This window comes from Dermacentor andersoni, chromosome 7 (assembly GCF_023375885.2).
Source record: "Dermacentor andersoni chromosome 7, qqDerAnde1_hic_scaffold, whole genome shotgun sequence".
Lineage (NCBI taxonomy): Eukaryota > Metazoa > Arthropoda > Arachnida > Ixodida > Ixodidae > Dermacentor > Dermacentor andersoni.
The window spans coordinates 91,118,855-91,190,943 of record NC_092820.1 but is presented as its reverse complement, the minus strand read 5'-3'; the positions used below and the strand labels follow the sequence as shown (position 1 = coordinate 91,190,943).

General features: G+C 44.7%; 1 long non-coding RNA gene across 1 annotated transcript; it reads right to left on the bottom strand.

The window, feature by feature from the left end:
- Positions 1-49,783: 49,783 nt before the first annotated feature.
- On the bottom strand, positions 49,784-65,826 carry LOC129385452 (uncharacterized). Its single transcript, XR_008612977.1, has 4 exons — positions 65,739-65,826; positions 60,840-61,019; positions 52,897-53,088; positions 49,784-49,881 (listed from the first exon to the last, which is right to left on the bottom strand). It is a non-coding gene; the product is annotated as an uncharacterized lncRNA (long non-coding RNA).
- Positions 65,827-72,089: the final 6,263 nt, after the last annotated feature.

The following is a 72,089-nucleotide window of genomic DNA, read 5'->3' as shown; positions in this document are numbered from 1 at the left end:
CGTGTACCTTGTAAACGTGCACGGCATTCCCGTTTGTGTTCCTTTGCTTCGTCTTCTGCGGTGTTTTTCCGTAGGCGACCATGTTTCACAGATACTGCTGTGGTAGACGCTTCGGAGTGCATCCAAGTAAACGCGTGACGTAGTGATGTAGAGCAAGTAACGCGCGGGTGGCAGCAAAGTCACGTGTGAAGTGACGCCTGCACTAGGCACACCTCGTTTTACACACTCATAATTTGACGTGGATAGAATGAATGAATAGAATTTATTGATACGAAAGACAGAGAGGTCGACCTGAGCTAGCGCGCTCTAGTCTGCTACTCTGCACTGGGGAAGAGGGAAGGGGAGTGAAAGTATTGGGATGGATGATGATGATAAGAGAAGTGGTGAGTGCTTATGTAAATGAGACAGTTGCCTCGCTAGAGCCGCTCGTCGAGCTTGGTGTCCTGCAGGATCTTCAACAATACTTTTGTTGCACGCATTGAAATCGCAGTGTCAGGCCATGGGCCGAGGATAGCTTCCTCCGACAGTAGTTGTCTGCCAACGCTGGCTAGGAAACTGTCTAACGTCCTTCGCTCCAGCATATATGCTGGGCAGTCGCAAAGTACGTGTTGCAGTGTTTCGGGCATCTGGCAGTGTACACAATCAGGGCTGTTCGATTGGCCGATGAGGTGTGCGTAGCGACGGGTGAAAGCAACGCCGAGCCGAATCCTGGGTAGCAATGATGTTTTGCTCCGTGTAAGCTTCGGGGGCAAACAGAATTTACCGCCTGGGTCAATCGTATGTAGACGTCTGTGAATGTTATCATAGTGGGCTCTGTAAGCCTTTGTAAGGTCCTGCATGAGTGCATTGATCATGGAGTTGGTGTCAGGTCGCGAGTAGGCAATCCGTATTTCGTCAGAGGAAGAGGAGGCCGATCTTGCCTCACTGTCAGCGAGTTCATTACCAAAAACACCACAATGGCTAGGCACCCATTGAAAGGTGATCACGTGGCCACTTAACTCGGCACTGTGATAAAGTTCGACGATTTTCAGCACGAGCAGATAGTATGGTCCTTTCTTTAAAAAGTATTTTAGCGCCTGTAGCGCTGATTTGCCATCGCACAATATCGTCTATTTATGGGGTGTCTGCGTTCTCATAAAACGGATAGCGTCCCGTAAATGGACAGCATTATTAGTAAATACAGGGGGCATTAAAAACCCCGACACAGAAGAGAGACGAAACAGGTGCGCTGACTCACCAGCGTTGTCAGCGCTCGTGTTTCGTGTGTTTAGCGCGCGCTGTAAGTAATAATAATGCAGATGTACCAACTCGCCCAGCTAGCTATCGTGCTACATTTCTCTAGGCATGACACCGATAAAATCCGAAGAGCAAGTGACATGTAGGAGGCCGTGACATAGTCAGCGACGTGACGTGTGCAATGACGCACGCACTAGGAACAAATATAGTGAACCATAACCATGGAGTCACCGTGGCGTCGGGGAAGCGTGCTCGTCTCACACCACGGAGGCCCGGGTTTGGTTCCCACCCAGATCGAAATGTGCCAAATTTTATTTTATATCGCTTCAACCGACTTTGTTTACAGAAACCTGCCAGACAAATATGACGTCAATCCCACAACGTTTCATGTGTGTTTACTCTTGCCGCCATCGGCCATTTTTGGTACCACCCTTCAGTCACGCCGCCGACGACAAAGCCGGATTTTCTCGCAATGGGCCATATAATGCTTTCGCATTTATATAAAAACAATGATCATATTGAACCGGTGGCGAACATTTCTGTCAGCTAGTTGGTGTTGCAAGAAAGTTATGCTTCCGAGAGTGGCCTAACGGTTACAACGTAGCACTGATGCACTGAGGGTCAAGGTTCGAATCCCGCGATTGGACGCGCTTCTTCCTTTTTATAAGTGAGGAAAAATCTACTCGCCGTGATGCCTGCCAGCGAGCGCGAGCAACCGACAGGCAGACCTAGCCATAACCATGATATTCAATATCCGTATTGATTTCTTTGGTTGCTCCTTTAACTGCCATGTTCAGATTCTCTAGCAGATCAGCACGGGTCTCGTCTGGCGGGACTGTTTCATTTCTGATTTTTCGAAAAAAGGCTCCAGTCTACATACTCATATCTCGCTGGCGGTCTGGGGTTGGCACGCAACAGAATTTCAAGTATGTAATGGTCACTGTCTAGCCCCTCCTGGAGGTTGTCCCACGTGCCTTCGATATCTCGGAGGAATGTGAGATCGGGGGTCGTATCGCGACTGGCGGAATTACCGGACCTGGTGGGAAGCGTTGCGTCTGGAACGAGTATCAGGCCGGGCTCTGCAGCGTTGAAGGCCAAGTTGGTCCCTTTTGTACTTTTGTAACTGTACCCCGATTTCGTATTGGGTACGTTAAAGTCATCCGCAACAACGAGAGGTGCGCTTCTCGCCGCCCGAGACGTAGTCTCTAGTAATGTTTTGAAGTCTCATTTCCTATATGATGGTGCGCTGTACACGTTCAAAATGAAAACGTTGGAATTGATTGGTCCGTTGGGTACGATCTATATAACCTGGGCCTCGAAGCCTGCTTTGTACGCAGCGACCTCGTGCTCAGCGAACGAGATGTTCTTTCTGATCAGGGTAGCGACACCTCTACCCTTTTCTCTCCTGTGTGCTACCGTGTGGTACCACGAGAGGAAAATTTCTGTTGTACATAGCATTTCCCGTGACAATATAACTTGCTGTTTGTCCGCAATAGACCTGAGAAGCTGTCCCAATGGGGCCTTGCGCCTCTGGAAACTTGCGAGGTTCCACTGCCGGATTTTAAGACTGTTGCTATTTGCGTTCGCCATTTCGCCTACTGAAAATGGTCGATTAGCCCTGTCACCGCGTCTTCGGGATTCGGGTTCACCTGATTCTGCACTGTCGACACCGTAAGCCTGCCTTTGGCTTAGGGCTTGGGTCTCTCTAGTTGAGTTATTCTCGTCTCTATCCCGGGGAGTATTTTTATTATGCATCCTACGCACTTTTCTATGGCAGCTAGCTTGCCTCTGCTGCTTATTTTGGCAAGAGGATCGGCGGCGGTAACTGTGGCTTTGCTTGGCTCAGCCATAGCATCTTCCTCTTCTGTCTCGCTCACCTGTTCTGGGTTGGCAGCTTTACGCATGGATTTGCCAGCAAGCGGGCCTAGAGTTATAATTTTATCCTCATCGTGTTTCGAGATTCGCCCTCTAAGGCTATTTAAGGCGTCCTTAAGGTCTGCAAGTTTGCGCCTGAGCTGTTGATTTTTCGCCTCAAGTGATTGGATTCGGGTACAAAGCCGTGGGCTCCGGCACAGCGCTGTGCCGGAGCCCTTGGCTTTGTCGGCCCACGTGGCCCGCTTCGCGAGTTGTGAAACAGGCCGGGACCGGGTTCTTGATCTGGATGCGCTGGTTTTCCCGTCTTTCTCTGAGCCGCTTCGCCTCCTGAAGCGAGAGCGCCCCCTCATTTTGAGCGGGCTCGCAGGGTGGAGCCACCATATGCTGCCGCAGGTGTCACCGAGCCCTGTGCGTAGGAGTTACCGATGTCATCGCTGCTGGCCATCTGTGCTTTTCGCTCCGGAGATCTATCGTCGCCTTCGACACCAACGACTTACGATATATGGGATCTGGTAGCATTGTTTGCATGTCCTATCCCCGGTGATGTAGGGGCCGCCGCATGCTTCAGATATGGGTGTGCATTGGTGTACCTCCTCTTGCGACTCTGAAGACTTAATTTTCCCACAGCCGCGGTAATTGTTCTTTTCCTCTTCGCTGCTGGGGTACACGTCGGCTCGGTGACCCACGTGGCCACATGCGTAGCATACATCCACCTGTCGTTTGTACAGAAAGCATGGAACCACTATTTGTGTGTTCTTAATTATTCTGACTTCCAATGTCGTAGGGTTTCTTGGGTTCAGAATGATCCTCTTAAGGGCTGCTTCGTTAAATGAAGGGTCGATGTTTCTTATTACACCTTTGCACGTGTAAGATGTTCTAACACTTATCCGCAGCAGCTTGGGCAGCGCAGACGGACATAACTGTGTTCGGAAGATTGCTACCGCCCTATCGTAGAAATTTCTTCTTATGTTAACAGCTGCCACGACTCTTTAGGATGTATTAATCGACTTAGGTTTATTATTGCCGAAAGTACGGAAGTTGGCACCTTCGCCATTACATACACGTCTTTTGCCGTCTACAGCGCTTGTCTTTGCAGTGTCCGGCATTGTAAGCCTTCTCCTCATAGGAATAATTGGAAATTTGTGAATAAACTTTGCCCCTAAGGATTCTTAAAGCGAAATTTGTTGGTAATTTTGCTTGGTGCATTCCGTCCAACATATCTTCCCAACTTACTTGCACAGGTAATGTACATGGTTAAACCATAACCAATAAAGAAAGGCGCTGGCGGCCTTGTAACGTGAGTGCTTTTTCGGCCAGTCATGAGGTAAAACTCGATAGCCCGCAATAGCGTGACTATTTATACTCGTCACGACACCCTATTGGGTGGAGCAAATAGAAGTGTGATGTCCGTCCATGACAAGCATCAAGTTTATCATTGGTGTGTTTTGAGCACTTCGATCGTTTTGTTCCAGTTTAGGCTTTCTCGCGCTCATAGGACTGTGGTTGCTTATATTTCCCGATGCTTTTGAGAATATGATTCTTTGTGGGAGACGAAGGAACGAAAAAAAAACAACGCCTAAGCATTTCTAATTATCAAAAACTTTTGCTGTTCAACGAAAGAATGTTGTCACTCGTGCTGCTAGTCTCAGTCACCCCTATTTCGATCATAGTTTCATTTCAGCACTAAATCGAAGCAACGTAGTGTCTCTGCCCACGGTTTTGCTTACGGTGTGAGCTAACGCATGTGTACGAGGGACGGCAATTTAACCTGTGATATGAAGTAAATAAATTGCCTATAAATCTGCGTTCCTCAATTTATACAAAAGTGTTGTAGACAGCTCGGCAAGTGTAATGCCATGAAATAAAACAAACCTCACTAAAGGAGCTAATAATCGTGGTATTTGGAAAGATTGCATGCGCTTTGTAGACGATCACAAGGAAGAAGACGGGACAGGCGCAAACCCGTCTGTCCCGTCTTCTTCCTTGTGATCGTCTACAACGCGCATCCAATCTTTCCAAATACAATGAACCAACTTGCCCAACAACGCATTCTACTAAACTACATTCCTTCTGCATCGGGCTCTTCCTTTTGTGTTCTCCCTTCATCATGCGAAGCATCATTGCACCTGTCCAGTCTTGTTCCTTGTGATCGTCTACAAAGCGCATCCAATCTTTCCAAATACAATGAACCAACTTGCCCAACAACGCATTCTGCAAATAATCGTCGTATGAATGCTATGAATACTTTGTTCCGTGGTTAACAACATTTCGGCGAACACCTGTCAGGTTGGTCTAGCCCTCTCGATTCTAATGTACTACAAAAATCCATGTCGCCATAAGCGTCGTGCAATAGGTGAGCGGTATGCCTTCGTAAGGCGGCCTGTTATCCAATAGACTGTTACATGACGCCACCCTTTCATTCCTCGAAATTGGTAACGTGCATTCGGTGTAAAAGAAACTATACCCTGTAATTATTTCTTTAACATGCACAGGTTTACAAAATATCACCGCCCAAGCAAACCGCACAGGTGGTTAACCAGCGACCCTGGAACGTGCGTCCCCAGTGTTTATCACTCGGTTAATCCCGACGGTTCATTAAACGACAACTTGGCAGGCTACCGTATCCTCGGTACGCAGTTGCTGCTTGGGCTCGGCTGCAGGAGCCTGTTGTGGTGCCCGGGTTGCAGCATCGGCAAGGCGTAACGAGCTCGGTTCTGCTCACACTGTTGCTGATCGAAAGCTCCCTGCTCCTTAGTAGTATGCAGGACACGTGGCCTACCCATTTCGGAGCCCCAGAGAAACTGCTGCACACGCGCTCGGCTGCGACGGAGAGCAATGACGTCATTACTGGCGCAGCCAATCGCACGCTTTTATTTACCTTTTTTTTATCGCGCATGCGCATGGGGTTGCGCCGGGAGACTTTCCGCGTACAGGCGATGAACGGACCAATCAGCTAGCCGTATACAGCTTCGCTGTAAAAGTGCGAGCAATGAAAGCTGTGCGTCATGTAACATTATATATATTAGATTCCGCACCTCATATTGCGGCCCTGATGCGTGCTTTCCAGAGGCCTGCTAGCCCCGAGATTCATACTGATTATGATTTCAATGATTTAATGGCATCCCCTTTAAATTGGGGCGGTCAAAAATAGTCACCTAGCCTGCTTGATTCAATCAGATATGCAGCACATATTTCTTGGGTACAATTTTTTTTTATACATCCGCTTTGTATAATCTACCTTGTACCACTAGCCATGACCGTAAGAGATCCGGTCCTATCAATATTTCTTCTGCTTTTTTTTCACCAATGCTCTAAACGTCTCTTGCTTATTTCGACTGCTGACTGGTTGACGCTTCGGCACACTTTAAAGCCAAGCGCTCCTCGAAGGTGTACATTACCTATGGTTCGCACTGGGTGAATCTTTTCGTATTCCATTAAGATGAGCTGAGTTGTCTCCGGATTTTCGCTGCAGCACACACATGCCTAATCTATTACCGAATATTTGCTCCGGTATGTTTTTTCCTTAGGCCACCGGCTCTAGTGTTTTCGTACAGATTTTCCCTTCTAACTGCTTTCTTCTCATTTTTGTGAGTCACCATTGTAGTTTTCTTTGCATTCTTTGTATCCAAGTTACTTTGTCTGTTTCTCTCACTTTCTATCTGATGACTCTGGTTGTCTATTCATACTTTCAATTACATTGTACTTCGTTGCCATCTTTCTTGACCTCTTCCTTGGAACTTCTGTAACATTAGTTAATCTCGTTGCTGTTTCTTCGTGCCGTGCCGGCGTTTTTAGTTTTGTACTTGAGAACGATCATGTTCGATTGACCTTGAACCTCTGTTGACGCCATCTTTTCATTTAGCACGGCATATCGGAAGAATTGCAAATATTATCTGTCCTAAAATTTGGCAACAAGTCCATGAATTCTAGATCTGCCTATGTGTATTTGCACCATTACTAAAAAGCGGCTGTGCAACTGAGAAGCTGCGCTACGCAAAAGAACTCGTGAGGCTTCGAACATTGTGCTTTTTAAGCGAAATGCTTAGCGTCACCCAAATATCGGAAGGCCGCTTGCTACCCCCGAAATTTCATGAAGTATAGGAATGTAGGCAAGAATGTCGGAGGTAGACTAGTTCAAGGCCCTGCTGCCTGATTGTTTGTGCGGGAATAGTAGGGAGCCGCACTGTTGAAGATGAACTAGATGGTGTACTTATGATGTGGTTGACTGCTTCATTTCAAGAGGCCGTGAAAGTCACCTTCACAAATCGATAAAGTAATCGGTCCAGTTTTATTGCGATAGCTATTATATGGGCGACCAAAGCGCATTTATGCCATCGGCGTCGCCGTGAGGTTCACTATAAAGTACAAGGACGATAACATCGTCTCCTCGCGCTGTATGCTTGCAGCAAACTACTACGTGCCACCATGGTCCGGTCACACAAAGACGAAGGCTCGACGGGCACACTGACGGTAGCGATAAGTCGAATCAACGGAATCAGGCTTCCGCCTGCTTGAGCGTACCCGGCTAGAAATATTACCTGTGGACACCATACACCAGCGTCTAGCTGGTTTTTGTTCACCCACAAATTGATGACACCTGACGGGAGGGTCAGTTGTTACGATAATATGTGTTATGGTATGAGGTACCAAGGACTGAAAGAAGGGGGTTCGCAAAACATTCGGAAACTCGACAAGGATGGTTGACCAGTGCTTGGGAACGGCCATGTGGGCCTGGAGAAGCCGGAGCGGTGGAGCGCGACAGGAAACGCCTTGGCGGGTAAGCTCGTGTTGAAGTCCAAGATGCGGCTGTGCGGCATGCCGACGACGAGCTTGTAGTGCCAAAGAAAGCCGGCTCCGATGATGGGCTGGCGCATGGCCTCGATGACAATGATGCAACGAAAAGTACGTCTGAGGGCGATGTCAATAGCCATCGACCTTTTCCCGTAGGTCCGGTTGGTCAATCCATTGACCGCCGAGAGAGGAGGTGAGTCGGTAGGATGGCGGCTCTCAGCCAACTTAGGAGGAAAGACGCAAATCTCGGCTCCAGTGTCGACGACATAGCGGCCTTTGGTGACACGGTCGGTCACATGGTAAAGGCGACTGGATCTCGGGCCGGGAATAGCGGTCGCCGTCAGTGTTCAGCCCAACCATTTCCCGCGTTGGAGCAGGGCGGCCGGCATTGGCTTGCGCGAGAGCCATAGCGATGGTGGCACCAGCAAAGCGTAACGTGAGGAGGAGAACGGCGTCCAGAGTGACCAAGGCTGGAGCGGCGAGGTTGGGATGAAGAACGCAGCCGGCGTGTTTGAATGGCAGTGACCTCAGCCGTCAGTCGCGCTATTGGCCGTGTACGCTCCTCATTAGCTTCGAGCAGACGCGCACAGCTGTCGCCAGCGGCTGCGCGATGGGACTGAAGGTCAGGAGGGCGATTAACTGTGGCGTGCTTTATGTGCGAATGACAGCGTGTGGGAATGAAAGCATTATCGTCGTGGCACCCACGACGATAGTGGAAGAGAATAGTCTAGAGGAATTCGAAATCCCACAGGTAACGTCGGCAGAAGTAAAGAAAGCCTTGGGAGCTATGCAAAGGGCGAAGGCAGCTGGGAAGGATCAGGTAACAGCAGATTTGTTGAAGGATGGTGGGCAGATTGTTCTAGAGAAACTGGCCACACTGTATACGCAATGCCTCATGACATCGAGCGTACCGGAATCTTGGAAGAACCCTAACATAATCCTAATCCATAAGAAAGGGGACGCCAAAGACTTGAAAAATTGTAGACCGATCAGCTTACTGTCACTTGCTAACAAACTATTTAGTAAGGTAATCGTAAATAGAATCAGGAACACCTTAGACTTCTGTCAAGCAAAGGACCAGGCAGGATTCCGTCAAGGCTACTCAACAATAGACAATATTCACAATAACAATCAGGTGATAGAGAAATGTGCGGAATATAACCAACCCTTGTATATAGCTTTCATTGATTACGAGAAAGCGTTTGGTTCTGTCGAAACCCCAGCAGTCATGGAGGCATTACGGAATCAGGGTGTAGACGAGCCGTATGTAAAAATACTGAAGGACTTCTATAGCGGCTCCACAGCCACCGTAGTCCTCCATAAAGAAAGCAACAATATCCCAATAAAGAAAGGCGTCAGGCAGGCAGATACGATATCTCCAATGCTATTCACAGCGTGTTTACAGGAGGTATTCAGAGACCTGGGTTGGGAAGAATTGGGGATAAATGTTAATGGAGAATACCTCAGGAACTTGCGATTCGCTGATGATATTGCCTTGTTTAGTAACTCAGGGCACCAATTGCAATGCATGCTCACTGACCTGAAGAGGCAAAGCAGAAGAGTGGGTCTAAAAATTAATCTGCAGAAAACTAATGTAATGTTTAACAGTCTCGGAAGAGGACAGCAATTTACAATAGATAGCGAGGCACTGGAAGTTGTAAGGGAATGGATCTACTTAGGGCAGGTAGTGACGGCTGATCCGGATCATGAGACAGAAATAATCAGAAGAATAAGAATGGGCTGGGGTGCGTTTGGCAGACATTCTGAGATCATGAACAGCAGGTTGTCATTATCCCTCAAGAGAAAAGTGTATAACAGCTGTGTCTTACCAGTACTAACGTACGGGGCAGAAACCTGTAGGCTTACGAAAAGGGTTCTACTTAAATTGAGGACGACACAACGAGCTATGGAAAGAAGAATGATGGGTGTAACGTTAAGGGATAAGAAAAGAGCAGATTGGGTGAGGGAACAAATGCGAGTTAATGACATCTTAGCTAAAATCAAGAAAAAGAAATGGGCATGGGCAGGACATGTAATGAGGAGGGAAGATAACCGATGGTCATCAAGGGTTACGGACTGGATTCCAAGGGAAGGGAAGCGTAGCAGGGGGCGGCACAAAGTTAGGTGGGCGGATGAGATTAAGAAGTTTGCAGTGACGGCATGGTCACAATTAGTACATGAGCGGGGTAGTTGGAGAAGTATCAGCGAGGCCTTTGCCCTGCAGTGGGCATAACCAGGCTGATGATGATGATGATGATGACGACTACGACGACGACGACGACGACGATGATGATGATGACGACGTGATGAAAGCGTGGGAGGGCGAGTCGGCGATCGCGGCTCACTCTCGCGCTCGAAAGGGAGGAAAGCGGGAAGGAAGCGTCTGGTTTTCGGTTATGCGCAAAGCTGCGGGGCGGGGAAGGTCACGGGGGGCGGCGTTCTACTCCGGGCGGCCTGAGCGGCTGCGTGCGTCCGCCCAGGCCGCTTTGTCTTGCAAGTCACCTGCGATGAGGACTAAGTCCGCCGTGGGTAGATAAAGAGGGGGAGGTTCTACTCCGGACAGCGCCGGGGGCTGTGCGCGCCCGGGCCGCAGTATGTTGCAAGCCATCTGCGACGAGGACACAGTCCACCACGCGCGGTGTTTTGCGGCTTAGTTCGCGTTCATACGAGAAGCAGCATGACGGTCAATTCGCTGGATGCTGCTAACGCGCTTCCTCAATCAAGCGTTTTGACAGCGTGAAGCCGCGATCATCGAGTGAGATGTGTTCATGGTTGTTGGTGCGCGCATGACACCATGGTTGTTAAATTATTTGGAATGCCTATGTTTTGAGGCATATACGGTTGGCAATATTACTATCCTTACTTCGTATAGCTGAACACTTAATTGCTATCGCAATCGACGCTTCCCCTTTCGGGGGAAACTCCGGCTTTTTTAAACGGAAATTACTATTGTATGCTTATTCAGACAAGAAGACGGGTCTCGTGGCGATGCCCAACTAATTGTTCTACAAAAAATTAAGTGGGGCCGACGCAAAAAATTTTCTTCGAACAAAACTTGTAGCAGTGAAGGTGAGGAGTGCATTGTAATTGCGCAATGAAATGAATCAGATAGCTTTAGAAAGTGTATGCATGCGACAAAGTAGGTCACGCAAAGCTTGTTCTTTTGAACTAAGGCACATACGCAAGGAATGCCACTAAGGCCGGTGGTGACTGAAAAATACGGCTCCCAAATAGACTTTTTATCAAACTTAAAAAACACCTCAATGTATTGCTGAGCGATAATTGTTTACTGGAATGCAATTTTGCGTGTGTCATTAATGGTTCAGAGCATGAGAACACAAAGAGAACTTTTTTTTGGTTTCTCTGAAAACGCGAAAACGTTCGTTTTATTCATTTGGGTCTGGCATTCATAACACTTTTATTCGGGTGTTCTTATTCATAGCCCTTTTCGCGCTGCAGTACCTGTAAATAAATTTGCCGCAGATTTAGCTGTATGGTGTTGTTATGAAGCGTACAGATGATTTCGGACCTGTTGCCTTGCGGAAAACTTCTGGTTTATCTAGAGATAACTTATTGGAAGTGATTCGATTCTATCTTTCTACTACACCGTGACACCATAGCTTCATGTGTAGTGTTTCAGGTGACGTTTTTTTTTGCAAAGTTTGACAAGCATGTTGAGATTTGTGTTGAGAACACTTTTGTGGCCAGCATTTGTAGATATGTGGATTATTTTCTTGTCTCCATCAAAGGGGTTGCAAATGGAGAGAGGGAGGACATTGTCAATGGGACGCTCGATGTTTTTAATGTGCTTGCACGAGCACTGAGGCTCACTCATGAGCTACCGGTATAGGGCAGCTTTCATTTTGATGATCTCCGTAGTAGCTTCAATGACAGCCGCCCTCCTATGCTGGACAAGTCCCCCCCCCCCCCCCCCTCCCCCCTATCTATAACATGACCGGGTAACTGAAGCACGGACCACACTTAGTGAAAAGAGGAAGATTAATGACCTGCCTTGAACCGGCCTTGCACAAGTCATCTGAGCAACAGGCAGCATCTTGTGTGGATCACCTAGTTTGTCGACGGATCTGTGCACAATAGCTGTTGTTGGAAATCTTATTTATGAGCTCTAGCGACATCGCTAGCGCATCGGACGCTGTGTAATACGGCATCACACGTGTCACTTGCTAGTGCCATGCATGCACAACATTTCGCACTGCCTCAAGACGGCACCAGTGAGCTGTGGTATTCAAGTCGCTTTCTTGGAGCCACGAAAAATATCATGAATGTGCTATATGGCAAATGAAAGCCACATTACTAGCGCTTTTTGAAAGGGAATATTACGCGCTTTGTTGACTGTGATGTGATTTGGGTTTATCTGGCTCTTTTTTTATGGCAAATGCTATATTGGGTGAGCGGGTTGGTGGTTGAACAGGCGCTTGAGTCAACACAAGGGCAGCAGTCAGTGTCTTAGCACCTGGTGACCATCATTGCTCATGATTGCTGGTGACTAATTGCATCATCATTGCATTGCATCATCATTGCTGGAGACCATCATTGACCATCATAGCATCACCAGGCGCCTAGCGCCTGGTGACCGTCATTGTTGTAGTTACGCGTGCGTCGCGCAGTTATACTTCAGAGGCAAGTTGATGCAGAAATATTCGAAGCGTATTCTGTGAAAAAGCGGGCGAGAAATGTTTACGCACCCCATCCTTGGTTCTCACCAAGAAGGGGTGTTCTTATTTGCAAGATAACCTCCTCATAGATTTGTTCTGATGGTTCATGTGGTGGAGGGGGAAACTGGAAACGTGGGAGTTGCTCTTTACATCGCGTTTTGCACATCCCATTATTCCTATGTTACTGCGTAGTTGAAATTCTGTTAAAGTCAAGCGTTGTCTCATGTGTGCTTGTCTTTGTCATCCGACATCTATTTTAGCGCCACGTAAGAAGCGTAGGATAAGAAGAGGCAGTAGGGGGGTTCCTAGAAACGCCAGTTGAAATTCACTCTCATTTTGCCAGTAAGGTCCCGAAGCCCCACGCCTGATAAATAGCCGTGGTTCCTTCGGCCAGAGCTTGACAAAAACCCTGAGCACCACCGTTCACCGTTAGTATCGCTCTATGTTTCAATGAATCGCCGCAGTATGGATTACGGCTTTGGTGTTGGGCTTGTGATCCGCGGTGGTGCCAAGCACCAACGACAAATTTGTGTCAAGGTGCCACTGTGGGCGCAACAAAGAAGGGAATGATGGTCGTGCATGAACACGCCAATTGTATTTCAAATAATAGCCATTTATGAAATGCGTGTTGATAAACCTATATTAAACAGGTTTTTTAAATAAGGTTTACAACAAAGAGTAGAATGCGCGGTACATGAATTTAAATGAAACTGTTCCATAGGTTAAAAGGCAGTATTTATTATCCAACTTACAGATACATTATAGCAGCCTTCTCAGGTTATTGTTTTTCAGTGCTTTGCTGTCGGAGAATGAGTGCGTGAAACAGAAGACCATGACAAATATAGTTTAAATCTTATGTCTTACTGTAATTGCCAGTTATTAACGGGGACGGCTATAAACCTGTTATTTTACCCGCCGTGGTTGCTCAGTGGCTATGGTGTTAGGCTGCTGAGCACGAGGTTGTGGGATCGAATCCCGGCCACGGCGGCCGCATTTCGATGGGGGCGAAATGCGAAAACACCCGTGTACTTAGATTTAGGCGCACGTTAAAGAACCCCAGGTGGTCAAAATTTCCGGAGTCCTCCACTACGGCGTGCCTCATAAGCAGAAAGTGGTTTTGGCACGTAAAACCCCATAATTTAATTTTTAAACCGGTTATTTTATATCGTCTGTTACGGGGGTTAAAATGCAAAGAAGGAAAATGTAAAGTTTGACTCGTGGGATGACAGGTCGACCCATGAAATAAAAAAAAAAAAAGATGAGCGCTCAAAATAAAAGGCGAAGAAAGTACACGTACAAATATATCTACACATTCACTTTTTGCAGACTTGGAGTCATATTGCATGCATTAGTGTAGGTGACGCTTCTGTAGATAGGTTAATTATTGCCAACATTTACTTGGATTTCTCGCTATCAGTTTAAGGAAGGTAAAGGGAAGGGATAACCACTCAGCAATGTAGACTTGAGACAGCTGTTCAGGTTGGGCATAAGAACGCGTTAGATTGCTGATTCGAAGAGGCAATTTTCATATTCTCCATTAACTGCAGAGATCATCTAGACTAATCTTTTGAAGATAAGAGCTTAACCCTATCTTTGGAATATCTGTAGATAACTTCACCTGTGTTCCTTATGAGTATGCAAATATGCTGAGGGCATTGATCAAAATAATCGGATTCAGAATATCTTCAGGGTTCTAAGTTATAAACATTGTTCTGTTAAAATTCTCATTCAGAGTGAGCAATGTAGGCGAAGGTTTTAGTATTCTGTGTATTTTATTACTTTGGAGTGACCTGATCACTGTAGTGGGCACAAATTGAAAGCAGTGTGCTAGACAACAGGGTCTCTCATTTACAGAAGGTAAAGTATAGACTGCAGGCTTTCTTTTGTGAGTCTAGCAAACTACTAGACAGATAAGTAGGCTCTGTAAATGGTTCGACGAGATTAAGTTTCAAGCAACATTTGGGAACACTTTTATTTTAAGTTTGTTGTCTGCTCAGCTTAATAGCAGCCAGCACATAACTAGTGGTCCAAGTTGACTCTTTTCCATCAAACGGTTAATATAAATTCTTAATATTTAGTAGTTGTTTTCCAGCTAGCTATTCTCTCTTCTGCGCCTCCACTCCTTCGGAAGTAAGAAAGTTAATCTAAATTGCATTTATGAAGTAGTATCAGCTTGCCAGAATCATCCCTTCTGCGAAAAGCAGCACTGTCTATTAAACTTGTAGGATTATGCATAAAATTGGTTGCCAACATTGCTTCTCAGATTTATCAAGAATGAAAATCTTTCTGAATGGCAATAAAATTTGTAATTGGCAAATAATTGCGGCAACAACTATCGAACAATACCTCAATATCAATGATAACTATGTTCTGTAACCTGTTGCATATCCCCATGTCAACCGTGAATCACGAACCCTTATGGCCACATTATCAGACACACAAAATGGCAATTTCACTGCGAAACCCAGTGATAAATGATACCAGGACGCAGTATATTTTGTTGTAATCACAGCGCCCAGTTAAAGCTCCGTAGCAGCCCCAACTATCAGTAATATACTTTCGGCAAGTATGCTGCAATAAATAACTGAAAGGAGTTACACTCGGCGTGCAGGTTTTTGTTGCAGAGAGGGAGCTATCGTTTTATACATCCAAGGCTGCATAACCACTGCGTGAATTTGCCATATTCATTGCGTGGACTGCCGAAGAATGCGCAAAAGGCAGTATCACATACACGGCGTAGAAGTCTGTTCGTGCACGTACCAGTGACCCAAGTTTATTAGGCCAGCCAGCAGCAAGTTTTCTGTTTGGGAGCATACACAGTGACTCATATTATCTGCTCAGACAAAAGCAGCGAGCACATAACTAGTCCTCCAAGTTGACTATTTTGGGCATACCACCAGAAACGCTAAAACTGCAAAGCGACGCAAGAGCGCTAGAAAGCAGTCACTTCCTTATTTGTCGCAAAACAGTAATACACAGAAACAATAAGACAGGGCGAGTGAATCGCAATGATACAATTACAACATAGAAATAATAATGCAAAACTTGGGCCACTTCAGCATCATTGGATAGCAGTAACGTTGCAATCTTGGAGAAGGCTCATCTAATGGCCATTACGAATTTAATAGACGTGCAGACCAATGAAATGGTTGGACCCGTGATGATAGCTTCCTTTTAAAATATCGTGATACTCACGCCGTAGATGTTCTGTAGTGAGCGCGTGAGTTTGGGATCCGCTTTGTATTCTACGAAATGCATTTGCGGAATTTATATATACCGGTTTTTCGGTTGGACTCATTCTCAAAATACAAATTACAGACAGTATAATGTAGAACTATGACAATGTTAATGACATTATGCAAATAATACATGCGATATACTTCTATCGAAACACCGTCAGCCATCTGAATGACATGACATGGCTGGGGAAATACAAGATGTGACATTCTGTCCACGATGTGAAAGCTGGCCTAATTGATTTAAATATATTTTTAAAATACAAGCTTTAGATGGTTCGTTGCTCTGTGAGCTTGAGCGATGCAAGGCAAGCGCAGAAAGTGATACAAAAGCCTCGTGACCTTCTCCGTGCGAGGGGCATGTGAAGAAGGAACGAGCAGCGCACACTGACAGAAATAAAAAAAGTCGCAGTTTCGCCCGAAAGGCAAAGCATCGACTGCTATATAAAATTAGTAGGCAGTTATACAAAGTAAAGACAGTAGGTTTATCGGCCGTGTAAGCTTAGAAATATTCGCTTAGTAACCGAATATACAAGCACGATGACACCGCGCACAAAGAATCATGAATACATCACACTCGATGACCGCGGACGCTCTCTGTCAATGTGCAGCAGCAGCAGCGAGCGAAGTGCCTTTAGAGCTATGATTTCAACACAAATACTGGCCAGAAAACAGCACACACAAAGGTTTGAGCCGTCTGCAGATCGCTTTGAAAATACAGGGCTCGTGACTGCCTGCCGCCGCTGAAAGTACACAGTTGCTGGCGGAGTAGAAGCCCCTCCTCCCTGCCGTGCTGCCTGCACACATTTCTCCGTTTCGCGCGCGAGACTGAGCCTCTATCATTGAGCCTCAGTTCGGCTCGCGCCCGGTCGCAAAATACGTAGTTGCTGCGGGAGCCCAACGCCGCCCCCCCCAATCCTCCCTCCCATCCCCTCACAACCTTTCGCGCGACGTACGACGGCGCGTTTGCGCTTCGCCTTCGAGAGGGGAGCCGCTATCATCGGCTCCTCCCGCGTGGCAATGGTGTAATCGTCCTCAGAGTTTATGCGGAACATCACGGCGACGGCGACGGCAACCATGCGCCTGGAGTGTCCATATATGTGCTATCGCAATAAAACACGTGACCTTCTTCGTGACACACACACGCACACACACACACACACACACACGCACACACACACACACACACACGCACAAAGGTGTGGTGGTGCTGAAGTCACGTGGCGGTGAAGGCGGATGCGCCGACAATAGACTGCGAAGCGAGAGAGCCGGCGATGAAGGGTGCTCGCAGAGGGGCTAGCGGATTGCGCGGTAAGCCTCGAAAGTACGCTACGGCTGAGGATGTTCGCCAAGTGAGAAACAAGCCGCGACGTACGAAGCAACGGGAGCAAGGCGTTCCACCGCGATAGCCACTTTTCCGTACGGAGAGGATTCAACGTAATTGTGTTCGGCTTGTGTTAGACATACCAAACACTTATTGGTGAAAAGCATTCTTCACCTTTCGGTAGTGCATTAAGTGTTCGCATGTGTCGTTGAAGATGACTATCTAAAAGCGTGACATGTGTACTTAACACTGCGGCTCGTTATGTATTGCAAGAGGTGTGGTACCCGTTTGTATAATTTAATGCATTACCAAGTGTGCAGCAGGCTTTCTCCTTTAGGTGTTACCGAGAGTGAAACATGTTGCCAAACTTTTTCGCTAAGATCGCACCCAATGATCCTTTTATCTGACGAGGGATTGTGAGCGCATTTATAGTTTTGATTCTATAAGAAATGGTGTTTTACCAAATGGGGTACCATTATACGAGAGCGTGAGCATGACAGCAAAATTTGAAAAAAAGAGCGTGCCGGCTAGAACGCCAGACAGGCCCCGGAAAGGGACAAAAAGAGAATTCTCGCCCTGTGGAGCACTGCATGAGAGACAGCCTTGTGCGATGTACCGTGCAGAAGAGCCCTAAAGGAATCAGTAGTCACATACATAACTCGAATGAATGATTACCTTCATCTAAAAGTAAGCGAACAGGTTATGTCGAGCGGAGAATTGAAATTGCCACAAAGACAATTCTTCCGAAGAATACTGCTGACGTTAGTGGAAAAAAAAGTGTTCCGTGAGGCGACTACCCCTAACCAACTAACAAAAATATTTAGGTCGAGGTCTGCGTGTAAAAATGACAAATAATTCTGGAGGCACTGGTTCGGAGACTCCTTTTAAAATGTACCGAAAATTACTTAGCCTACTTGATCCTTTCCTTGATTCACAGTTGACAAAAGTATTCCCTCTTTCTGACACCTCAACGTTGCGAATACTATACATACTTTGTATCTTATGTACGAGAATTTTCATTCCTTCAAAAGTGAAGTACATAAATTATTAACTAGATGTATAGATCCATTTAGCTTCTTCTAGTAAATGATGCAGGTCAATCTATCTGAAAATTGCCTGGCATGTACAATGTAAAACTTCACCATACAGTAGCTTTTATAACTTACTGCGCTCTACAACATAATCCGTGTTTTTATAGTGCCACTGAGCGACTGGTATAGTACGACATGTGAATGCAGTCGTGGAATATCAGCCAACGTGACAATGCGCTAGAACACCTGCCGTTAAACGCCCGTATTTGCAAGGCCTGCGGGGGGCAGTGCACTTGCAAAACAAAACTGAAACAGCGCTGCATGGATTTGTAGGACAGTACAAAACCAAAAAACAGTGTAAACGGGGAACAAAAAGAAAAGGTAAACAGTCCGTTAACATAAGAATTATAGTTCGAAGTGTTTTCAAACGGATTGAAATTAGGGTCTGATTGCACAGCAGCGCTGCATGTGGTGCTGCTGTTTGGTGTTACATTTCCCCGATGGTTTTCTTTGGAAAAATAACAGATGGAATTGTGCGCGCGCATACAGGAATCATTTTTCTCCCTTTCATGACACGTCAAATGCACTGCACATAAAGGTAATATATTTGCCATACTGTAATATCAATTACAGAGCCGTCGATAGCACACTCACTTCACACCACCGCACCATGTAAGTACCACAGCGCTACAGGTCGGATTCTAACGTAATGCCGTTGACAAAGGGAAAGCGCAATGCACAGCCCCTACGTTTTTACGATAAGATGTCTGCGGTGCGGCTGGCAGAAAAACGATTTTGACCATTATTGTTATTCACTGACTAAGGTTTTTGTTAGGCAGGACGAGAATATATTAATTGCCATTTGCTTCATGCGACACTGAACTCTGCATCCTGGGCACGATCGGAGATTTTTGTTGAAAGCGCGGTGCGTTCAGTTGATGCAAAGTCACAAAGTAGGCAGTTTGGAATTTTTTTAGAATGGGAGGGAGAGAGCAACCAATCGGCAAGTGGTGAACTCCCCAGAAGTTCACGTCCTTCGTTTGCTGTCTGATTAAAGAAAATATACTACCAAACGAGATATTTCTCGTCTTCCAGGGAATGATCCCTTTACATAGAAACTCAATCTTTTTTTCTTCTCTAGCTTAAACACGTTCTCAAATAGCAATACCTACGACTAGTACAATTTATAACCATCAGTATCTCTGCGTGGTCGCTAGGTGGTGTCATGCTCAGCGAGAAAAAAAAAAAAGGAAATGACGGAACCAGTGGCGCTTTTTAAGAACCAACAACAACATTTGAATGGCTCGCTGGCACGCGATGATGCTGTAGAGTTTGCCGCAGAAGCAACGCACTGTTCGTTCATAGAAACAAAAGCGACGCCGGAATTCGCTTTGTGTTATCTGTTCAAGCACTTTTTGCACCTCCAACCGCTCTGGTTGCCCCTCGAGCAACGCCAAAGCAAGAGCCGAAGCTCCGATTGAAAACGCCGTTTTCTCGAATTAGGCTGTAGATTGAGTCCAAAAGTGTTAGTCCAGAGACGGAGTCCCCGTTTGGATCCAATCCAATGCAATCTGCCAGACTTGCCATGCGAAGCCAGTCTCGTACCGAGCGCGTGAGCGCTCGAACATCTTACTTATCGTCGCGTTCTGCTCCTAGCAGACGACGTGCTCGGTTGCAACATGATTGACAGGAGCCTGTCGTTATTCTGACGTCAATAAAAATGTGACTGCGCCTTGCGGTTAACAACGTCGGCACGGCCTCGGCCAAGTTCGTGCGGCGCCACCGAACGCCTGCTCCGCACAACGACCTCCGATGTGGCCGCTGCTTTCAGTCGTTAGTAGCAATTATTCTACGCCCACAGGTTTAAATGCAAAGCCAATACGCAGGCGACTAATAGGCTAATTGTACCATCAAAGGTCACTGAAAGTGCATATGTCAACACCAGTTCAAATGTGAGCAAGAAATACTTCTGATGTAGCTAATGACGAGAACAACAGCTTGAGACTTGGTGTACTGATTCATTGCTGGCGCCAAGGTGCCGATGGACCCAACTTTTAGCTTCCTTAAAGTTACCTTTTCAACTGATGTATTGCAGGCGTGAGGTATCTTTTCCGAAACGTAATTTTTTGTATGAGTCTTGCTTTCGCATGGTGGTTACGTCTAGGCGCTGAACGCTTATTATGTGATGTACGCGGTTTTAGGGTAGAAACGATTGTAAAAATGTAGCTGGCGGCCGCAGCTCTAGTAAAGAAATTGCTGGCTGTCCCGTTATTGAGTGTACATGTTAGCATGAGATGGCAACCAGCAAACCAGATTAGTTGGAGCCACAATCTTAAAATATCTGTAAAGCATGTTTTCAACGGCACACCCCACCCACCACACCATACCGCACCGCGCCAAATTGTGCGCTGGTCCATGTGGACGCTGCCCAGTTAGAAGACGAAAACCGACTGAAGGCGGCACGTCATGCAGCGAACGTCGCCAGGGAGACAGAGCGTACTGCCCAGCCAGAACAGTGAACTGAATCCTGAGGTTTTACTTGCTACAACCATGATTTGATTATGAGGCAAGCCACAGGAGTTGGGGGGGGGGGGTGGCGCTCCGGAATAATATTCACCACCAGGGGATCTTTAACGGGCCCCAAATGTGCGCGACATGGGCGTTTTTTTTTTAATTTCGCCCCCATGGAAATCTGGCCGCGGCCGGGATTTCTCGCCGCAATCTCGTGTTTAGCAGCGGAACACCATTAGTGCTAAGCCACGGCGGTGGTTTACGCTACACAATGCCCGCGCCGCGAAACTCACGGACCGCTGCCGTACAGAACAGCGCTCAGATTCAAAAGCTGATGAAAGGTATGAGGACCTGTATCTGGCTTTTCAACGTCGCCTATTGGAAATGACAAATAAAACTTCAGCGTACACGAAGCTACAGCTTGAGTGACATTGTGAACAAACATTAGGAAGAACTCAGAAGCTATATTTTTGTAACTTGTTTGTAGCAACTTGCTTATGTAATTCGGTCCTCTACAAAAGGGGTTGAGGCCAGAGCTCGTATTTTGTTTTGTTTTGACTGGTTGATTGGATGATCTCGTTTAGATTTCGCAACACCCGCCGTGGTTGCTCAGTGGCTATGGTGTTGGGCTGCTGAGCACGAGGTCGCGGGATCGAATCCCGGCCACGGCGGCCGCATTTCGATGGGGGCGAAATGCGAAAACACCCGTGTGCTTAGATTTAGGTGCACGTTAAAGAACCCCAGGTGGTCAAAATTTCCGGAGTCCTCCACTACGGCGTGCCTCATGATCAGAAAGTGGTTTTGGCACGTAAAACCCCAAATATTATTATTATTAGATTTCGCAATTTGCCCGGATGTGCTCGTTTGAGTGCCGGCATAACGGCTCTTACTTTTGGCTAAAGGTCACTTGAACGTCGCCTATAACGGGAGCTAAAAGCATTTCATGTTTAAGAAAAAAAAAACTCGGCGCCCTTCCACTCTGTGAAGAAGGATGACCAGCGAAACGGAGTATGTGGGCACCTTAATGGCGAAATACAGGCCGGCATTGCACAATCTTTGGTATCGGCCCACGTATGGGTCGATTGACAGCTTTGCTGTAAAAATGTCTTGTGCCTCTGTAGCGATTTCGTTGTTTATCTTCGTTTTCTTATTAGGAAACACACAACGGCAAACGCTGTTGTTTCATACATGCACCAGGGTGAATTGTTTTCAACTGCGAGACTTTTCTTTCGAGGAAACCATATAAGATTTCTTTGTAGCGATTTGCTGCGTTTGGGTGGATGTGTCGTTTTGCCATCATTAAGCACACTATAGTTATGAAAACCGGAAAGCTACTCTCGCACCTTTGCTTCGTCGCTGGCTCCACTAATAGTAGCGTACGATATTTAACTTCGGTAGAATTCATTGATTGTCTAGTACTACGTTTTGGGAGAGTAGTCATGCAAAATATTGATTCTTTTAAGTATGGCTTCCTTCCCTGACAGTGCCATTTCCCCTTCAACCAGTGGTATTTTGACCGAATTTTTCTAAAGGTGCGATAGAAAGGAAACTACACGGCCCTGCTAAAATGAAGGAAACTGTTATTCCCTGTTTTTCGATGTGACGGCGTAGTCAAGGTCACCAATAAACGATGCCGCTGACATGGTAAAATATCTAGCCAAGCTGGCGTAGAAAGGACAAGTATGATGTTGCAATAACACTTCTGGGGCAGAAATAACGTCAGTAACACTCTAGTGCATTGTCCGTTACGTTACTAGGACGCGGTCGGCAACCACATCAAAAGCAGTCATTTTATTGAATATATACCGACACCAATATTCTAAAATTTCTCAAACTTTAGTAGAATATTTTATTGAGGAACCGCTCTTTCAGATTACTTTGGAGAAATCTAACAGTTTGAGATCGAATCATTGATTTCGTTGAAGGATATAGTATCATGCGGAGTTAGCTTATTGTGTCTCGCCGCCTTGGCGATCACACGATCGCGGGCCAGCGTTGACTGAAGACAATGTTAGCAATTGTCCTATTCTTTGAATAGTTTTTCTTGAGCACATTTCAGATTTAATTTGAACCGAATGAATTTATATTTTGTATGAAATTTACTATGACTAGTCAAAAGCACTTTGAAAGTGTCAAGATATAGAGCTTTTAATTGAGAAGAGCGGTTTAGCAAGCCTGCAAGGCTTTCTGCGCAGTTGCGCTCACGCATATGGGCAGCCTTACACGGCAGCTGGCTTCGCACCGCACGCCGTTGTATTTGAAGCAGGTGTTTGAACAAGACGCCATCTACTCTATCATTTCTTGCGGACAACATGGCGCGTCTAGCTTAGCGCTGTTAGTGTCCCTCTAAAACTCACAAATGGAGCAAAGTAATGTGTACTTCTGATATTTTGTTCAAACTGTATGCGGTAAAAGCACTCATCTCGCGCGCAGGAGCCAAACATGGGACAGCGATTATCTGCTTTTTTCTCATGTTTTGCCTATCTTAGGCTGGTTGACTCTTCTTCAATCTGTCTGTCTCTGTATATCTATCGATGTTCTTACGCCACAGTGATGCCACAGTTGTCTTTTATTTAACTACATCAATTTCTCCGGATTTAATTATAATATGCGTTACCTGCATGCATGACATGACGTGAAATTCATGGCACCATATCAAGACTACCAAGATCTAGTTTCTTGCAACGTGGTCACTTGATTTACGGTATCATATCACAATATGTATAACTTGTATGGCATGCACAAAGTTACATGACAAGAATGGTAGACATTCATGAGATGTATGACAGGTTATGACGTGCACACATGACATCCATGTCAAAGGATGACGGCTATCGACGACATTACATGCGTTTTTCTTAATGCCTATGTCACATCATTGAAATCTTATTATGCATTACTGGATTGGGTCACTAGGTATGTGCTCGTAGTCGTGCATTTCATAGCAATTCATTGATATCACATCATGAATGGATTTTGAACATGCCTGTTATGTTCATCTTAAGAGACGCGATGGCATCCATGTCGTGTATGTCATTCTTCTGTAATAAAAACTCGCCATATGCATTTGTCGTTACATTAGAGTCATGTTCTACGTCATACCATATAATTAATGACATGCGTCCATGTCATACAAATGATGTGCGCGTTTCATTTCGGGCATGCAATGCCCTTCTGTTTATTTCCTGAGTGTCACGTGTCATGTCATTTATGCCGTGACAGTCATCTATGTCGATCATGAAGTTATGCGACGCAAGTAATATCACCTATGTTATTACATGTTAGGCGTGCGTATGAGTCATGCCATATGAGTCATGCCAAGCAAGCAGTGGGTCGCAAAGTTGATGTCATTCCAGGTAAGGAAAAGGGGGCATTGCGTCCCTGATGTTGCCTTCTCTGAAGCAAATCGGAAGATTAAAGGTCGTTTTAGACCTCGTGATGGTGTTCGGCAAGTAGATGCGCGATCGGCGAACAGAAAAGGTCGTCGCTGTTCAGGTGCCTTTAGGTGCGTATACAGCAACCCTAAGCAGGAGAAAGCTTTTTAGCGAAGCTTTTTGGTGCATAATATATTTTGGATGAGCATCAAGAAAATTACTTGAAGGGCCGGGGTGCGGGTTGTTTTCTTGGCTCCCAACAATTTAGCACGTTTATGCAGGCCGACCCACCGAGACGAAGCGACGACCGAAGAGTTCAAGAAGAAACACGCCAAATATTTGTGGATTGCCAGAGCGATGTTGTGTACAACATCCTCCTGACATGTGGTCTGCCGTATATCGGACAGACAGGTCGTTGTGTTAACGGCCGTCTCTGAGAGCATTCATGCTCGTTCAGAGCCGGCCAAGAAAGCAATATTGCTTGCACGTGCCAACGTGCAGCGGTTGCAAACCAGGTTTTGCGCGTAACACTATATTGAAGCCATAGGAGAATCGCCTTCTGCGTGAAATATTTGAGGCCCACGCTATCCACCGAAGAGACAATTACGTCAGCTTCCCATAGTCAACCTGTGAGATAAGAAATTTGACTAGCTTAGACAACAGATAGGCCCTGATACCTCGATCAGCATATGTGCATTCGCGTCAGTACATATGTTTTGTGTATTTTCGAATAAATCATGTGTTGATAGTCTGCGCTCGTGTTTGGTTCCTTTCTTGTCCCGTCTTCGCGCAGTTCACGATAAAAACACTAAGGATTTCCGGCTCTAACCTAGATGGCACTAATAAATAAGAAGCTTACTCTATCAGCACGCTTCTGGTCTTTTAAATAAAAAAGATGGACTCTGATAAAGATCCATTTGTGCAGCATGTGGATGCTATATTCATTGGATAGCAGACGCATTGATCGAACAGCAGGAAGACAAATTTTTTGTGAATTCCCCCATGCAAGCTCGCGTTGTGAGGAACTTGGATCTTCCATCGCTTTGCATAGCAATACATCATAAATGGGACAGCAAGCCAGTTTTACTGTTTGGGCGCCGTGGAGTGTAGTTCTCCGCCTCAGGGCCATTTTGACTTAGCCAAGTGAGCAAACTTATGAAAAAAAAAAGAACCGTCCTAGCTACAGCAGAAATCTTGGGGAAGGACCTCACGCTTGCTTTATTCTCTATTTCTTTCTCTTGTGCAGTACGGGACCCTCCCTTCAATTGTCCTGAAATCCGCGTACTGTTAATTAGTGCGTCTACAGTTATTATTACGGCATATTCTGTGTATATGCACTTCCAGTTAGCTATTTCTCTCAACTATTGTTACAATAATTACTTATTAAATAGCATACTGCGCGCTAGGGGGAGGGCATCTGTAGCAGCGCTACTATTTCGACCCCAAAATGATAAAGAGGTAAACGAAATCGAGCGACATCCAAGGACGTTTTGCACGCCGTGGCCTCTGGCTTTAGAAAATAGATGAGTTTCACATGAAAGTCTCATGAGTTTTGACATTACAGCCATTTGACTTTCTCATCTGTTTCTTTGGAATTTCCTGACGTATTCCTAATGACATTTTAAAACATAATGGTCGCCGTCATTCTGGTGAATACTTGACGAGTGTTTTTCTTGTGAGCATGAGATGTCTTCCTATTGTGTGCTCCAGAGCAATTTTCTTCTGACTGCCTCATGTCTTCCTAACGAACCTCTAAAGAGATTATGCGTTAGATTTCTGGTATTCATAGCATTCCTACAACATTATTAGCCACCGCGCGTGGCAGCATTTTTTGATGTGTCCCGTGTGAGTACGAAATGTCTTCCTAATGTGTGCTCCAGAGCAGTTTTCTTGTGACTGCCTCATGTCTTCCTAGAACCTCTAAAGAGCTTATGCGTTAGATTGCTGGCGTTCCCAGCATTCATAAAACAATCAGCCACCACGTGTGGTGACATTTTTTTTGTGTCTTCTGTGAGCATGAAATGCCTCGCTAACGTAAGCTACAGCGCAGTTTTCTTGTGACTGTCTCATGTCTTCCTAATGAACCTCTAAAGAGCTTATGCATTCGATTGCTGCATTCATAGCAATCCTAAAACCTAATTAGCCACCACGTGTGGTAACATATTTTGATGTGTCCCATGTGAGCATGAAATGACTTCCTAATGTGCGCTCCAGAGCAGTTTTCTTGTGACTGTCTCATGTCTTCCTAAGGGACCTCTAAAGACCTTATTTATTAGTTGCTTGCGTTCATAGCATTCCTAAACCATAATTAGCCATCACGTGTTGTAACATTTTCTGATGTGTCCCCATGACAGTCAGACCTTACTTAAATATGTTACCTGTGCCTCACCGTCTTTGGTGTTTGATATAGGCAGCCTATATACATACGTACAAATATGTGTGTATATATATCAAGCGAAGGTAAAGCATTTTTACGACACGTACGTGTTCCCTACATATGCTCCACGTTACACATTGATCAGCTAAAAAAAGCTGACAAAACATTTATTGAGCATATCCACGCTTCCTGCAAAGCAGAAGGAGGTTAAATGAAAGGAAAACATAGCATCCATCGGGTTACGGAAGTGATATTTTCCTTTCATTTAACCTTGCTACTTATCATTGAGGGCAAGATGTTCTTGAGGTTGAGGGTCATTGTTTTGAAGTGAGTGCACGTCTACCGTGCATGGTAGAAAGAAGAGAAAATTAACAAAACTTGGCAATTAACCACAGAAATACTCACTGCATCACTTGCTGCAGAATGATTTGAAGATGTTCTGCGTAGTCCTGCGATGAATGTATGTGAAGTCAGTTCACACAAAGCTGTTGAGGAACCACTGTCTGGCCTTTGGGTGCAGCAGTAACTACAGTATGCAGAAATTGCTCTTCGCTGTAGAAACATGCAAAGTGGATCAGATGTTGCGTGTGTACATGCTGTGAACTACTTCGGCTGTATCGGTTTACGCTCGACAATTTAGGGCAGCAGTGTCTGTGTATCGCTAGCTTGAATGGGAATATTTATTTATTTATTTATTTATTTTACCCTCAGGGCCGAAGCATTACAGAGGGGAGTGGGTAGAGAATAAACACAGTGCATAGTAACATAATAATAACAAAATGATAATGAACATAATAAACATAATATCGCAAAGCATGCTAAGGTATGTTAAATCCTAATTATACAATGTTAGCTAAGGCATGTTTAAATCTGGTATTATCATTAATGGAAACAATGTCGGAAGAAAGGTGATTCCAATCTTGTGAAGTTCGAGGTAAAAATGAGTAAAGAAAGGTTTTAGTATGACATGGCTCGATACCAACCTTAAAGCGATGGTCAACACGGTTAGATATATAATGTGGCTGAAGAATGAATTCGTCACGGAGGGTAGGGTGATAGTAAAGCCGATGGAAAAAGTTCAAGCGAAAATTTTTTCGGCGGGATGCTAGGGATGGAAGAGATATATCAGATTTCATAGAAGTTATACTAGCAGTGCGGTTATAACAGGAACAGATGAAGCGAGTAGAGCGATTCTGCACCATTTCTAGTGAGGCAACCAAATTGTTAATGTTTGGATCCCAGACTGGAGTGGCTTATTCTAATTTAGATCGAATGAGTGTTTTATATAATAAGAGCTTTAAAGACGAAGGGGCAGCAGAAAAGTTACGGCGTAAGTAACCTAACATGCGGTTAGCGTTGTTAATTATCTTCTCAATATGCAGGGACCAACTCAGATTAGAAGTGATATGAACGCCTAAATACTTATAGGAGGAAACCGCGGTTAAAGGGGAGTTGTTTAGGTAATATGGAACAGGACTACTGGATGCGCGAGAGATACGCATCACTTTACATTTGTTAATATTTAATTCCATTAGCCAGGTATTGCACCAGCAAGATATAGAATTTAAATCTGATTGGAGAATGTTAATATCGTTATCAGTAACTATTTCACGGAAAATAACGCAGTCGTCAGCGAAAAGATGAATATTAGAAGAAACTAAAGAAGGAAGGTCGTTAATGAAAATGAGAAAAAGAAGGGGGCCTAATACGGATCCTTGTGGGACTCCAGATTGGACAGGACATTGGTTAGAAGAAAGTTCGTTGGCTACGACAAATTGGGAACGATTTGAAAGGAAATGTTTGATCCATAAATAAAGACTATTATCGATATTAAGTTGACTAAGTTTATGAAAAAGAAGTATGTGGGAGACCTTGTCGAATGCTTTAGAAAAATCTAAGTAAATACAGTCAGCTAGCGAAGAACGATCAAGAATGCGGTGCAGTTTATGAGTAAATGATATGAGCTGCGTTTCACACGAAAATGATTTCCGGAAGCCATGTTGAGCTGGTGAGAAAAAGGAGTTAGATTCGAGAAAGGCGCCAAGGTTCGAGTATATAATATGTTCTAAGAGTTTGCAGCATGTGCTAGTAATGGAAATGGGTCGATAATTACATGGTGAACTTTTGTTGCCCGATTTGAATATTGGAATCACCTTCCCAATTTTCCATTGGGTTGGAAGAGTTTATGTGTCAAGTGATTGCTGAAATATTTTTGTTAGCATGATTGAGCTGTAGACACAAGTATTTTTAAGAAATTTGCAATCAATAGAATCATAACCAGGGGAGGAATGGTGCTCTAAGTTATTGATGAGTTTCGTAATTCCAGCCGTGTCAACAATAATGGGAGGCATGAATGGCTAACTGTAACGAAAAGTGTCTGGAAGATTAGTATTTGTAGCTACGGAGAAATTTCTTGAGAAGGTGTCATTAAGAATAGTAGCACATTGGTTAGGTGGGACGGGGTTGCCAGCTGTGTCTACCAAGGCAATGGAGTTATCAAGACAGGGGTTAATCATACTCCAAAACTTTCGAACATTAGAATTCAGAAGTTCGGGTAAGGTATTCGACATGAAGTTATCTTTAGCTTCCTTCAATGCTGCAATGTAAGTATCAGATGCAGTTTTATAGGCCATCCAGCGTGAGCTTGAGGATGATAATTTGGCCAAGCGATACAGACGTTTCTTTCGATTAGAAAGCCGTTTGATATGAGAGTTATACCATGGTGTTCGAGGATTAGACGTGATAATACGAACAGGGATGTATTTTTCAATTAATTTGTTTACTTTTGTTGAAAACATGTCCCAGTTATGTTGAATAGAATGTTCATCAAAGTTAGTCAGAAATGTGTTAGTGAAATCTGCTAATTCTTTGTTGATTGCCTCAAAATTAGCTCTAGCATAGTCACGAATTGTCTTGCGTATTTTGCTGTTTTTTGGAACGTGTGCATCAATGGAAAAGGAAAGTAACGAGTGGTCGCTTATGCCTGGTAAATAAGAAATACTAGAAACAAGGTCAGGTCTAGTTGTAAGGATTAGATCAAGGGTGTTGGCTGAGACAGGTGTGATTCTAGTAGCTTGAGTGGTTAACTGCGATAATGAAAACGTAGAGAATAGTTCTAAAAAATCGTGAGCTTGAGAGGAAAATGGTGACATAGCAGCTGGTTCTGTGTTCCACATTATGTTAGGAAAGTTAAAGTCGCCGAATAAAAATATGGGAGATAAAGGAAAACGTGAGAAAATATCATTAATACTGTCATGAAGTTCCGGGACAAAAGAATCAGTGTATGTGGGAGGACGGTAACAAATGCAAATGACTATATTTTGATGGTCAATTATTAAAGACACCCAGATGATTTCTAGGTTAGTGTTGACGTCAATGCGCGATGATAAAAAATCTTTAGAGACAGCGACGAGCACACCGCCACCACAGCGCGCATCTCTGTCAAAACGATAAATACAGAAACGGTATGCATCTTGGAAGATTTCCACATCTTGAACGTTATCATGCAGCCAGGTTTCGGTCAGTGCAATGATATGAGCAGAAAGTGTGTCTATTGCGGATGATAAGGAGTTATATTTGTTTAGTACGCTTCTTGCATTAGTAAAAAGGAAAGTTACACGAGAACAGCTTAAGTGCCCATGACCCCTCGCGCTTTCCTAGCTTGAAGTGCCGGGGTTAGGTGTAGTAACAGCAGGCCTTCCACGTAGCTCGATTTCTTCTACCTTATCGGAGGCAGGATTATACATGAAGCATTTTTTGTTTAAAAACATTTTGTTGTAACGCAGTTGGGACGAGGACGATTGTGGTTGGCTACGAGCAAATTCCTTTAGTTTCTTTCTAGCTACGCGGGTTCCAGGTGAAAAGTCCTGACTGATGGATATGTTATTTGTTCTGAATTGCTCTCGCAGTGATAACACCTTTTCCTTAATTTTAAAGTTGGAAAACTTAGGAATAATGGGACGCGGTTTGGCAGGAGTGATTGAACCTAACCGGTGAGCACGCTGGATGAAATCGGCAGAAAATGAGGGAAGCACTGAAATTATTGCATCTGTTAACTTTTTTTTCAGTGTCATTCCAAGATTCTTTGGAATCGAGAAGGCCATAGAAAATTAGGTTGTCGCGACGTGACCGGTCTTCCATTTCGTCAAATCGTGACTGAAATGTGTATTTGTGCGAGGATAAATCTTGGATTTCTTCAGTAAGGCAAGATATTTTTTGTGACAGGTCTTGAGCCTGTTTAGCCTGTTGTTCCAAAGTGTCCAAGCGATTCTGAAATGCCGCAAGTTTGGCTTCAATGCTTCTTTGTCCGTTTTTAATTGTTTTAATATCAGCGGCAAGCTCTGCGTGAGTTTTACTTGTTTGCAATGAGCGTGCATGAATTTCCTTTAGAAACTGGAAGATAATTGGCATTTGCTGTTTGGGATCATCAGGCAAGGTTTCCATGTCGAGAAGCGATTCGGAGCGGGTGGTTGGACCAGGATTAAGCTCAACGTCTCCCGCACGCATCAATAAGCAAAACATAGAAAAGCATTCAGATAAAGTCTCCAGTAATTCAAGTTTCCGTTTTCCGGTGGACAGTGGGCAGGGCAGCAGCAAAAGAGACCGGTTGTCACTTCTATAGGATTTAGTTGGCAAGTAGGAACTAACCTGCGCAAGAAGGCAGGACGGTTTCAGCATGGTATCCGGTGCGCTGCTGCCCGGCCCACTGGCCACCATCGATGATACGAAGCCATTTATAGCCGTCCGTGCAGTCACATGGTCCACGGGGAAGGTCACGAGTGTCGGAGAGCATATGAAGATCTCGATGATATGGCAGTGGTCACCAGGAAGAGATAGAGGCCAGATCAGATCAATGTTGTAGTTGGCATGCCATTCACCCGGTGCAGGTGAACGCGATGAAACTTGCGTTGACAGGCAGACAGCAAGAACCTGCGCAAGAAGGCAGGACGGTTTCAGCATGGTATCCGGTGCGCTGCTGCCCGGCCCACTGGCCACCATCGATGATACGAAGCCATTTATAGCCGTCCGTGCAGTCGCATGGTCCACGGGGAAGGTCACGAGTGTCGGAGAGCATATGAAGATCTCGATGATATGGCAGTGGTCACCAGGAAGAGATAGAGGCCAGATCAGATCAATGTTGTAGTTGGCATGCCATTCACCCGGTGCAGGTGAACGCGATGAAACTGTTGTCATTATGTTGTATTATATATGTTATACGTATATATGTTATATGTTATATATACATTATATGTTGTCATTATTTGATTACTTGGTGTGGAAACGACCATAGGAGTGCCCGTGCACGGGCAACAACACGCATCCCCGAGACATCTATGTGCCAGTCATTATCGAACATTTGCATCAGTTACCGGCATAGTTCTTGTACATTTCAAGTTTACAGTATCAGGGCTGTTGCGGCCTCATGTATCATGGCATATATCGTAATCGGTAAATAGGCCAGGCCATGTCTGATATTTTGTATCGTGTACACCAGAACGCTTCTTTCAGAGGGAGGGCACAAGTTGCAAAATGAATGTATAAAAGCATGGTAAACAATACTTGCATAAAAAATTCAATAAATAAGCATGGTGCTGCTATTCGGTGTCATTAAGGAGTACTCCTCTTTACCATGCGATCATAATGAGCGTTGGCTGACACACGTCCAATTTTTCGATGTTGTATTCCTCACTGATTTTGTTGCATCAATCGTTCGACGTTTTTGAATAAAACAGATGAACAATCTAAATTCGGCGCACAGCTCATCGTATCAATGGCTGGTCAAGTGGGACAAGCGCTCTAGTCCCTTGAGTGAATTGCGCTGCTCACCTAGGCGCATGTTGAGGCACCGGCCAGTTTGCCTGCGTCATGTTCATTTGATCAAATATACATATAACAGACAGTAGATAAATTTTGGACATCTTTAATTAAGCAAGCCTCCACTGCCTGGATGCCTTTCCCCATTCATTTGTGGACTGCCATGGGCATGTATTTCCAGCAGAAAATAAAATGGGCCGCATATGCACAACAGTTCACAATTGAATTGATAAAGACAAGGAGGCAAGCAAGGCTTGTTTGATTAAAGATACCAGCGCATTTGTCCAGCGTATGTTAGAGGCAGTGTGCTGTATTCTTTTCACATGTGGTCAAATGTACATAGGGTAGATTGGCCTAAATATGTGCCTACGAGATCACCATATTTCTATGAAAAGACTAGTATGCTTGTCCGACTTGGCCATGCACTGCCGCAATGGGGCAGATTAAGAGTGTTTATCTTTTCACCCATGGTTGAACATTGGCAACAGTAATCAGTCAGGCATACGACATTTAAAACGAGACGTGTGAGTCAGCCACCATTGTCAATGCATTAAAAAAGGCATCCTTTCTAGATGACACGAGACAGAAATTAGACCTTGCCTATTTAATTACTTTTTTCGTGCCAGTACCATTTATCGTGATCTTATGCCTTTGTATTCCATCATATTAACTTGTGCATATACAAGCGCACATCCAGTGCTATTTTTTTATAATCCTTCGATCAACATAAACAGTAAGTTCTTAGCCGAGGTCATGTATAATCTCCCTTCAATTTCTATGTCAATTTTGGCCTGAAAAATTACAGAAATGGACCGGCAAACTGAAACAGACACTACAAGCTTCATCTAGCGGACACGGATGGTTCTAAGGAATGCACAAATACAGTGATAGGTATCTGTTGGCATCTTGTAGTGTGTGCACAGAAGCTTGGACATTGCTGCAGTATACACAGACTCGCAACTGCTACAATACCTACCTACATGAATGGGCACAGCTTGCAAAGAATATGAATAAATGGAGAGGAAACACGGCAAGTTTATTAGAAAACACCTCACTACTGAAGTAACTGCCGCACAGTGATTACTGATCTTCCTATTTCATTTAAAGAAGTGATACCTAATCTAATGTGTATTTGCCAGTGGCAGTTATTCTGAGAACGAGATAGAAATAATTGTTAATGTCAATGTTACACAATGGTATGCACGCTGCATGCTTAGAGCTGTGACATATTTTGCACACTACACTTCAACTTCTTACATGGATAAAAACTGCACATGCGTGTAGCATAAGCAGAAATAAATGAAAATAAATGCTGCAGCATAGCAAACAGTCTCAAACGAATAAAACCAAAAGAAGAACTGAGAAATATACTGTGTAGTAACGAAAATAAAATTTAACTTGCAGCCAAGTGACTGACGCGAAAAATATGCCATACGTCAGGACATGTTAGGTCTAGTTCCATATAGAACGCGATAATATGTGCATTATGTCTACGATCGGAAATAAGCAGCGACTGGAATGAAGTTGCATAAATATTTAGCGTATTTAGTAAGCTGCGTCAAGTAATATGTCGATGAACTTGTCCACGAATGATACCGAGATTCTACTTTCTAAACACGTACACTTAATATATACCTGACATGACCATCCAGATTACACGCCGTGCTGCTGCAGACATGGCCACGGGTTCCTTGCATTTCCAGGGACTCCTCTGTTATGTGGACAATGTTGTGGGTCATGGCCTCACCAATACGAAATGGATACTGTGTTAACTTATAGCTGTGGCATGTAAAAAGTCACGAAAACAATATCTGCTCTAGTGCAGGGTGGCAACACAGCACAAATTGAAGTCATTGATGAATGTCCGGATAATAGCAACCCCTTCAACAAAGTAAAATGTTGAGCATGCACGCAGCAGCAGCGCATTACAAGGAATGTTTGCTTACATAACAGTTCTAGAGTTTCTTTCATGACTTAGTTTAAGGAAGTTTCCGCTGTCATGTTTAGTCACGTCAAAGTTACGGCAACACTCATTGTCTTTAAAAAAGAAGCTGCACTGGTAGCAAGCTCTGATTGCTTACATTTCTTTCCCTGACAGTGCTAGTAAGCCGAAAGCCTTGTAAGCAGAGATTATTTGCAACATCAAATACTTTATAAGCGATAAAACGTTACTTAAATAAGAATCGGTCAAGAGCCCTATGAGTAGTTACCATGCAACTTCAGCAGAAAAGCGAGAGCTCACGCACAGGCGCGCATGATGAACACGATTATTTGCGAACGTAATCTTTCTGATCGCAAGAAAATGCGTATCAAGTTTTACAATTTTGCATTAAGGCAATAAATTTGCACAAGTAAATTCTGACATATAGCGCTCAGCAAGCATCACCACAGGTTTCACTTTTCATGGGAGGTATATTTACTCCATTCGCATGGAAGTCCATGCCCACAAGAAGATCAAGCACAACACATGTGTAATTATCAAGCACGGTTACTCATGTTTCAAATGGTATGACGTGGTCCAAAAGCGACATCCAGGTTGCTGGTGCTGCGATATTATTTCCAGCATACATGCCTTTGCGTAGTGGACGAGCTGTGGCACGCTAATAATGCGCATTTTTCTTCGCGACGTCCACCCAACTTTCTATGACTACCAGAGACAAAGGGAACGCACTCCACGGCGTGAACATCGTTTGTCCAAATTAAGGTGGTGCGACACGCATACGACGAGTTTGCAGAGACACACTCAATATCTTCTGGCACTTATATGCACACGCGAACTATGGGACATTTCAATAAAGCAAACACAAAAACAGATGATCAGACAAGCACATCGTTGCAGCTTGCGCACCCGACCGGCAGATTGAAAAAGGAACAAGAACATGTTGAATAGATGGATGCTATGAGCGTTCTGTTTGAAACGGGGCGGTGGGTTGCGCCATCAAGAAGTCGCATGGGGCCAGCGTTATCTGTGGACTTGTGAGGCTGTTTTGGCCTCCGTGATGCCGTTTTGGCCTCCGTGAAAGCACCACAGATCAATCTATATTTTACGCTATTGTTTAGCACAGAAAAAAAATTCTATGACGCATTTTCAATTTTGAATTGCTTCTGCTTTTTGCAGCCAGTAAAAGCATGGCCTTCGAGATTCGAAAATATTATCCTCATAGAAAGCCATCGCTGTGGCGTTATTTGAATGATTTGCACTTCGGTAACCTCTCTTAAGCCCGTGAATTACATTTTCCCCTCCTCCCCGCGCTACTTGCGCACTCACTTCATTTTGAGTCACTACTTCTTGCCGTTAACATCAACTGTATAGCCTCGGAGATTGCTGACGCCATCTCCGAGGTACACTTGTGCAGTGTGCAATGTTTCAGGGCGCGTTGCTGCTCTGTCAGTCGGAAAGCATCAAATGTGCTGCTCGTGTGGCGCCGGTTACACCCATGTCGTCCTTATCTTGCTTTCGTGTCTGTGTTTTTATTGTGCCCGAGTTGCGCTCCTGTCGTCCGTGCCATCAGGGTTTATCGTGCGACCCACGAAGATTCCTCGAAAAACCCACAAATCTCTGCAGCATGCACGTGTCCTAAGTGGTATATGCCTTGAAATGTGCGCCGGTGTACGATGTGCTTGCAACCAAGTACTACAGTGCGTTCGAGCGAATAGACGCTGCCACATACGAGCAGTTTTCTTTGTCAATCTCATGCCAATCATGTCAATCTGCACATTTGTCGGTTGCCACTTAAAGACGAGTAACACAGCAAAGAAACCAAACTACGCCGAACCAGGCATACGCTACAGGTCTGCACTGTTTACTAGAAGTGGTAGCGGTGCAGCACAAACTCACAGTGGTCTTAAAAAAGTCGGTGTTTTGTGCTTAGCCCGGATAAATCGGAATCGTTGCCAGAGCATGCATCACCTCCTTTATTTATTTAAGCAATACATTCATGTTTCGTGACTGCACAAGGGTCTAAAAACACAGTACCAGGCGCTCATGCTGTTTTATATGGCTTTCTTCGTTTTAGTCGCTTAGACTGGCTCCAACCATGAATCTCAAGCTCCCTCACCAAAGGCCAACGGTTCGATTCCCACCCTAGGTCAATCGCCAGTGCCTTAATGAACTATATCTTAATTATTCGTGCTTTAATTAACATTGCATTTATTAACACAATAGGTCGTTGGCTCGATTGTAACCCAAGGTCGTCGGTTCGAGTGCCTTAACTCTATATTATTTAACAGCGCCTTTATAAACATCGCCTCCATTAACACCAAAGGTCCTGGTGTCGACTCCCACCCAAGGTCGTGGGTTCAAGAGCCTTAATTAACTATAATTCAATAAACTGTGCCTTAATTAACATCGCCTTAACTAACAACAAATGTCGTGGATACGACAACCACCAAAGGTCGTAAGTTCAAGTGCCTTAATTAACATGCCCTTAACTGCCATCGCCTTCATTCACAACAAATGGCGTTGGTTCGAGTGTCTTAATTAACTATTAATAATTACCTGTGCTTCATTAACATCGCCTTCATTGAAACCAAAGGTCCTGGTTTCGGCAGCCACCCAAGGTCGTGGATTCGAGTGCCTTAGTAAGAGTATCTTAATTAATTATGACTTAATTAACACCCCCTTCGTTAACACGGAAGGTCGTGGATTCCACTCCCTCCAAGGGTCGTGGATTCCAGCGCCTTAATTAACTATACTTTAATCAACCCTACCTTATGAACTTCACCTTAATTAACACCAAAGGCCATGGGCTCGTAGCCTTAACACCAAAGGTTGTGGGCTCGACTCGTATCAAACGTCGAGGGTTCATAGCCTTTATGTATCATCGTGGGGTCACGCCGACAACACCGCATTTTCCGTCTCATGAGCGATTTATAGCTTTCGCATGAAATTTAATTTTCACGACTTGGCATCATACACATTATTGTAGGATCTGTTTTGACATTAGCAATAACAAAAAGCTGTCGGCTCCTCTCCTCAGGAGTGTTAAGATGTATTGCCATTTGTGTCTCTCATGCACTTGTGATGCTAAAGAGCTTAAACGACGTATTTCTAATGGCTGTCTGATATCACACTAGGAATGCATAATGTTCTAATCAGAAACTCATGGTTCATTTTCATAAGGACTTCGCCATATATAGTAAAAGTGGTCGCGATCGCCTGCAACTCCGCGGTATATTTGTACACGGCCACGTGCCCTTAAGAAGAAGAAGAAATTAAACGCAGTTCGTGCCACCGATTTAAGCTCGTTGTACATCAGAAAGCCAGTATGATATTCTTGCAAACGACAGTGAACCTTAACTTTGCCCTCGCAGAAAACCTTCCGATTGGAAAGTTTGCATTTAAATATTGCCAGTTAAGGCAAATATTTTCGTATCATCCATTGGCCTACTGTTAAGCCGGAGCGCAAAATACGAAAACAGGCGTGTTAACAAACCAGCACTGAGTGACAATTCAGTTTATTTTTGTATAAAAGACCGTACATGTATACACCGGCTAACTGTATTGGTCATGTGCACAACGATATACGAAAAATTAAAAAAGAAAAAAGATAATATCAGGTCCCATTGCGTATGTATATGCGAAATCTTGGTCATCGAGCGACAGAGGGCCCACTACCGTATATACCTGCGCGCTTTTGATATTGAAAGCCTTAGTTATTTCGCATCTGCTACGAGTCCTGCAGAAAGAGCTCTTCATTCTTGATGAAGTAAAAATATGGCTAAGCGAGTTCGTGCACTTAGGTGAACATCTTGAGCGGCTCGTTGTTACGGTTGTAAATCTCTGGCAAGCTTGAACCCATTTTCCCCCACAAAAGCTGCAATTAACTACATATTAATAGCTTTCATATAGGTTGCCCATGACATGGCCTAATATTCTAGAAATATTGAATAGCTAACACGTTTAGCTGTCTCAGAGGATGAGGAAAGTTTTGCCAGCATTTAATAACACGCTTGTAATAAAGAAGCATAAATTTTTTTTTGTCTTTGTTAGCCGATGAACAAAACATAGAATCCAATTTCCGCCTCCTGAAAAATATCGCCTACAGATGGCACAGTCCTTGGAATGAAAAGTGCAGTGTCTACAAGATGGTATGTTGTGGTATTCTGTCAAACCAGGTGACACCCTTTATGGTTCCCATCATTGTCCCCCAGAAATATTAGTCATGTACTACATTGTGCTTAGCTACTTGATCAAAAGAAGCAATAACTTAAAATAAGTGTGCAGACGCTTCGCCAAAGCAGAAAGGGCAGTTTGCCTGGAAGCACAAACAGCAAGCAAAATGCAATGGAAGCCACCCACCGCAGATTTTGGTAATGCCACATGCAACTGCTGCGTCAGGGCGCACCATTCGCAAGTAGCACCAGTGGCTTTAAGAGCGCCCGCAAGTAGCATTTGGCATTTCTATAAAATCTATCAAATTATGCATCCTTCAGCTAAGTGTTCAGTGGTAAAGTCACAGAATTACGTTTTGAAAGTAACCTGTTCAAATTATTGGCATGAGTTTTTGTTGCTTTGGCGTCCCTTTGTGAAATACGCATGTTTTCGAAATCTGCACGTCTTATTTATGATGTTGCAATTTTTAAGCTGCATTGGACATTGCTACACCGAAAAACGTCCGACAACCACGATAGGACCAACACAATGCAGAATTCAAGCATCAGTTCTGATCGTGCACAATACATTCAAGCGTTTGCTGAACTCCATTGGAGGCATTCTTTTTTGTTGCCTTTTACATTACACTTAAGATTTTCTGCTTCTTGTCTTGCGTGGGCTTTCAAAAAAGGTTATATTAGAAATCATATATTGTATTTCTTTATTTTGTGCTTTATTCCTGACGTATCCTGTCAGGCGTATTACATGATGCGTACGTTGATTCAAATAACGATATCTACGATAGTGGCGTTGACAAGAGGCGTAGGCTGACTTAAAGATATGTTGGGTAGTCGCCTTGAAGTGTGCAGTTCCAATGCTTCTTTGGCCATATCATTCCAGTGCTTTGTTGCCTTGATAAAGAAGAACCGGATATACACAAAATACGTGATTATAGCGGATATACAGCTTTCTGGCGACTGATTTCTGACGAATGGCGATGTACAGATGAGATAGCAGGTTGCCCTGTAGTTGAGTGATGAGATTTACGAAATACACACAGCCTTGCAGTTTTGCGTTGTAGTTCAAGGTAGAGCAGGTTAGCTCGTATGTTTAGGTTAAGTAGGCTGCTGAATTAGGAGTTATCAGTAAATATTAATGTGGCTGCACCGTTGTGGATACAATCGAGCTATGTAAAAAGGTTAGACTGATGAAGGTCCCAAAATGAACGTGTATATTGTGTTTCGGCCCGTACAGCGGTTCAGTATGCTTGTAGATTGGCAGTAGGTGAAGCAAGATTTATGCTTGTTGCCTATTTCCATTATATACTCTGACCAAGCAAGATTACGGGTTTGGGTGATCCTACATATTTCAGAGATTGAACAGATGCTTAGTCGGTTAGATGAAATTACTGTCTTGTAATGTGCAGAGTCAGTAAACACGCAATAAAACACAATTTTTTTTTTGTCCTAATCCTGCTTAGGAATATTAACGTCAGAGGTATTATCTTATCCCAGTAGGTAAAGCAATCGTCGGCGAATAGACGTATGTTACAAGAAAGTCTGGCCTGAAGGTTATTTATAATATAACTTAGGAAAAGAATTGTGCCCAGAAGGCGGGACAGCGGAAATTAGACGAGAGTTGGAGAGTAGTGGTTCTCCGCGAGCACAATTCGCTGTCGATTAGTGAAAATGCTGTATATGCAATTGTAATATAGTAGATCAAGATATTAACGCAAACATTTTTATAATAGGCGGGTCAGGAATATTTTTGTCAAAGGCTTCCTAAAAATTTCAAAACACGCATCAACAGGTATGTATAAGTGAATATTGGAGCCGATGCCATTATTAAAGACAGGGAGTTTCTTTTCACAAGAAAGCGTTCCTAAAGATCCATGCAGATATGAAGTGAAAAAAACTGCTTGCTTGTAGGAACGGCCATGATATGAGAGGAAAGAATAAGCTCCATTAGCTTAGAACCAGCATTAGTGACCGACCTAGGTCTATAGGTCCGGGAAGAATATGAACGCTTATGGTAACTGGAATTATCTTACCTATGTTCCAACCAAGCGGCCCCACTCCAGCAGACAGTGATATTGAAATACGGCATAGAGTTGCACTTGTAACAGCTTTGGCGTTTTTAAGAAAGCTTACGCTAATTAAATCCATCCCAGGGGAAGAGTTCGGCTCAAGAAAAGTTATTATTCCATGATACCTTAGGCTTAGCAATTGTCATTACAGTGTAGCGGAACGTGTGGAAAGAAATGGAGATCGCCATCAAGCTCTTTTGCGAACACAGAGCAAGATGCAGCATCAGGTTTTGAGGCGACACCTTCATCAGAAATAGCAACATCTAGATCGAAACAGACATATTAGTTTTTTGAGGTTTTGTGCTGAAAACTTGAAAATTGGCTCTGGCAGAAATGTGTCATGGCTAGAAGTGCGATACTAAAGAGTGAGCGTCTAGTTTTGTAAAAGAGTTTTTAGCAACTCTATGAGAAAGTTTGCAGTTTTCCCAGAGAAGCGAGCTGCAAGTTTGTTCAGCGATCCGTCAAAGCCTTTCTTTTGTTTCTTCAGGGGTTTTTGCGTGCTATAAAGCCAGTGCGATGATGGATGGTCCGTTAGAGTCATAACAGGAATATACTTGCTTATTAGCTGCAGCATTTTACTTTTAAGACGCACCCAGCGTTCCTGAATTGAACGCCTCGACATCTGGTCCAAATGCTACAATTCCATATTTTTCAGTAAATGTGGCATAGTCTCCCTACTTCTGAAACGTGATACTCCGTTTTCATGATGTGTACGGCCCACCGTGGTTGCATAGTAGCTATGCTGTTGGGCTGCTAAGAACGAGGTCAAGAGACCAGATCCCGGCCACGGCGGCCGCATGTCGATAGGGGCGAAATGCAAAAACACCCGTGTACTTGGATTTCAATGCACGTTAATGAACCTCAGGTGGTACAAATTCCGAAGCCCCCACTACAGCGTGCCTCATAATCAGATCATTGTTTGGCACGTAAAACCTCACAATTTAAATGTTTAGGATGTGTGCGTATTCAATGACAGGAGCCATGGAATATAGTGCCACCGCTAAGCGTAGTGCAGAGAAGAAATTAAGTGCGGATGTTATGTGGATCATAGGTGAACACGAGATTAAGAATGCTCGAGGAATGTATGCATTGCCTTGTTGATTGGGTAGCGAGTTGCAATAATCGGAACGTAAGGACGGCATTAACGAATTCCACTGCGATGTTATTTTTTGTGGTTGTTTTGCAGTATCAGACCAAGTTGTTTCAGGAAAGGTGAAGTTGCGAAACAGTAGCATGGGAACGTTAGGATATGACAATGTAATCTTACTAAGCGTTTTGTGAAAATGTGAAACGAAACTGGTGGCAGCAGTGGCAGGGCGAAATCATGCTGCAATAATATTAGGTTCACTGGGCGTTTTCGCCATTACAATGACAATTTATAAAGGAATATGAACATCAAGTGCGTGACAGCGAAAATGGTGATGCATAGATATCAATAAACCACAAACCTAGTCTATCCGCACAGTCGCAATGAAATATACCCAACGCTCAGAAGGCAGCATGCAGTTCCGATATATATGTTGACGAGAACAACCGAATTTCAGTTAGCAGGATAATATTAGAGTCAATGATGCTGATGAGGCTTTCAATGGAATCGCATTAAGGCTTGGACGCTTGTGATGTTAGTAAATACAATACCAGCTGTTACTGCACTACTATAAGTAGATAGCCATGGCGTTTGCGGAATAACGTTCCTCGCAGAGTTATCATAGGTGTAAGCAGCTTGTGACTGTTAGTTTATCAATGCAAAGTCTGAAATATTCATTCTGTGACTTTTCTAATACCTTAGCTTCTTTGTGGGCTAGCCATTAGTTCCATGAATAGTCGAGTGACAAGCAGAAACTTCAGCCTTTTATTTTAGATGAATTTGATGGAACGCATTCCGGCAATTTGGAATGGGAAAACTTTAGGCAAGAAATTCGCAAAATTGGCCTATTTTTACAAGCTTGAAAGTCTCCTAGCCACGGAGCAGGTTTGATGCCATTTAGTTGAATGACAGTATCAAGATTGTTTTTATAGTCTTCACTCATTACAGCCTCGAACTGCGCCCATGTTTCGCTGTGGCAGTCTATTCGACCATAAAACGCTAAAGTCGACCGGCTGGTCCTGTCTTCATAGCTGTCCATTAGCTACTTAGGATCGATATCATTTGTGGCGTTTCCTTCAGCGAGAGACTCAGTGTCATCCATTTCTTGTCTTATTGCAGTAAGTTAAGAGCAGTCTTGCTCAATTTTCGTAAGCCGATTTACGATATCTTCTAACATCTTGTCATTAGACGACAATTTGTTCGGTTATATTTCATTTCATTCAGGAGGGATATTTGTCCAGGTCCTAATTGGTCGGAAACGAAGATCTCCTGATTTGCCTAAGGCTGTGAGTAGCGCATACGTAAATTTGTAAGCTACAACAGCACAGCACTCTAGGCTCCGCAATGCAACTATAGGGAAACATTTGTGCCGGACAAGGCAGAAGTTGCCGCAGATGACGACGTCCCAAAAGAACTTTCCGTTGGGGCGGGTCGAAATCTGCGGCAACTTCTGTGGCTTGCGGGGGTACAACGGGCGAAGCAGTCATTTCGGCCTCGGCCCCTAGGCTCGGAGCAGGTGACAAAGGGCAGAACGTGAGTCAATGTGCCAGCCTGCGCTGCAACAAAGCAGTGAATGTAGGCAAAACTCATGGTTGTCGTGTCGGCTTCCTCACCACCCTACGCCTTCACTACACTGTGTCTTAAATGGCGTCTAATATCATTATTATGCAACATGCAACATCTTCACCATCGGGCACCTTGACGGTCTAAGAGCATATTCGTTGTCAAGCAACATTAACGCTGGAGGCTACCTACTATCTCATATCACTGCCCGAACCCTCCACATAAAATGTTTCAGTACGCAATATCATATGACTACTGAGCAGTGAACCGAGTATTCTTGTTGTGTGATGCAACCGATTGGCCATTGATCAGAGCGTGCACGTTCTGGTCATTGATAAGGTGTGACTGGGCTTGCTTCGGTCTATGAGGAACCTGATGAAATATGTATAAAATGTGGAACCTTAGGCATGCCCATTAGACCACACTCAGCTCTACGACAAAACGCGCCACTGATAGAGTGGGGCCGTTTGCACAATTATTATACAGTTTATAATTAGGCCTATAAATTGTAATATGGTGGGGTTTGATCAAACATATTTTAACTATTGAACAAATAATTAGACTTATCTCGAGTCTCCCTAACCCTTTCGGCCCTGGCGGTATAAATTGGCTCCATCCCACATAATTTTCCGAAGCATCTCGGAAACGAAACAAAAACTGCCAATTCTTGACGAAATATTAAATAAACGATCCCCACTGCTTTTGAAACCACCACTGTGACATTTTTGCGGAGCTGGGAGCCACAAAGAAGAAGCTTGACCGAAGTTATGGGTAAGCACCGCTTTTTCGTTAACATATTTCTGTGTGGATCTCAATTTACGCACGGGGACTTTCGGATATTGCATCAAATGTTGGTGCGCAGGCACAGACATTAAAGATAGGATATTAGATGCGTAGGCTGTTTGTTAGGCCTCGTTTTTCATATGTTTAATTTGGACACCATCAGAGCTCAGGTGTTGTGGTCGGCAGCCATTGAGTGTCGACCAGTGTTCTGAACTGCCTGAATTTTGTTCTTATATTGTGCAGGTGCGTCTATTCCGGCGAGTCTGTTTTACGCTTGCCATTGATGTCAGTCCCAGTACCTAGAAAAACTACCGACCAGCGCTTTTTAGGGCTGTAAAATGGAAATCTGTACGACGATGAAGGTGAAGACGAGGAGACAAACGACGACACTGTGGATTTTGAAGAACCAGACAGTGAGTGAAAGCTACGACGATGAATGCGTAATAATATGCACTTTCAAAGGTGGCGACTACAATGGTTTATTACTAGGAGAAGACCTGCCATTGTCCTATGGATATTTCAGTCGGTATTTTCCAAAAAGTGTGTTCCTTGACCTTGCTCTCAGAGCAAAACAATAGTCCGTTCTGCAAGAAGGCACATGTGTGAACACGGATCAGCGAGAGATCAGTTGCCTTGCTCCAATGTATTTGGTAATGGGTATTCTGCGGTAGCCCTGAATGGGCTAGTATTCGAAACGAAACATGAAGTCTGATCTTATAGCTTCTGCAAGGTTATCGCGTAACCGTTTTGAGAAGTTGCGCAACGATTTGCAGATTTTCGATGTGAACAACCGCAGCCTAATGACCGTTTTTGGAAAGTAACGCCACTGTTCTATCAGTTTTGCAGAGCGGTGCCACGAACTCTAAAAAAAAATAAAGGTGATGTATTGATCAGCAGATTGTGCCATTCAAAGGTCGTCTCAATATCAAACCTCATGTAAAAGGGAAGCCACATCCACGGGGCATAAAAATGCTAATGGTTTGTGGGGAGTCTGGCCAGGTTTCTGATTTTCTGCCAAGTCAAGCATCTACTACTAACCTTGAAGACCACTACAAGCAGCGGTACGGCATCAGGGGAGTGATAGTTTCTCACCTGGCTTCGAGTCTTATGTCTGTCTGATGCAGGCTATAAACTATTTTCGATAACTATTTCACATCAGTGCCTTTATTACGTGCGCTGTTGGAGCGAAAAATATTTGCAGCAGGAACTGTGAGGCTCTACAGATGCGAGAAATATCCCCTCAAGACTGAAAAAGAACTCAAAAAAGTTACGTGGCCCTTCTGACTGCATGGTAACAAGTGATGGGACAATTCCAGTAACAAGGTGGATGGACAAAAGGCAGTAACAATGGCCTCCAACTTTGTTGCAGTCGAGCTTGTATGTACAGCTTGACGCTGGAGCAAAACAGAGAATAGCTAGTTAGATGTCGCACGTCTGGCTATTGTCAGGGAATATAATCGCAGCATGGGAGGTGTCGGCAAAATGTACTTTCTTGTTGCACAGTACCGGAAGACCATACGCTGGAGAAAGTGGACACTACGGATGATATTTTATTTCATTAACTTGTCTGTCGTCAATGCGTGGCTTGAATACAGGCGTGATGCTGATCTGCTGCGCATTGCATCTGCGCAACATGACCTTCTTGACTTTACATTGTGCATAATTCAAGCACTTTGCAAAGAGGGGTGGAAACTGCCAGTACTAAAAAGGGGAAGGCATTCATGCTCTCTGCTGTAACCATGCAAGAAAGTCAAAGACGCAGAGTACAGACCCGTTAATAACGTGTGATATGACCATGTCGGGCACTGGCCTTTGCATGACGACAGCAGTGAAAACAGTTGCAAAATGGAGGAATGCGCTGGAGCGAACCGCATATTTCGTGAAAAGTGTACTATTCACCTGTGCCTAACGAAGTCCCAAAATCTATCAAGGACTTCCACACCGCCAAATAAGACCTTGGTTCAGGTTTTGTGCACTGCAGTGAGCAGCAGAAACAAAGAAGCCATTTTCTTATTTCCCTACCGCTGAGACCCGATGTCCTAATTTGACGCCATGTTTGTAAATTCATAAATGCTTGCACCACTGGCAGATTTTTTTTATTGTGGTCTTCTGAGGTGCTTTGAGGAAAGCACGTATTTATTTATTCTCAATACCTCTTCTGCACTGACTATATGCAGTCGTAATAATAAATCTCAGCAGCAAAATGTATGTACCACCCCACAGGACCGGTAGAATACCAAGTGAGTGTATAGTGTCGCCCGTTACACAGAGAGACGGACGGACCCACGGAAAAATTTCCGAGAGAAGTAGCGCTAAAATACTTACGCCATACAAATATGCGACATGTCATCGGAGCGGAGGAACCCTGTCATACGCGATAGATTGGCAAAGAGCCGCGTTTATGCATGATCGCTCCTGTCCACTGCCTCCGGTGGCTGCCTTCTCAGGATACATGATCTTTTTTTAGCGCCGATGGCTCTCTACCTGAATAAACAGACTATGTCTTTCCGTGCGCGCGGACTCGGCGACCCCGTAGAGTCAGTAGTTACACTGCAGTCTCCGGTCTCATTAGATTCATGTTGCGTGTTGTTCTGGACGCTGGGTACGTGGCTGTTTGTAGCTTTTGTGACTTCGAATGTCCCTTTAATGCGGTTTGGAGTGAGAAAGTCAGCATAAATTCTATACGATGGAAGTGGCGTACCAGGATCCTTATGGGAGCTCAAAGAAAACCGCTGGGTTTGTCGCGACCGGCATCTGGGAGGTTCGAATGCAGCATTACCGGAAACCGAGATTTTGAAGAAATCGAGCACCTAGGGCAGGGGTTTTTAATATTTCAATCGACTTGCCGCTTCTAATAGTGCAACCCACGACAAATGTACGTGTTTTTATATGCCTGTCTCTGTGCCAGTTACCATGTACGTCAGCTGATCATTGGCTTGGCTTTTTCCGTTTTCCTACGAAGCTGTCGGTTAACGCGCTTAAAGAACTAACCGTCGATGCTCATAAGCTGCCATGTTATGTTGCTGTTGTTGCCCTTTGCCCTCTTGTTACAATAAATTCACACAAAGAAGAAAGTGGCGCGCTAATAATGGCGGCGCCATCGGCTGCTATGTGGCCGAGCATGGCCTATCCGGTTCGCAGTCAGCAGCCGTGCGCGGCAGCTGGACTTGCATCGCAGCTTTCGTTGGCGGAAAACATTTAACAATGGGCGCCGGTGTTCACAATAGTACAATTGACGCACCGCTTTTCTAGCAAAGATGCTATAGCTGATGCGAGTATTTCCGGTGGTGGCGACGCACTGACCGGCCTTGCGAGGTGCTCGCGCTGACGCGTTGCAGCTTTGCGGCCGGCAATTCGCAGATAGGTCGTAAGGCCAGCCGGCAGAACTGGTCTATTTTAGCGTTTAGCCTGTGAATTTGCAAACATCTCACGCGCCCAACCTTCTAAGGCTCCAGAGGCCGCTACTACTGCGCTCCAGAGGATGCCTAGTAGTAGCTGAGCCACTACTACATGTTTGCCGCTTATGTTGATGAGCAGCTTATACGAGTTTACATGCTTTCGGCGTTTCTCAAGTGTGGCATTATTATCATTTCTATTCGCAGAAATACTTGATGCCGTTATAGCAACTTCTCATCAGTGCATAAATCGCTGGTTCTGCTGTTCTGGTGCTTACATTTCCGAGCACATTGGACCATTCGCTGCGTTATTCGCAATCGCATAGTTGATTTTGCGAAAAGGGGTGCCTTGTAAGCTCTCCTCGCTTTATTTTATATATTCGCTTGTGTAAGTAGCTGTTATTAGCAGAAAACCCAATTTTATTTATTTTTTATTCAGGGGATCAATTCACTAACTTGTCACAAATCAAATTTTGCTAGCAGTTGCTTTTCTGATCCTTCGTTTTGAGTTGCCGGTTGCGTGGATGCGTGAAATGAAGGTTTTTTGCTCACGCATTCTCGTTTTTCAATTTTCTCGCAGGTTCCTGGCCAGTAGTGCACGTGTCGAACCACTGTCTTCTTGTGAGAAACAGAAGGAAGTTGCAACCAATTTTGTGCTCCCTGCAAGGTTCTTGAGTTTAAAACTGCTGAATTTGTTAAAAACATCAATTGAACTTAAAACTCTTTCTGCTATGTTAACATTGTCGTCCCAGGAAAACTTGTTACGGTGAAGCAAAGGCTTAATTTGGATGGCAACGCTAAAAAAAACAGATAGATAGGGTGTTAGTCTGTGAAGTATTTGATTGGAGCTACTTCCTGACAATAAACATTGTTCCATTCATATGAGTTTGTTGTACTTAGAGAGAGAGAGAACTTTCAATTATAGTAGTGGCGTGTACATACATTATAGTGTGGGAACTATAGATACCGTTACAGAAGTCACTTGCGTACATTGTCAACGTAAAATGCCTCAGCGTAGAGCGTTGAATGCAGTACCGCGCAATGAGCAGTCCAAGTAGAAAGCCAGTCGTCAATGGCAACACTTTGCCTACAATTAGTTAGGTATATTCTGATGACACTTATTGAAAAACTCCCGAATTCATAACGTTCCGAATGGGACGACCAGGGCGGCCCAGCAAGGTGACTCAATATGGGCGTGAGTAAGAGTCGCGTTGTCTGTCTGAGGAATTGGGCTTCCGTGAGCCCCTGAGCGTCCTATGGGTACGCAGAGCGAAGAGTCCGCCTTCAGTCGTGGACAATGTGACGCCGTGAGCCATTTTAGCTGGTTTGCGATGCATGGATTCAGGGTGCCCTCCTTCATAACGAGATAAGCAGAGGAAAGGGATATCGTAGTTAACTCTTCTAATTGGGCGGGCGTCTACCAGCGCGAGTAACTTGCGTTTGCGGATAGCTAACCGTCTACTAGAGACCCTGCGTATCATGAATAATATCTGGTCAATCTTTCGCAGCAATAGCCACACCGTGTGGGGCGCATGACCGTCCTCCTGAGAATACTGGGCAGGGTGAACACACAAGCTATAAGCACACTAGGGTTCTGTCAGAGGTGCTGTGCGTGTGGTAATCTATGAGCAGTAGACGACAAGCTTACATTATTTAATGTTTCACTGTGCACTGCCCAAAGGCGAGGGAATCGTATCGGTCTGATCTCGTGCTCTATCGACGTGGTATACATGCCACGCCACTAGTAGTAGTGGCGCTCATCATGCCAGAGTTGCTAGAGACTTGGTAAGTGCCTGGGCGATGTTCCTTCTGCCTAGCTGAAGCCGCCTAGAGTGCTACATAGCGTGAGCATGTGGTACTCCCGCATAGTTGTGAAAGGAAAAATCCCATTTCCTAACCACTTTTTTTTTTACCTTTAAGAACATTCGTCTATCATGAAAGTTTCTGCAGAACTGATTACCCGCGTATTTTATACGTTGCTTTCGCGAAGAATGATTCGCCCTGCAGGAAAAACTGACTCATTCTTTGTTTTTTCAAACGTGGAGCCGAGACAAAGATTCTGATAGTGGCCTGAAGAAGGAACCGCCGCGACAATGATTTATTGCAACCAGCAAACCATGATCGCAATTGTCCGCATTAGCACTATAAAAACGTCATGGCTCAGGCTATGAGCGCGAGCGATTTTGTAACTCGCACCAGTCTCATGCGGCGCTCGCGATTTTCAGCCGTGGCGTGCCTAATACTTAGATAGTGGTTTTGGCACGTAACCAGCCATATTTTTTAAGCCTTCAGCTGTAGCCACCCGCGTGCGATTGTCGCGCCACCGCAAGAGATATTCATTAGAATAACCATAAAATATCAATTTAGCAAAAAAAGTATTAGTGCGTTTGACCGGCATGCTAAGTGTTGGCAAATAAGAACGTGCCCTCTGAATTACACCTGCAATATTCGTGGCTACTTCATAAAATTCTTAGAGTCAACGTGTTTCATTGTTTCTTTTAGGGTGACGAATAAAAGAACTAATGAAAAATTCTAGTGTGCCATTTATTTTGCACATATTAGACAGCACCGCACTTTGTGTAATGGCTCAATGTCCTGCCGGACATTCTTGCAGGTAATACATGTGATCTGTAAAAACAATTTGCCACAGTATTAGTGCAGAAATGAAGACCTGCATGGCAGTCTCACAAAAACAAAACAAACAACTAGTCTGTCTACAAGGTAATATTTTTTTTAAGTACCTGAAATGTGCACACCTCAAATGAGAGTGCTTCTACGTGCTTAGATAAGCCGGACGAATTACCATGACGATGCTCTAGTATACACTAGCCACAGTAGTAGCCACAACTTCGGCTTCGAATAAATATGGCGCCTCTCGCAGCCCTGTTTACACTTTGTCCAGGTACACTTACGTTTGAACTTAGATGACCGAAATTTTTAAAATTTGACATGCTGATTCTAGTTTATTGTTCCAGGTCAGAATAAAACAATGGTCCTTACTTTTGTAAAGGGAGACAAGACAGTTCGTTCATAAAGAAGTGTGACAGTGCAACTGCTTTATGTTGCTGTTTTTATTTGGTCATTACTATGTGGTTTTCGCAACAACATTGAATTGGGAGAAGACGCTACTTTTAACCGTTCTTAGCCTATTTATGGCCGTGCCGGTAACCAGCAAACGTTCCACGTCCTCCTCAATTGAACTAGTACATCACGTAGCGACGTTTGCTCTCCATGTACACTGCTTCCAGCGTGCCTCTAAAACCACGCCTACTATAGCTTTTGCAATTTTGGTGCCGTAATGTTTTGGAGAGCATAAGTTTGCGGGTCAATTTGATGGTGAAATAAACGAATTTTAACTGTTTTAACTATAAATGAAATGCTAGAAGTGGAGCCACTTTATGAAGAGATCAAACGTAACATTATTGTACTGTGGATAAGTGATTGCTAGGCTCTTTGTTCAAGCAAGAAAATATGTCAGATGCGGTTTAACTAGTTGCTTTGCCCTTGGTTTGGTGGTCAGAAGATAACTTTCGGCGGTATTTTTTTACCATCAGAAATGGGCTGTGGTATATGTAAGGCGCACAATTATTGGTCAAAGCGAGCGAACAGCCTTATATCACGCACAGCTGAATTCATTCACACGATAGCGTTAAGTGCGCGGTGTCGCATAAAATCCGGCGTTTAAAAAAAAGTTTATTTCAAACAACAGACAATAAGAACTCTGAGTCACAATCACGGCCAATTCCACGAGGACGGTAACATATGCAAAAAACGAAGCACTGTACACACGGCACGTTTTCACAGTAGTGTCCAGTCCTTACTCACTAACATATAACCACATAGAGCTAGGACAAGGCACATTTACAGATAAACTAATTGGCATATGTGTGAAATGATGCTCACTATATACAGTGTACACAATGGCTGTGTACAATGATGAAATCACAGAGACACTTTACAAAAGTTTGTAGGGATGCTATGAGGTGTGCACATACAAAAATATACATATACAAAACACCGGCGTCCCGCGTCCAGTGTCTAGCAGCGCACGTTGGTTCGGCAAGAATAATTTCGTGCTACGCATACCCAACTACGCAGGCACTGTATGTGGTGCAAGCAAATCACTGAACTAATATAATTTCGCGAGGCAAAATACATAGAAAAATCGTAAAGCAGACTTACGCACAACCTAAAGGTATGATAACACCGGATTCTAATTTGAATATAAGAGAAAACATAATCCTGTTAGGCGGAAATTCAAACACAAACCATTTTAACGCGATAGCGTTTTCCAGCTGCCGTTTGAGATCTGTTTTAGTAGGAGTGGCGCGGCCCCCTCGTTTCCTTGCATACCATAAAAAAGAACCACGAAACTCGGCTTCGTGCAAAGCGTTCGCCGCCATCGTTCCCCGCTGAACATTGCAGTTACATAAGCTGCAGTTGCAGGGAAGCGTGAGAAGAACTCAGGGATCATGGAACGCTGTCGCGTTCCACCCTTAAAGGCGAAGCTTAAGCGGTCTCCAACTTTTTTTCGAAGTTTCCCATTCATGAAAAAAAAAAAACGTCTATCTCGTTGCAAGATAATAATTGCATAAAATATCACGCAATAAAAGTTTGAGTGTCAAAGCGTTACAGTTACACAGATTTAGCGCAATATCGAATGGCAGGAAGAAAGGTGGTGTCTACGCATACGTTTCACGCATACAATAAATACAACAAGCAGGTGAATTAAGTTATATCCATCAATTTTCAACAGCATATAGTGGTTTTATTTATGAATTGTGAGTGAAATGCCTAGGTAAAAGTAAAATGCAAATTGCTCTGCTTGAATTGTCTTATTCGGCGCTCCTTGTACCTGCATAATCAAACATGACAGCTTAGTTTCAGAGTATTTAAAAACAGCTTGTCTCATCTCTAATACCGGCGCTACCGAAAGATTTCGTTTCGTTTAGTTAGCTCAGGATACAAACAGACATACCACCATAGAGCCAAACTTTACACAGAGGACATTAGGGAGACATCATGAAGCAATGACGCTGTCTACGATGCCCATTCGTTAAATTAGGATGTACTTTGCAGAGCGCAGTACCTTCGCAAGGAATATTTTGCGCTGCATACAGAGACGATGTTCCTCTATAAATAAGATGTAGCTACTAGCTGTGACATACCTGTACAAGCAAAATTCATATGTAAATATCAATAAATAAATAATAAAATTTGTAGTAATCGCACATGTAAAAATACATTGACATAACAACTGCGGGAATCTTTATGACGGGTATAATTGCAAGCAATAATATCTAACATTCGTCTATGAGGTAAATTGAATAGAACACGCGTGAAAAAAAAAGAAGCAGAACCTGTATTGGCGTTTAACTGGCGCTAGGCAATGAGCCAAAATATGTTTGCAACTGAACCCGCTTTTGCAACCGCTAAACGAATTGCTATATTATCTTTATCAAGAGCAGACGCTAGGTTTACCTCATACTGATACAGTTACAGAATAATTTTTTCAACGTGTGACAAAATCCCTGCAAATTTTACCTGAGCATGAATATATGGTTTTCAAAATAATTAAAATATGAGCGTTGTTATATGCATGCATGCGCGGTGTCAGAATGAACAAGATACAACACTACTTACGTTTGCATCTTTCGACACATTCCTGACATGTTGGGAATACGTTCATATAGAGGGGGCCGCACTTCCCATGTTTAAACTGGTAACACTTTTCATAATTCGCGCTGTAATACCACATCCACACCCAATCATTGCTGAATAGGCAAACAGTGTGCCCTGGCGTTCTTTGACATAAGTCGCTGGAAATCTTGTAATCTGTCGCGGAAGAATGTTAAGAACGTTAATGCTTTGATAGGAATTCCAAAATACGGCATCATAACGCAATAAGGCATCCAAACAATTAGCACACGTGCTATCTTGCAAGACAAAAATAATTACTTCATGGCAGAAACGTGAGGAAACGTTTGAACCAGAGTGTTCATTATCTCGTCTAAACTCTTTTTTTTTTTCAAGCACTAAACGCTCCGCCATCGGCACTGAGCCGTGCACATGACCTTTACTAAACAATATCTGCGTACGAGAGCACGCCCTACAATAGAAAATAGACTCCAGCTTAATTTTAAAAGAGGTTCACAAAATTTATCACGGTGAAAGCCTCAAGTGGCTCGTTGCAATGGCTCATACCCGAAAAAACGGCGTCTAGTCTAGCGAGATCAAAATATCATCCTCTGGAATGGCTCATATCCGCGTAACCAAGCAAAGATGCACTAGCTCAGTATGAATGAAGAAACGAAAGAAAGAACGAAGGAACAAAGAAAGACAGAAGAACAGAAAACGAAAGAAAGAACGAAACAAAGAAAGAAAGAGGGAAACAAAGAAAGAATGAAAGACTTTCTAGGCGATGCATTATGTGCCCGCATGTGTCGCTGAGGAGGTCAATCTATACCATCATACGCTTATTTCACATTGCGTCTCGTTATGCCTTGCGAGAAGTCTCACGCCTCCGATCGTATGCCATCATAGATTACCACGTGTGCAGCAGGCTTTCGCCTTCACGTGTTACAGGAGTGGAAAATGGCGACCAACTTTTATGGTCGCGACGTTACACTTAAATGAAAGAGGCCTTGCATTTAGTGCCATGCCCGAATACAAAGTGGTCCTAAATCAAAGGGAGCAAGATGAGTGAGCCAAGATATTATCTATATAAAACCACATAATGAGAAGTCAATTAGAGAATTGTTGTCAATATGAAACGGCTTTAAAAAGGCTACAAGAGGGTTCCTGGCTTAAACCTACGCAACAAAACATGTTATAGCATTATCGCTCATATAGTTGCAACCACACTACCCACGCACCTTATTTTGGTATCGCTGTCAAGATAAAATGAGCCATTACCTGACCATGGAAGTTTCGGCTGCGTAGGTAGCGGTGTTGCTGCGCTACCAATGACGTAATTACCGCTAAAGTTAACCTCGACCGTTGTGTTAAGACAAACGCAGCTTACGTTAGTACACCAGAGCAGGAATACCAGCGTTACAGAGAGGTTACTATGGCCATAGTAGGTATAATAATCAGCACTCAAATTGGCGCTCATCAGGAGTTGCAGGGGCTACAAATGTGGAGCATGCTGAAAAAAAATGTTATGCTTGCTCGGATACGCCATAGTGCCTGAACTTATTACTATAGAATTTACCATGCTGGCCCAAGCAGCGTCTACAGCATTCACAATATGTTTCACGCACTCCGCAGTTGCTGTGATATAGCCTGGACCATTCTTTGTATTCGAATAGAGGGCCTTGCGGCGCAAGCGGGGCATGCCCGACTTCGCCCGCTACTGCTAGACTCACTGAAAATGTAAAATATAAGGTTTTGGGGATGATGAAGACCATGATGCATTACAGGTGGGACGTAAGATAAGTTACGTCTTCATCGCAAATGTCTGCTCACAAAAACAAGTATACTTGGAGCACACCGACACGGCGAGCGCTATCGTAATTTGTCTAGATGTGAGGTACGAGTCTTTGTCTACATCACTAATTCTGGAATCTAGCGCAATCGCTGATGCTCGTGTGTTTTCCAAAATGTAGAACGCTATTCGGGTCGTGCGTGCCATCTGATTGGACAAGGCTCACTAGCTACAGAATCGGCGGCGACATTCCAGACCCGTCCTATGCAAGAACGATTGCGCCGAACAGTGGTGACATTGTCACAGCGATTGGCATGCGAAGAACGATCACAGCAAACTTGAACAATTTAAATGCGTGTAATTGGCCCCATCAGAAAGCCATTGTCCCAATGCAGGAAACAGGACATGAAAGCGAAAAGATGGTAGGCATAAAAAATAAAACGCAAGTACGAAATCAAATCGCAGAGTTCACTAGCGGAGGTTCCCTTCAGGCATAGTGCGTGCATGGATTCAGCTGTGCGAGGTGCAGCTCTGATTTCGCAATACCATTTGGCATGACGGTCTGAAATGGCGAACTATAAGTTTTCACTCAGTCCAGATAGCCGTATTGGTGCGCGTGCCCAAACACGGTCGCCGGGCTCGTATGTCACGTATCATGGTAGAAGATTGTAGCGCCGGCTGTCAATTCTATGATGGTTCTTTGTGCGCAGGTAGGCGAGCTGTCAGGCTTCTTCGGTGAGCTAATAGTAAGTGGCAATTGCGAGGTTCACTGAGTCCCTGACGTTCGGCAGCACAGGTTCAACCGTCGTCACCGGTTTCCTTCCATAAACCCGGTCACATAGCGTAATCCACGTGCTGTCGTCTAATGCCGTATTGTATGCGAATGTTACATATTGAAGCACGGCGTCTTCCGTCTTTGAGTTTGTAATGGGCGGACATTGCTAACATGCAGGCGAGTTTTCTTTGGGCGTTACTTAAATTATGCTTCTGCGGGTTGTATTGTCCAACGGTGACTTGTATGACTGTATTGCAGACCTTTATAAGTAAGCTGTACTGTGAAAGCCATTCCTCTGTCGGTGGTGAGGACTTCTGAGGCTACCATGTCGTAGCAGGTAATTTCCGACGAAGATTTTCGCCACTTCGACCAGACTTGCTTCTGAGGCGGCTTTTGTTTTGGTGTACCGGGTAAGCTAGTAAGTAGCCACGACAATTGGCTGATTCTGAGGTGTTGACGTCGGAAAGGCACCAAATAAGTTCATTCCCTTCTACTGGAGCGGTTATTAGAAGGCTCCATTGCCTGCAGCATTCAAACTGGCCTTGTAGGTGGTGTCTTGCGTCACCGACAGTGTCGGCATTTCTTAAAGTACTGGCCGACGTCTGTGTTCACACCCGACTTGAACGTGTTCTCGTAGACGTCGTTTCGTAATCTAAATGAAGACAATTGACGACATAATACACTTGACAAGTTGGCCTTGTCATCTAAGTAATCGAAAAGGCATCTTGGTGCGGGCCAGCTTGTTGCAATTCGGCAAAACGCGATGCACGTACTGTTTCCACAATCGTCTGCTCGTCTTGTTGTTGTGAAGGTGGGTCGACGGGAGTGTTGAACAGGCAACCGGCGTCAAAGTGCCTCCGGACTTGCATTAAACGGTAATTTAGAATTCTTGCAGTCTGAGACTGAACAGTAGGGGCGACCGGGAGATTGCCTCAAGTTTACGAGGCAGCAACGGGCGTAATAGTTTACGAGCTTCAAGGGTCTACCGTGTAGGAAAGGCCGAAATTTTGCAGTAGCCGAAACGATGGCCAGGCGGTCTTTTTCCGTAGTTGAATATTTCCCTTCCTATTTTGACAGCGACCGCCTAGCGCAAGCAATGACCGATCAACTATGTTTATCTTTGGACTAGTTCTACGACGTTGTCCACACTACTTTCGCTACTAGAGATTTCAGTATTTGCGTCCATGTCGATGTGTGCAAGTACCGGCGATGACAGCAGGCTTCGTATCAGTTCTGTAAATGTTTCCACCAGCAGCGTTTCGCACTTGAAATTATTTCCTGATTTTATTTATTTATTTATTTATTTATTATCATACCCTCAGGGCCCAATGGGCATTACAGAGATGTGGGTACATGGTTTACAAACAAAACGCATTCAAGCCTATAAGGATACGATAAACAGACAGTAAGAGCAGCAAAGTAAAAGGGAAAAAATACCAGCAGCATTCGAGTCATTTTAAAAGATGATCTGTCACAGTGGTCTTAAATGATGACGCATCGGCTAAGGTGGTGATAGAAGAGGGAAGACGATTCGACTCAGAACAGGTTTTCGGCATAAAACAATGCAGTAACATGTCAGTGTGACAAAGAGGAACAGCTACCTTATTGCTGTGATCGATAAGGGAGGATAAGTACACTGGCTGCGAAATGAGTTGCTGATTCAATGAATGGTGATGGAACACTTTGTGGAATAAACAAAGGCGCGAGATGTTGCGCCGAGTTGTTTGGAGGTTAGAAAGGGTAAGTGACAATTTCGTCTGCGAGACACTAGCGGCACGTCAGTAGTTCGACATAATAAAACGAGCTGATCAATTCTGAAAAGATTCTATGGATTGCATAAGAGTGCGGTGTGCCAGATCCCAAATTGCACACGCGTATTCAAGTTTCGGACGAACGAAAGCTTGATAAAGCATTAATTTTAGGTGCTATCGAGCTTGGAAAAAATTGCGTTGGAAATAACCGAGAGTGCGAGTTGAATTACCTATGATGTAGTAAATGTGAGTATGCCATGACAAGTCATCAGATTTGTAGCCACCGAGATACTTGTATGTAGACGCGCTCCAGTCCGATGCCATTAGTTCTGTCTGTATTCTGAAGACATTGAGGCATTAGTGCTTCGCGAAAATGTCACGTGTTTGCATTTACTGATGTTAAGAGTCACTAACAATTTATTGCACCATTCAAATACTTTATTTAGGTAGGGTTGAAGGACAAGTGTATCGTTAGGGTTATTTATTTCGCGATAGATAACGCAGTCGTCTGCAAATAACTTTATACTAGAGTTAATGTTATCTGGAAGATGATTTGTGTAGATCAGGAATAGTAGTGGACCTAAAACAGAACCCTGAGGGACGCCAGATTCAATATTACGGTTGAGCAGCATGTGATGGCTGCTCTCGATGATGATCGCTATGTCTCCGGCTGAGATGAAAATTATTATGTTGGACCAGACAGGATACTGACCTAATCGACAAGAATATTCAAGGCATGGTTACTGCGAATAATATCCGGTAGTATAACGTGGTCTACAGACAGCGTTATCGGCTCGGACCCTTAAATAAATAACTGCACCTTGCTTATTGAAGAAGTGCATGCGCAGGATTGGTCCTGTGAACAATATATCAGAATTGCAACCCTCGAAGGCTAAGTCTTTCTATCTACCGTGACTCTTGCTGTGCAATTTCCAATCGCTATTATTAGGTGCCCTCCTGCAACGCGGATTTGAGGCCCCTCTCATGCAGCCTTAACACTCTTCAACATTTTGGCGAAGGATACACTGAAGACAGTGCAGTTGGCTTCTGTAGCTGCCACAGCGCTGGCTTTTTAACCATCAAAGAAGTACGTCAAGATCGTTCATTCTGAGATTTACATTTGAGTTATGTCATTGTGCCGAATGACGGCTGCGCCTTCTTGTGACGGCTGCTTTAGGCGGTTTTTCTTTATTTCGAGGCTTCGTGTCGGGTGAAGTTATGTCGTTGCCATGGCGCAGATGTGGCTCTGGCAGCGTCATCATTGGCTGGGGAGAAGTTTTGGCATTTTCTCAATTGATTGCTTGAGGCCTTCAATTTTACAGATATGGGTAAACGGACCAGCCACGGGTAGCATCTCCACGTTGTCGACGCTTCGGCGAGAGGTAGCGGCCTGGCGACGTCGAACGTGAAGATGGTAGGTTCTCAACGAGAAGCCGTGATGTAGTTGGTGATGTCGCAGAGTCGCGTCATGGGGACGCGAGGCATTCGCCACGAAGCTTCGTAGTTCCATATCGTGTTTTAGGTAGCGGTGGTATACGTAGCCCGCTTCTTTACAGTGACAGCGATGGGTGATGGTTTAGTTTGCGTCACACGTCCTTTTTCCTCTTAGGAAATCACGCGAGCGAACTGGTGGACACGGTAGCTAGGGCGACTGACGACGGGACTGCAGCGCTTTCGGACTTGAGCGCCGGCGTGGTGGTGAAACCTAAGGAAGGGTGATGGCGGTGCTGGTCATCGCTTCCGGCTGGGACTGTAGTGATTTGGACTGCACTTCAGGAACTCCCTGTGACTGCTAAAGTTCATCTTTGACGTTGCCAGCGATCGAGGCTGTGTGAGGCTGCGACCTCGCGTACATTCTCTGTAAGTCCTCACGCACGATTGCTCTGATCGTGTCACGCAAATCGTCGGTGCCTAGTGCTTGGATTTAGGCGTATTTTCTCGTCAGTGTAAGGCGATTATGTTGCCTGGTACGTATGTCAAGCGTAGTCTCGATCGTTGTGGCCTTCGAAACAAATCTGGCAACGGTCGACCCGCATGCGTTTCCTGTATCATGCAGGTGTCTTAGCGGCCAAAGAGACGATTTATTGCTTCCGTAAAGAGAGCGTTGTTCTGATTTTGAAGCGATACACGGGCTTCTTGGAGAGCTTGAGCCCTTGCACACGATGCTTGCAAAGCTGTCCAGAAACATGTTTTGAAACAGGTCTCAATTGTAAAGGGAGGAGACACGATTTGCCAACTACGTATTGGCGGCGTATTTTCAAGATATGTAGACATGCAGTAGCTTCTCATAGCACTTGCAAATGTTGATAGCAATGAGGGTTTCATGTGTAGTCTGCTAGCAGTCTGGGTTTTCGAACGACTATTCATGGAAGCCTGGCGGCTCCGTGGTGTGCTCAAGCGCAATCACTGCAGATGATACTTAGGCTGTCACTGGGGCTGTTAACTTGGTCAGAATTTCTGTTGTCTCGGGTCTAAGTCGGTAAACTCCAGCAGTAAATTTTGTAGCTTGCGGCTAGCTCGCTGGTACATGGCGACGCCAAGGATGTTCTCACGGTTTGGAGTTTGCTCAAGGCATGTAGGGCGTTTTCGATAAACAACGAAGCACCGTCCCCAGATGTGTTCTTGTCATGACAGTAAAGAATGAGACACTGCCGAAGACGTTGTCTAAAAAAAGGCAACCTTTTATTGGGAGTACTTGTGCCCAGAAATACACGTAATGCTTCAAGGAGAACGAAGCGGCGGAAATTATTGTTGTTCGTCGAAATCTGCTTTGCGGATGAAGCGCGTCAGCTATTTAAACAGGACAGCTAGCAATGTGACGTAGTGGTTTTCACGTTGCGGTGCTAAGCCCGGTGTCGCTAGATCACAGCCTAGCCACGGCGGCTAAATTTCGATTGGGGTGAAATGTAAAAACGCCCGCGTACGGGTTTTGGCTGCACTTTAAAGAATCCCAGGTGTTTCAAATGAATTCGAAGTCACCCCCTCCGGCATGCCTCATAATCATAATTTCGTTTTCGCCCGCAAAACGTCAAAATTAAAGTTTTAATTTTTACGTTACTCGTCGTACACTCAAGCTTGTTCGTTGATACTCGCGTGCGTCCGAGCTTGCACTACGCGAATAATTACAGGCATATGAGCTTAATTAAGAAGATTTCTTACTACATTTCAGAAAGTTCCAACAAGCGGGTCTTGCCCTGGGCGATAGCGTTGTAACTGCGATTCTCCATTGAAAAAAAAAAGCGGTCACTGAAAGCGATCAATAAATAACAAATGTGTCAATAACCGCGCTTTTAGAAACGAACTAGCTCCCACAACTAATTGATGCTCGGTAGGGGAGGCGTCCATATTCAAAGGCCGCATAGGGTGCGGCCACGCTAGCGATAAAATCACGTATGCCGTGCCCCAGGCGGCAGGGGGCGTGCCACAAAATCTGCCAAGTGGCAACGCTTTCTTGCCGAGGAGCTCTTTTTCATGGTATGGCCGCTTGTCGCTGACCGGGGAGACAATGAGGAGCAGCCGAAACCTTCACGTTAGCAAGCACTGCGTTTTTGCTGCTAATGTCGACGTTCCTGTGCAATGCTTTTTAAACTTTGTCTATCAAACACAGCATGACTTAGCAATTTCTTTTACTTACGTGCACATCGATAAGCACATATTTGGATACTTCTGAAGTTATTGCCATTTCCGCCACATCCACCGTAGGTAAAATATTTACACGCACCCACTTTATCGTCGTAATAAAGGCGTGATTCGTTTCTGTGCGTGCACTTGCCATATTCTGGTCCAAAATAACAGGCCCTTGGTTTGCTGTAACCTACAAACGAGAACAGAAGCTTTGATGCCCCAAATGTGTCATCACCAAAGTCTTCAGTATGTCTTTTGAAATCGAAAAACAGAGGCACATACTTACCCTTTTGTTAAAGTGAAGGTGAGCGGTGGAAGGCACTCATAGTCGAACGAAAAATTTTGCGAGGGCGATGGAATTGCTACTTACGCCATGATATAAATCGCTAAATATGTCGCTAGCACAACAAAAGTTAACGTTGTAGTAAAGGTGACGAGAAATCCTCTGCATTTAGGGACATTCTCGTAAAGTTAAAAGCTCTTTCAGGAGTGCGTGAGTGCTGATTTCTTGAAAGTCATATTCCGGAGGAAGTTATATATAGAAGTTCTAGAGTGAAGACGATGTCCTCAAAGTGCAGTAGCACTGACGCCATCTCGCCACCGTAACATATAAACACAAGCGCATAGGAGTATTTTTTTTCTTTTTTTCAGCTACTTCAGGATCACTAATTTCGCCGTAAAGCTTTTGCTCGACGTGTATCTTTTTCTCGCTGGATTTAGAAGTCCACCTGAACATCTTAGCACATGTTACCGCAGATGATGGTACCAATTCCCAGATCATGGTAATATTTTAGAAATAAATTATATGCTGATCCAAAGCACATGTTGGACTCTATGAAGCGATGCTTTAGTAAAGCCAGTAATTAAAGGTGTGATTAACGGCGATATGCATACAATTTATTTTGCGGAAATTATGATTTAACGAAATGATTATCTCTATCAACAACGAAGGTCACTCCATTACTGCATTGCAAAGTTATGGTCTCGTTATTTAGATGATTGAGCATTCAAACGCGATTATGTAGATTTTAAAATAAATCCAACCAATTTTTTGACGAGGGGTGTATTAAAATGTGATAGCCTAATATGTGTTATATAAATAACTTCTCCGTATGGTACTAATATAATGTGATTTACAATTTTATATGTTTATTTTTATGCAACACACCTTACTCTATACACGCATGTCGGCCTCGCATAGGAGCTTTGTTAGGAATATACCACACTATCTATGCTCACGGAATATTTATAAAAAATGTATAATCAAGAAACAGTCTGTATAAAGACTTTTAAGCAACGAAATTTAACGAGTGAAGATGAAAAGTAGCGATAAAGAGTGCATCAAGGAGGAAACACAAGTCTGGAAGTCTACTCACTGCATGCTTAGAAGTATTCAAGCTATTAGACTGGGAAGGATAACGAGTAGCGTTGAATGATGAATACCTAAGGAACCTGAGGTTTACAGATGACGTTGTCCTGTTCAGCAATGCGAATATGTCTTGCAACAAATGAATGTGGACTTTATCAGACAAAGTCTAAGAGCAACGTTGAACATTATAATAATGAAGATGTAGATAATATTCAGTGGCCAGACAAAGGCACGATAATTGATGATTGGCAGTCGGTTTCTATAATCTCATTTATTCTAGACCAACTAGTCACCAGAGACCGCGATCACGACAACAAAATTTTAAGATGTATGACAGTGGGTTGGCGCTCATACAGTTTGCATTACCAAGCCATTACCAGCAGGTTACCACGACTGTCGAAAAACTTGTACAACCTCTGAATAATACCGTTTCTAACATATCAAGAAGATGGAGTTGTGGAGGTCAAGTATTCAGTAGCGAACATAACTAGTGCTCAATCAGAGTTACGGAATGGGCTTCAAGAAACGGGAAGTACAGTCGACGGCGGTAGAGCACTAGGTAGTGTGAAGAGATTAGGAAATTTACATGCACGAGATGGAGGTGAACTGGCACAGGACAGAGGAAAGGGAAGATCAATGGGTGATGCCTTTATAATGGATTGGACGTAAATTAGCTAATCGCGAAGGCGATGGCAATGATGATGATATACGAGAAGAGCAGTCTAAGGCAGCCGTTAACCGCCATTACCTATCATAGAATGCAAACTTTGGGATACAGCCAATTTTTATATTTTTCATCATCATCCTCATCATCATCATCATCATCATCGTTTTATGTCTACTTACTGCAGAATTAAGGCCTCTCCCTGCGATCTCCAATTACCCCCTGTCCGCGCCTACCGATTGCAACTAGCGCCCGCGAATCTCCTAATTTCATCACTCCACCTTCTCTTCTGCCGTCCTCGACTGCGTTTTCCTTCTCTTGGTACACATTTTGTAACCCTAATGGTCCAACGGTTATCTAACCGGTGCATTACATGACATGCCCAGCTTGATTTTGTCTCTTATAGTCATTTAGAATATCGTCTATACCAGTCTGCTCTTTTGTATTTTTTCTATTTTTGTATTTTTGTATGTTTGTATTTTTATGGAGACATACTGGTCGGTTGGAAGGGGCTACTTCCAGGCAAAGAACGTTATATTGCTGATATGGTCGCAAATATGAAAGGAACTGTAGCATCAGATTTACGAGAGAAAAATAAAAAATAATGAAGAATTTAGCGAAGAAGAAGAATGCTATGGTGGGACATCCTCTCCAGCGCTTTCTATTGGGTAAGTCGCTCGTGTGCTTTGCTCGAAGAACGCCGCTTGCGCTGAGAGTCAGAGCCCTGCTATGATGGTCGGCCCAAACGCTGGTGACTATTAAACACCTTTACAAGTGGCGTAGAGTGCTTTCGCGTACGACATCAATCCTGCAATTTTCATCCCGTACCCTACGCTACACATTGCCTCCGACCACACAAATAGAGACGCCATTCTGCCCGGCACCCATTGCACACCATCTACACAATTCTATGCATGCATCTGAATGTGCGCGCATTTCTGCCACAGAAAGCCATGCGGAAGAGTTGCGCAATCTCGCACGGGCCTTTACCTCCACTGACCAAGAGTGCCCGAAGAGCACTCGCGATCACACCACTTCTGCTCCTACCTTCCCTCCTGGAGCGCTTGTGTGGCCCTCGGTCCCTTCCACTGCACCGGGCCTTTCTTCAAAGCTCTACCCAAGTATAAAGGCCCCTACCGCGCCTTCGAACACGCATCCCCCGTCAACTACGTGGTCGAGCCCGTTGAAACGTCTTCGGACATAGGCCGTCGCGCACATGACATTGGCAACGTGAGCGCACCGAGAGGTGCTATGATCCACTCATAGTGAGGAGCTGTTAGGTCGCCGGACGGCTCCCTTTTCATTCCCGCGGGTAATTGTAGCAAAGAAGAGGATTTCTATACTGGGCCAACTTCTCCAGCGCGTTCTAGTCATTCAACCTCCCCAGTGCTTTGCTCGGGCAATGCCGCTCGTGCTGAGGTAGGGAAACGGCTGAGGTAGGGAAAGAACCCTATTCACATTAAAAGTTGAGAAGGCGTTAACGTCAAACATTTTAGTACAGCATCCCTCAAACAATCAGGTAGGATGCATGGATTCTGGTAAAACAGCAGACGAATTACATGACAATTCAAAAAGGAGGCCGAAGAAGAGTATGGAATAAGATTCATTGGTAAACTATTGACAGTAATAAGTTGACTATTATAAGCTGGTGCTGCAACTTTACATGCATATAATTTAATGACCGGTTTAAGAAAGCACCGCATCGTATAAATTGCAACTTCTACATTGAATCTTCGTAAATGTGTTACGTATTTTTTTTTAATATTGCAGCTTTCCTAGAAAAACCTTCCGAACATTGCTGACCGTAGCTGCTGCTGCATTCTTGAACACCAGCTCAAAACCAGGCAGCACATTTGGAACCAGTCTGCCTATACGTACAACCATCTCTTCAATTTAAAAACGGGCCAGTGGCCTCCTAAGAAATTGCGTATTGAAATATATAAATTCACTTGACCAACCTTATTGTAAAAATATGCGCCATAATTTTTATTGCCGCTATCCTGTTGAAATTCAAACGCCATTTGACACTTCAAGTGGCTGCATTTCCCTTGGGTGTAGAAAAATTTTCATTTGTAGATCCATAATTAAAAATAGAAGCAACCACTTCTTCGTATTACCACGAACGGATTATATTGTTACGTGGATGCACAGCAGGCATGAAGCATTACCACCCTTCCTGTGCTATGGATTCATAATGGTCTTTCCCCTATCGGGTTTTATGCAACATGCTATTAGACGAAGAGGAGGCGGACACTTGGATTTAGTGACTCGTACACATAAGCGGCCTCTGGCCGATTTAAAGGCGACGACGTGCGTTGCTTGATGTTGGCCGGCTTCCATCTTGGCCAGTGCTTCCTACCGCTTGTAAATATGCCGTGTAAATAGTTTACCTAATGCCCTTCCCTGTAACAATATACTCGGTTTAATGATAAGTAGTTTACTTCTTTAGAAATAGCTTGAAGAGCTGATTTTATAGTTTAAGGCAGCAATAGTCGCCGGAGTGACACAACAAGCAGAGCTGTGCACAAATGAAATGGCATATAATATGTGATAGCCCCAATGCATATAGGACGGATACAAAGGTTCAGAGAGGACCATGAGCGAAATTACTCTGAAGAATAACATAACATTGCAAATACGCAATAACATAATGCAAAAAAGAAACTTTCTGCAAGAAAGGGACCTCCACAGTAAAATAAAATATACACGCATAGCAAAACCCGCAGTTCATTACGAATAAAGGCTTGTTTTCTCTCACTACGATACCAGCATTTGTCGAGGTACTGAATAATCTGCTTTATTATAGCCATTTAGTTAGCGTTAAAGAATAGTTGAGTGAGACGTAAACGAATTGTGGCAAAGGCAATTAAACTTACCAAGGGTGCGATGCAGGTAGCAAAGAAAGAACAGGGCAGCAAGTTGCTTGGCTATGGCCTTCATGTGTTTCCCACTTGGAAGTTCTGCGGAGTTTTGCGAACAATCTCTTAAATCGGGGCTAGGGCTTATAATGAATAGGTTTCTATTCCATGCATTTTTTGTATTCGATAACAATGGGTCCTATTTTATACGTTCGTTTTTTATTAAAGAGATGCATATTAAACAAACTGCATAACCTAAAATATTCTCAACAGATGCACATGCTATCACTTTTGAGCGTCTTCGGCATTGAGGAGGTCGTCGAGTAGGCATTATCTACGCATGTCGTTCCTCCTTAAATTTTCCGTGCCTGAGCACGCTCATATTTGCGGAATATAGATTATTGATAACGCGTTTGTTTTTGCAGCTGCAGATTTGGTAGTGGATGAAAGTTATTCGATGTAACGGCGGCGTGCAGTAAACGTTCACTATATTTCGTACCAATAATAATAATGTCACCTCTCTCCATTCCGTGCCAGGCTAACTTTTGTTTATTCTTACGTTCATTTATTTTACCAATTTACAAAAATCTGCGCTCCCTTTTTATTTGTCAGAAAGAATTTCCTCTAACTGCATTGTGCATTACAAGAGGGACACGACTGAACCAATAAAGCATATTCAGGCACCACCACTGATGTTCTGCTTTTTCATCGGTTCTTGCAGTTTTGTGCAGATTCCAGCTAGCATAAAATAAATACGAAACGTTTTTATAGCAGCTGACTGAGACGTTAAAAAACTTGCGGCGCATTTATCCCACGGCGATCACCAACGGTAATGCATTAGTATTTAACCAGTACAGCGAAGCAACGTGTTTCTATACCGTCGAAACGAGGTGCGTACGAGGAGCGTACTGCAGCGAGACTCCTTTTTCACGCTTGCCCAAGAGCACTCGCTCGGCGCATTCTAGCCGCACCACCGCGAAGCCTGTACGTAGCCTTCAAAATGCATGAGCCGCCGGAGCGACCAAACGCTGAGAAACACCCGATGGGGCAATCGGACTCTTCTCACGTGCTTCTTCCTGCCCGCTGTAAGGGTTGGGGTCGGGCATGAAATAGATGGTAGCTGGCCCATGCCGTCGTCCAACTCATCCACGCTGAGGACGTTGCTGAAGGGAGAGACTTGTTCTCATCGAGAACGAGGAATATGGGATTTATTTACACTATCTACACGAAGGGTGGAGAACGTTACAGTTCATCAGTCTAGCATGACTGAAAGAGAATGCACACTGAACCGCCAACAACGGCTGGTTAAATACACCCTGTCTTCCCTAGATACCTAGGTGAGGGAAAACGGCCGTTCAACCTTCGACCAATGGGAGCATCCAAAGTCATCGTAGCTGCGGCGTGCTGGGAGAATTTAGAAAGTCGGCACCTCTGCAGGGCGATCGTAACACCGCGCTGCAACCTCTGGTGGCTCTGCCAAGATGTCCGCGTGTGGCCTCCAAGTTGAGAAGCGTGGTGCGCCAGTGGCTGCGAAAGTTGAGCATTGTTTACCGCGCTTGCCGTGCAGTCAGTGGCCCATACTCAATAACGTAGGTTGGCGAGAGGTTCATTGAAGAGCGGCACGTAACTAGGGCACTTGCGGTAAACTCGCAATGCATCGCGAATCAGCCGTGGCGCTACCAGCGCGGCGATCGACGAAAAGGGAAACCAGCGTCCGAAGAAGCCGCTAGCAGAAAGAAAGAAATAAAGTCGGTTGTCACCGAAATACCGAGACTCACGCCTGTCCCTTCGTTCCGCGCACGTACAGTCTTTGTCAAAAAACTTAAGGCCGCTATGAAAAGCCAAGGAGCGGCAGCGCTCCGCTATCGTGGCGCTGCCACCGTCGGCGCCCGCCGTCGCTCGTTGACGCCGAGGATGAAGAGGGCCAATGAAGCGCGGGCCCTATAACGTAGAACTATTCCAATATGGTATTATTCCAATCTCCTGACGTCGAAGTTGCGTAACCGCCGACGCAAGCATCGGGCGGTGACCCTCAGGGTTGTCTGAACAGACCAATCAGACGCTCTCCTCGTTTATAGGAGGTGATTTTTGTTTGCTTTAGTAAGGAATAACATTGCCTACACTGAGCAGCTTGTCTAATTGGCTGTCAAGAGGCGAGGAGCCCGCTCAAGTGGAGAGGTATTCGATGGGACGGAGCCAGTGCACTGAATATTGATAACCGGATGAAGAGGGTGGTGCCGGCCTCTGTGATTGGTCCACTTTCGTTTACTTAGCCTGTGGTGGCTGGTCGAAAATCGCGGCTGCCTGCAACGGAATGTTAAGAATGCCGTTAAAAGGGATTCTCAGGAAAGAACAGTTGGCACAATGAGGTCGTAAACGTGCCGAAAGTGCTCGATAACGTTACACGGCCACGAAAAAAGCTTTATTGTATGCAAATATACCGATGCTCTCCGGCAGGTGCGCGTAGCCACTACTTGAGCGATATGGCGGCAGCCACGTTTTATTACTTTTGAAACGGAGCACCGTGGGGCTATTTGGAAGAAAATTCAGCTTTGCTCGGCGTATTAATTCATCTTGAACGCGTACACGTCACTTTGACCTGGCGAGTTTTCGTGGTTGTATGACGTCGCACCACAGGCAGGTGAAGTGGGTGTCGCCCGAAATCTTTTGACCGATATCCGAGGGCTAATGGCAAAAAGGCGTCGAATAAAAAAAAATTCTTCTGTTCCCTCCAAGCATGCATATTCTGTATGTACACAGGGAAATAGCGCGGTTTTCGTGACGTCGCATCACAGACAGGCGAAGTGAGGGTGGTGCAAAAAGCTTTTGACCAATCGCGTAGTGCTGATTGAAGAATTGGAATATGAAAGTTTGGAATTCCTTTACGTTATAGCTCCTATCAAACATCCTTTGACAACAGCGCCCGCGAAAAACTAGTGCGGCGTTCATTCTGCCAGCTGCTATAGCTCATCTTGCGGCCGCCGCTTCGTGCGAGTAACGCGAGTATGCGGCCTGTATTGGGAGAAACATCGGAACAAAGAAGGTCAAGCGGAAAGTCGGAGAGGGTGGGATAATCGCATTTTTGCACGAGCGCACTTATCAAAGGATGCTCCAGGGTAAGCGACATGCTTCCCTGGCCTTCTTTATCCTGGGCGCCAGCCAGTGGCGGCGCCCGCTGACGGTGGCAGCGCCGCGATAGCGGAGCGCAGCCGATCCCTGGCCGTTCATAGCAGTCTTAAGTTTTTTTGATCAAGGCTGTACCTACACTTGGTGACCGCAATTGTCTCTTCATTCGGCGCACGTACCATCGGCCTATAAAAGGTGACAGACCACGGCTCAGGGGGCCAGTGTGGCTGCGGGGCCACGCCACAGCGCTGCCATAGGGGCTGCTGTCTCGCTCCGCACGCTCATGGCGAGAATGATCCCAGTGACGCCAGACATGGCCTTCACTCTCACGCGGGGCCTTGTCACACTTGATAAATTTCTAGTGCATGGTTCATAAACTCTGCTGCTGACAGTCGTGACGAAGGGGACCACCCTGGGACCCAGGTATGCGGGAATACGATTAGATATATACACAAGTAAACATATAAAAGGATACATAGACCCCGAAAAGTGCGTGAAGTACCCTAAGAGTGCTAGCGTAACGATTTAAGCAATACGCGAGTACGTAGCATTCGTTCTAACAACAGACCTATGACGTCGCATATTCTCCTGATTTATAATATATTTGAGACAAACCAGTACAGGCCTTCCAAAGCTTTTCAAAAAGCTGTCTACAAGGAAAAATTTCGGCAGAACGAATCTCACGGTGACTCGTAGCAGAAATGAATTTCAATTGAATCAATCTAGCGACACAGCGTATTGTTACCACCGAAACGAGGTATGTATGAGGCGTGTACTCTGGCGGAACACTGCTTTCGCGCTTCCCTATGAGCACTCGTGGCCATCATCCACCGCCTTCACCCTGAAGTCTGCCCGTGGCGTCTGAAATACATGGGGCGCAACTGCGTGCGAACGGTGGGAAATGCGTGCCTGCGGCAGCCGGATCCTTGTCTCGTGCTTCTTCCTGCACGCGCTGCACCGTCTAGTGGCTGGGCGAACAAATCCACGCGTGGCCTTCGAGAAGGAAACCGTTGCGCGCCGATTCCTGCGCACGCTGAAAATTGTTCCCTCGCTTGCCGCACACTCAGTGGCACGTACTCAGTGATACAAGTTGGCGAGAGGCTCACCATTTGGCAGTAGACTACCCAGTGTACCAGGTAGGCTGCATTACGTTTAGGTACAGACTTATATACACGTATACATAGAAACAGAAAAAAAAATCCAGCTTCTTCGCCACTTGGGCGTCCTAGATGCAGCACTAGAGACGGTCTACGCAAGTGAGAACTACATCCTCTAAGCACAGCGGTGATAGGTTGGCCGGAGGCTTTGGAGGATGGAAGCAGAGACAGGTGAATCTTGAAGACACTTTTTATTTAGATCATTTCACCAGAAAAAGACATAGAAATACAAGAGAGAGAGAATGAAGAGGAAAGGCAGGGAGGTTAACCAGATACGAGTCTCCGGTTCGCTACCCTACACTGGGGATAGGGGATAGAGGTTAGAAAGATGACAGAGAGGAAAACGCAAAAAAAAAAGGGAAGAAAAAGCACGCACACATGGAGGCACACACACACAAAAGGCGTTCCAGTTAAAGTCGTTCACACAGGCCGGTAGATCGCAAAAAGCGCAATAGCGCTTGCACGGCCTTCTTCTGTGACGGTAGGTCCTTTCGATGTTGTAGAATTCTTTTTTCGGATAGCGCTTGGTCGTCCAGTTGGTCAAGTTCGTGGCGAAGGCATGCCCTCTGTGTACTGTACTGCGGGCAGGCACACAAAATATGGCCAATTGATTCTTCATGGCCGCAGTGGTCACACGTTGGGCTGTTGGTCATCCCCATACGGAATGCATAGGCTTTAGTAAAGGCAACGCCCAACCAAAGTCGATATAAAAGCGTGGCGTCTCTACGGCGAAGCTGTGATGGCGTTCGAAGACTTAGTGTTGGATCAAGTGAGTACAGTCGCGTGTTTCTTAAATGTGGCTCATTCCATTGCGACGCGGTGCACTGCCGAGCAAGTAGACGGAGCTTCCGTGCTGCGTCAGTTCTAGAATGAGGAATTGGGACGTGGCGCTCCTCAGTATGGGCTGAGCGGGCAGCGTGATCCGCCCGTTCATTGCCGATAATCCCGCAGTGACTTGGAAGCCACTGAAAGGTTATCTCATGGCCTGCTTCACTTATATGTTGCAACGTCTCTGTAATATGGAATATTAGTTGTTCGTGTGGTCCGCGTCGTAAAGGTGACAGTAGAGACTGCAGTGCCGCCTTCGAATCGCAGAATATTGTCCATTTACAAAATACAAAGTCTAACTTAAACATATGGGGCTACGCTATATTTGCCAAGCGATGGTGCATAGCACTACAAGTTGACTCCAGAACGCTTGGCCGGGGTGAATCGGCAGCGTTTTCTATCCCTCGGTGCCTCCCCTCCCACCCGCAATTATAGATTTTTATGGCTTAACGTTAAACGTATTATTCGTGGGGAAACCATGCGTCCTGAAAGGTCTAAACATTCTTTACTGCAATGCTATTGCCGTGAGAGACGGAAGTCCACACATAATTTGCAATGCGAAATTATGTTCCTAAACGTGGACCATGCACAAGCCACCACTGAATTGTAGTAAATATTCGTTTAATTAGTATTTATTAATGACAGTGCAACGCACGCCCGAACAAGGGTGAAATAGGTGGACATTTTTTTCATACATACCCGATTGGGGCCACAGCGCCGTGCCATCTTCTGAAAGGAGTCATACTACGAGCCGGAAATCAGGAGTGCTTACGCCTGCCTACCCCACAAAGTCCATCTTATCTGGCACGCCGTGGAAGTAGCAGCAAGGCGTGAACTGACTTATCGCATCGAGCTGCAGAAGCCGAAGCAAAGCGCCATAGAGGTGAGAACGCCACAGACGAGAGACAATGTGCACAAACGTGTAGTGTTAGATGCCCTGATCTTGTTGTTTGACACACCGAGGAAGAAACGAGGTGGTAGACTCGGCAAACAAATGCAACCACAGCCATCACAACATACTATCGTCATCGTATAGTCATCGTCATACAGTGGTCGCCATTCCATCATCGTCGTATACTACTCCTCATGCCATCGCAGTCATGTCAGCATCTTCATTGCACCGTCCTCATAGAGTCGTCAACAAGTATACGTTGCCATACCATCGTCTTGATGCGGTCCTGGTAGCGAGATCAGGATGCCTTAGGACATGCACTTATAAACTGAGATACAAGGAAGAATAAGCATCTGCTTGTTTCGC